The following is a 72,089-nucleotide window of genomic DNA, read 5'->3' as shown; positions in this document are numbered from 1 at the left end:
TTATAATTGAAGAGATTTGGGGTGGGGGGAATCAGCATTTCAAATTATTTAGCATATAACTGGCTGAGAAAATATTTTTGAAAATCGCCAACATTTTTTGGATTTATCTTAAGTATTATATTCTGTATTTTACCAAGATAATAGTATTACTGCAAAGTAGGTAGGAAAGGTATGGCAAACCTATTATAAGCATCTATAATAAAACTCTAATTTGTGATTTTATGGGGAAATGGGTGTCTAAGATAATATATGATGTCCTGTGTTTAAGTGTGTACTACTATGTATGTACCTTTAAGAGAGCAGTACCTTCAAGGAGCTCCTTTTCATCACGGTGTACAGAACAGCCTGACAGCAGATGTGGAAAATGACATACTGTCCAGTTGGTTTTTTTTAAGTCAGTTTATTGAGGCATAATTTACAGATAGTAAAATTCAGCATTTTTCATATATAGTTCAGAGTTTTGACAATGTGACCATTACCACAATTAGATGTAGAGAACTCCATCACCCAAAACCCCACCCCACGTTCCTTTGCGGCCCCTACATGCTGTGTGTCTATCAGCAGTGTGTTCCTTTTCACTGACGAGTACTTTTCATTTTATGGATGTATCCCCATTTGTTTACACAGTTTAAGGACACTTGGGTTATTTCCAAGTTTTGGCAGTTTTGAATATAAAACATTCATGAATGGGTTTTTGTATGAATATAAGTTTTCTTTTCTCTTGGGTGGTGGTCATGCTGATAAGTATGATCTGTCTATTTTTAACATTATAAGAAATTGACAACCTCTTTTCTGTAGAATCTGCACCATTTTTGCATCTTCTTTAACCTTCATCAGTCGATGGACATTTGGGCTCTTTCCATGGTTTGGCTGTTGTTGATAATGATGCTGCAAACATTGGGGCACATGTATCCCTTCACATCTGTGTTTTGTTTTGTTTTGTTTAAAGATTTTATTTATTTATTGGAGAGAGAATGAGTGAGAGAGAGCATGAGAGAGGAGAAGGTCAGAGGGAGAAGCAGACTCCCCAGGGAGCTGGGAGCCCGATGTGGGACTTGATTCTGGAGGTCCGGGATCATGACCTGAGCCAAAGGCAGTTGCTCGAGCAACTGAGCCACCCAGGCGCCCCACATCTGTGTTTTTATATCCTTTTATACCCAATAATGCAATTGCTGGGTCATAGGGTAGCTCTATTTTTAAATTTTGAGGAACCTCCATACTGTTCTCCAGAGTGGCTGTATCAGCTTGCGTTCCCACCAACACAAGAGGGTTCCCTTTTCTCCACATCCTCGCCAACATCTGTTGTTTCTTTGTATTGTTAATTCTAGCCATTCTGACCAGTGTGAGGTGGTGTCTCATTGTGGTTTTGATTTATATTTCCCTGATGATGCTGAGCACTTTTTCGTGTGTCCATTAGACATCTGGATGTCTTCTTTGGAAAAGTTTCTATTCATATCTTCTGCCCATTTCTTAACTGGATTTTTTGGTTTTTGGGTGTTGAGTTTGATAAGTTCTTCAAACCCTTTATGTCATTTGCAAATATCTTCTCCCATTCTATAGGAATGTTTTAGTTTGCTGTGCAGAAGCTTTTCATCTTGTCCCAAGAGTTCATTTTTCCTTTTGTTTCCTTGCCTCCAGTTTCTGGTAAGAAGTTGCTGTGGCCAGGGTCAAAGAGGTTGCTGTCTGTGTTCTCCTCTAGGATTGTGATGGTTTCCTATCACACATTAGGTCTTTCATTCATTTTGAGTTTATTTTTGTGTGTGGTGTAAGAAAGTGGTCCAGTTTCATTCTTCTGCATGCTGGGGTCCAGTCTTCCCAACACCATTTGTTGAAGAGACTGTCTTTTTTCCATTGAATATTCTTTCCTGCTTTGTCAAGGATTAGTTGACCATAGAGCTGAGGGTCCTCTTCTGGTTTTCTATACTGTTCCATTTATCTGTATGTCTGTGTTTGTGCTAGTACCATACTGTCTTGATGACTACAGCTTTGTAATAGAGCTTGAAATTAGGAATCGTGATGCTGCCAGTTTTGTTTTTCCCTTTCAGGATTGCTCAGGGTATTTGGTGTCTTTTGGGATTCTGTACAGATTTTAGGATCATTCAATTTCTGTGAAAAAAGTTGATGGTATTTTGATAGGGACTGCATTAAATGTGTAGATTACTTTGGGAAGTATAGACATTTTAACAATGTTTGTTCTTCCAATCCATGAGCTTGGAGTGGTTTTCCATTTCTTTATGTCCTCTCCAATTTCTTTCCTAAGTGTTCTGTAGTTTTCGGAGTACAGATCTTTTAACTCTTGGGTTAGGTTTATTCCATGGTATCCTATTGGTTTTGGAGCAGGTAAATGGGATCAATTTCTTGATTTCTTTTTCTGCTGCTTCATTATTGATATATAGAATACAATAGATTTCTATACACTGATTTTACATCCTGTGACTTTGTTGATTTCTGTAGTTTTTGTTTGTTTGTTTGTTTTAAAGACCCTGTCATGGACGTGTAGTAGTATCTCATCATAATTTTAATTTTTATTTCCTAAATGTCCAGGGATGTTAAGCATCTTTTTAGATGATCATTTGCCATTGTTGATGAAGTGAATAAGCTTTCGCTCACTCCTTAATTGGATTATTTTCTTATTGAATCTTGGGAGAGAGTGTGTGTGTGTGTGTGTGTGTGTGTGTACATGTGTGCATGTGTTTATTCTTTCTCGCCTGAGTCCAAAGGCTTGAGAGCTGGAAACATATCTGGGGGCAAGAAGAGATAGGTATCTCACTTTAAGTAGTGAGACCAAATTCACCATATCTTCACATTTGTAGTCTCTTCTGGCCTCAGTGGATAGGATGATTTCTGTTTATATTGGTGAGGGGTGAGGGCAAGAGTGACCTTTACTCAGTCTACTTGGAATCATTAATTCCTTCTAGAAACACCCTCCTAGATATTCCCCTAAATAAAACTTTACCAGCTACATGGGCATTTTTTAGCCCAGTCAAGTTGACACTTAAAATTAACCATCACAGCTCTCAGAGACATAGTTCACCCCCGTGACTGTCCCTGTCTGATCATTCCAAATCTGGGTCATCTCTAAGACCAAATTTGTTGTTTGCCTTGCTCTTTACCATGGATTATTTTTCTTTGTTCATTTTGTGTGTTTGATGTTTTTTTAATTTATTGCCAAACATAAAGTTGAGAACAGTATACACTGAAATAAATACTATATTTATGCACAGAAAAGTTATATCCGTTCTCCAAGGCCATTAGTGTGTGTGTTGGGGAAGGGGGATTCACTTAGTCTAGGCAGGAATTGAGGTGGATTTGGGTTTTTGTTGTTGTTATGATGACTTGGTTTCACCATTGGCTTCAAAATTCTCTGAACCTACTGGTATTTAGGGTGGGTATCATTTCAAGAAAGGGTTTTTCTCAGTGGTCCTATTTCATTCTTAGTGTTCTCCTTCCCTGTGTCTTACAACGAGTCTTTCTCCAAGCTCTTGTTCCTTCCCTCATGGTCGATGGTTGTTGCTTTTCACTTGGTGCTGTCTGCCCTACTGGAGAGAAGAAGTGGGACTCTCTGGTGTTCTGACTCAGCCTCAGTCTTAGGCATGCTTTCTGTCCCTAGGTTGGGTGGGGGTTGGAGTGGCTTTCTCAGGGATCCTGCCTCCCTCCCCTCAGCATTAGGAAATCTCTAATGGTCTGGGTCCAGGTCAGTTTCCTGCCCCACCTCCACCCCCAAGAGCACACAGTTTTATTTCTCCTCCATTTCCCCAGCTATAGTCTGTCTTCATAGGTGCTCTAGAAAGGCTATGGTTCATGATCCTTTCCCAGCAGCATAAGGCCTTAGTTCTTAGTGGGGGAAGATGCAGGGGAGACTTTGCATCTTTCTCATCAAGGAGCTTCTCTCTCCTCCAGGCCTGCCCCCACTGAGGAGGCTTTGTCTAGTCTTTGGCACAGACCCCAGTGCAGACATAGGGTACTTACTGACCACTCTTCTGATCAAGAAGAGAAGAGTGGTCAGTAAGTACCCTATGTCTTTACTCCTAAGACTTTTGTTCTCTCACACACTCAGCCTACACTCAGCCTTTAACAATTTTTTTTAATGTAACTAAATTCTTGTTACTTGTTACTCGCTGTTCCCTCAAAAGTCAGTTTTGTGTCCCTTTTGTCCTTGGAAGTACTCTTTCATTAGATTTTAAGTTAGATGGTTGGTCTGTGGTACAGTTTCTGGTTAAGTTAAGCAAGAGTTAGCATTTGGTAGATCATCTGGATTTTTCCTCTTGCTGTGGGAGTAATAGTGTTCCTGCTGGCTAAATATATCAAGGCTGAAGTTAGAAGTCCTCTGGGGTTTCTGTTAAAAGATATAAAACTGTTCTAGAGAGATAAGATCCTTGAACCAGAGAAGAAAACTCTGATTTTGTTGTTGTTGTTGTTGTTGTTGTTGCTGTTGAATTTGTTTATTTATTTTGAGGGTGAGAGAGAGAAAGAGAGTAGGAGAAGGGGCAGAGGGAGAGGGAGAGAGAGGATCCCAAGCAGACTCCCTGCTGAGCACAGAGATGAGGCAGGGCTTGAGGCCATGACCCAAGCTGAAACCAAGAGTTGGACGCTGAGCCACCCAGGAGCCACAGAAGACCCTAATTTAAAGAAAACCCATGCTCTGTCTGCTGATTGGACACTGTCTACAACTAACAGTAAGTAATTGCATGCTTTCTTCCTTTTGGAGAGAGGAAGATGATGGCATTAAATGAGATTGAGACGTTTTGCCTAGAATGTAAATTTGAGACTGTATAATAATTTCTAACTGAAAACAGTATATTCATCTAAATTAGTGGACAATATACTATAATAAGTGCTAGGACAGAGGTTCTTAATGTGTGTGTGTGTGTGTGTGTGTGTGTGTGTGTGTACCATAGAATCCTTTCATGATTTCTGGACCTTAAATGTATTATTAAATGTATAGGACTTCAAAGAAAACCAATTACATTGAATTACAGTTTTCAAAGTATTTCAAAATCTGCTGTAGACCTATATGCCCTTCTATTTACCACATTAAATAAAAATATATACTGTTTAGTCAAATAACTACAATTTCGAAGTAGTAATGGGAGTAAATGCTGTTTTATGATATCTGGAACTCTGATGTGATTCAAAATATTTGTGATTTCTAATCATGTGAATGTTAGGTATCGCTAATATTCTGGCACTATTATCGAGTGGAAAAATTTTTTAATGCTGAATTTTAGCAAGACTTTAGTGAAAATGAAATTTAATCTTTTTTTCCCAGCCAAGGTCACACCCTCCTTTGATTCCTATCTATGGATGCCCCAAGGGGATCCTGGATTAAATGGTCTCTGTGCTGAACCAGAAAACCATCAAAAACAATCCAGGGTAAATATAACACTGTATGTTAACTGTACTGGAGTTAAAATTTAAAATAAAAAAACAATCAGGTAGAGGAAAGTCAGAGAAGGGCTTCCTTCCAGGTGGAGGTCACAATATCTAGAAAAATATGCAGTTGAGTATGAGTGTAGCACATTCAGAGAACTGAAAGTAATTTTGTATTTTGGAGCACAACTGTCATTACACTAGTTACCTTCTACTGAGAACTTTTTAGAAGCAGAGTACTGTGTTAAGTATATTAAAAACACTCATGTAGTTAAGTCCTCACAACCTCTCTTTGAGATAAACATACCTGATTCCCATTTTACAGATGAGGAAACTGGGGTCCAAAGAATTTTAAATAACTTTCCTAAGGTCAAGTAGCTGGTACGTTGTAAAGCATGTACTTAAACCTAAATCTCTTTCACCCAAAGCTCAGGAAGGGCTTTGGGTGTGTCTTTGTCTCTGTGGGAGGGAGACCTTCCAGTCTGGAAATGCTCCAGAGTAAAGTCTTGGAGGCCGTGCTAAGCGTAGATTGTATTGTGTAAACCAATGTTCCAGCTTCATCTCCTGCCTCCTCAAATGTTCCGTAGTCACCCTGTACCACGATTATTCCCAAACGTAACTTGATTTTTGTTACCTTTATGCTTTGTATCTGCTTCTTTCTCTGCCTTGCATGCTCCAGGCATGTCTCTGTCTCCCGGTTAACTAGAACTCAGAGTGTGTGGTGAGCTCCTCCCTAGCCCACAAATATAGACGCCAACTGTGTTTAAGAAAGCTTTCTAGAGGCAGGTGGGTGAGAAAGCAGGGTAAAAGCAGTCCTAACGAGAAAAGAGAATACAATATGGAGTACAAGCAGCAAAGGGTAAAATGTTTTTAAAGCTGTCTTCTGGGTCAGAAAAAAAAAGTGGCATCAGAAGAGGAATCAAGAGGAAAATTAGATGATTCACTGCTTGTATAACAAGACTGTTGAGCTTACTGAAAAAAAATAAAGGAAGTGTATGCTGACTGAAAAGACTAACACTTCCTTAAACAATTCTGCCTGGGGTTTCAGCCTACATAATATGTTTGTAGAGTTTGTTTCCTTTACATCTCTAATCTTAAATTGTTAAATATCAAACAAGAAAGTTATGTTTTTTAAAATCCCTTTTCCCAAACACTTTTATAAATTCGAAACTTATAAAACCAGTAAGTATTGGTGTTCATGCTTTATGGAAAATCCTTTTATCAAAAATCCACTTATCCAACCCATATTTAATGAGAACCCTTAAAAATGTGCCAGGCACCGTGGGAAGTGTAATGATGAATTGCACAGCAGCAGAACCTCTAAGATGCCACACAGAGGCTGCAAATTTGCATCTCACAGTCATGTATTATTCGCTCCAGACTTTTAGAAATATAAAAAATTCAGGAGATTTCATACATAGTTATCTGGGTTTCTGGTTTCGGTTGAAAAAGCAGTGAGTTGGCTTGCAATCCCAAACAGAATGGGCTAGAGCCAAATGGGCCGCCTTTTACAGACCGAGTCATGCTTTCCAGTGTACTGATGTCACCGCCTTTCTGCCAACACTTGGGAGTCTCAAAAGGCAGATCCATTTTCCATCCTGTTCTCTTTCTCATCCTTCAACTTCAAGGAGTCTACAAGTTGATTCAGTTGCTACAATATCCTTCACTTCTATCTCCTTCTTTTCATTCTAACCTCAAGAGTGATTCAAGGACTTGATTCTCTCCTGATGAGAATTTTTATCCTAGCTAACATACACTGAGTAGCCCTCATGGGCCATCTCATTGAATCCTTGCACCAACCCTGTAGGACGAATTCCATCACAGCCCTTATTTTACGATCAAGAAAACTGACACACTAGAAACTTAATGCGCCTGTTCTACATCCCACAGCCTGCAAGTGCAGTAGTCTGACTCTTGAAACTATACTTTTAATCCCCCAAATAAATTGTAGAGATAGTTTCAAGCTCAGATACAGGCGGCCTGATGGTTTTAAGCCTTTCCAAATGGTGGGAAGGAATAAAAGGCTGTAGAAAATCATTTTCCATTCCATTTCCATTCCATTCCATTTCCATACAACCTCCATAAATATTCTTTTACAAAAGAGATCTGCCTACTAACTCAAGTGACGTCTCAGAGTCCCCTTTCAATATGACTCCTCTCACTGATTATCCCTCTCCCATCTTGAGTCTTACCAGGGTGCATTGCCCCACAGGGTAAAACACCATAGACGGTAAACAAAAGAACAATTTGAAATACTGGGTTTTTTTTGTGTTGGAAAAGTGAATAGCTGGGGCTCTATCCTAGCAACTGGTCCTTTTGAGGTTCCAACACAATTTCAAGTACTTCCACTCAGCATAAAGAAGATGACGTCATGTTGCTATTCTAACAATGCTCTAATAACTCCTTCTTGGTGTTATCACCTTCGGTGTACCACAGGCTTCAAATTCTTTGTTGCCCTATGCTTAGGGTGAGGTTGAGAGGTAGGCAGATCTTTCCTCAGTGTTCCTGCTACATCCTGTGTTCTTGACCATCTCTGAAGCCAATGGCACCATGATGTCCATCCCCAACCCCCTCACAGTAGCAGGCTGCTGTTGTGCCTTTGTCACTGGGCAGTAGTCCTGGAGTGGAGGCAGGAGAGAGTCTCTGTTTTCCTGGCTCAGCCCCAGTCTTAGGCAAGCTCTGTGCTAGAGTCTTTGAGAGAGCCTTTCAGAGCTCCTCCTTCTTCCACTCTCTAGCTTGGATTCATGGTTGGTCTTGGGTGGAAGTTTCCTGCCCTGCTTACCATGGTAGCAGACCTTCACTTGCTATCAGTGTTGATCCTGGGTCCAGTATGGCTCCTTGTCCCTTTCCTAGGAGTAGAGAATTTGTTCTTTTGCCTCCCTCTCTTTGCAGTAGTGGATTTTTGCTAGTGTCTTGGGGGACAAGAGAGCTACGTATCTGTCTCCCAAGGCAGATATATTTCTAATCTTCCTCTCTCAGCAGTGGGGTTTTGTCTGAGCCCTTGGAGCTACAGAGTTCGCAGCCTTTCCTCAAGCAGTTTAAAGCTATGGCGTAAGGGTTGGAAGAGAAGTCTGCAAGGCTGTATACTCATCCCTTAGCAGATACCAGTCACTTCCTTCATGCCTGCACCAAACAGTGGTACCTTCTCAGTCTGTTGCTCAAAGCCCAGTCTTCCTCTGGAGCACCAGTGCAAAGCCATGAGGAAGAGCTTATGGGTGACTGTGGCCTACTCATTTCTGGTATTCAAATGAATACACTAAGCCCACGCTTGACCTTGAACAAGTTTCTTCTTTCCTTTCTCTATCACTCTCTTCTCTTTCACCTGTGTTCCAGTGAAGATAAAATGGTTTGTATATCTCAACACTTCTTGAAGGGCTTGTCCCTCTTCTTGTTTTTAGTCTTTTTTTTTTTTAAACTTGAGTATGGTTGACACAGTGTTACATTAGTTTCAGGTGTAAATAGTGATTTAGCTTCTCTGTACCTTATGCTGTGCTCGTCAGAAATGGAGCTGCCATCTGTCACCATGCAATGCTACTACAACAGCGTCAACTATAATCCCTAGGCTGTGCCTTTTATTCATAACCATGACTTACTCACTTGGTAACTGGAAGCCTCTATCTCCCTCTCCCCTCTCTCTATTTTGCCCATTTCCTGAGGCCCCTTTTCTCCAGCAACCATCAGTTCTTTGTATTTATAGATCTGATTCCCCCTTTTGTTTATTCATTTGTTTTTTGTTTTTTGGGTTTTTTTAGATTCAACATGAGCAAAATCATATGTTATTTGTCTTTCTCAGTCTGACTTACTTCACTTAGCATAATACCCTCTAGGTCCATCTATGCTGTCATAGATAGCATGATCTTATTCTTTTTAAAAACTACTTAATATTCCATTATATGTAATAGAATATATATATTTATTTATTTCGCATCTTCCATATCCATTTGTCTATCTATGAACAGGTTGCTTCCACAATTTGGTGATTGTAAATAATACCACAATAATCATAGGAGTGCATATATCTTTTTGAATTAGTGATTTTGTTTTCTTTGGATAAATACCCAGTAGTGCAGTTAATAATCATATGGTATTTCTATTTTTAAGAGTTACTTATTTTGGAAAGAGAGAGAGAGAAAGCAGGGGGAAGGCCAGAGGAGAGGAAGAGAGAGAATCCTCAAGCAGACTCCCCACTGAGCACAGGGCCCAACCTGGGGCTCTATCCTAGGACACTGAGATTATGACCTGAGCTGAAATCAAGACTCGGCTGCTTAACCAACTGAGCCCCCTAGGCACCCTGGCATTTCTGTTTTTAATGTTTTTAAGAACTTTCATACTGTTCTCCGCAGTGGCTATACAAGTTTTTATTCCTACCAACGGTATGAGGTTTTCTTTTTTTCTACATCTTCTCCAACACTTGTTATTTTTTGTCTTTTTGATTCTACCCATTCTGACAGGTGTAAGGTGATTTCTCATTGTGGTTTTGATATGATTTTCCCTGATTATTAGTGATGTTGAACATCTTCTCAAGTGCCTGTTGGCCAACTGTATGTCTTCTGTTCAAGTCATCTGTCCCCTTTTTTAAAAGACTAATTTATTTATTTTAGAGTGTGTGTGCATGCAAGTCGGTGGGGGAGCAGAGGGGTGGATCCCACAACCCATGAAACCATGAACTGAGCCAAAACCAAAAGTGGGACGCTCAACTGACTGAGCCACCCAGGCACCACTCATCTGCCCTTTTTTAAACTGGATTATTTGCTTTTTGCATCATTTGAATGTCTTGCTACTTGAGCTCTCTACTCAAGAAGTTACACTTTTGTATATTATCTGGCTTTTCTCCTGAATGTTAGAATAAGAATGTGTTTTTTGCAGCTAGTTACGTCCTGTAGAAACAGAAGTCTTTATTGACTTAGTAAAATATTACTTTATTAAGGTATATTTCACATATTGTATAATCTACCCATTCCAAGCATACAATTGAACCCTCTTTCAAAAATATATGGATATATTTCAAAAAATATATCCACCCACCACCCCTAGAAACCCTGCCTTAGTGATTAGCTGTAACTGAGAGGAGTGTCATAGCCCTGAAGAGTATGTTTAAAACATGGAAAATGGTTGGTACACATTATCCCAAAGGCAAAAAGACTGTGCAGTGTGCAGTCAAAAAGGGCCTGTGGATCTTTCCTTCTTTTGCAATCTTATTATTTCCTCCTAGCTGCCTTCCTGCCCTCAGACCTCCTCCATTTCAACCTATTTTTGTTTCAATGTTATGTACAACCATTACAATGAATCAGTTTTAGAATATTGTCATCACCCCAAGATCACCTTTCTTTTTTTTTTTTAAGATTTTTATTTATTTATTTATTTAACAGAGAGAGAGAGAGAGAGAGATTACAAGTAGGCAGAGAGGTAGGCAGAGAGAGGAGGAAGCAGGCTCCCTGCTGAGCAGAGAACTTGATATGGGGATTGATCCCAGGACCCTGGGATCATGACCCAAGCTGAAGGCAGAAGCTTTAACCCACTGAGCCACCCAGGCAACCCCCTCCAAGATGACCTTTCATGCCCATTTACTGTTAATCCCCCTTCCCAGCTCATCCTCATCCCCAGCCCAGGTAGTTTTTGCCTTTATAGATTTGCCTTTTCTAGAGGCAATTTTTTTCATATTGCAAGTGGAATCATGCAGCACGTAGTCTCCCGTGCCTGCCTTCTTTCACTGAGCACAGTAGATTTGAGGTTCACCAGACCCTAGAATGTACAAATAGTTCCTTCCTTTTTATTGTTGAGTACTATTTCATGACATAGATATGCCACATTCTCCAGTGAGCAGACATTCAGGTTTCCTCCAATTTGGAGTTATAGTGAATAATGCTGCTGTGAACATTCATTCACAAATTCATGCATGGCTCATTGAATTTTTTTTTTAAGATTTTTATTTATTTATTTGACAGAGATCACAAGTAGGCAGAGAGGCAGGCAGAGAGAGAGGAGGAAGCAGGCTCCCCGCTGAGCAGAGAGCCCGACATGGGGCTCGATCCCAGGACCCTGGGATCATGACCTGAACCGAAGGCAGAGACCTAACCCACTGAGCCACCCAGGTGCCCTGGCTCATTGAATTTGTAATTATTCCTCTTTGTTTTTTTATCAGCAGTCACTCAACTATATCAGCTGTGGTCTGTAGGCCAAAAGTGGCCCACATCTTGTTTTTCCAAATAAAATTTTATTGGAACACATCCTAGCATACGTCTTCATATGGTCTGTGGTTGTTTCCACATTGCAGTACAACAGCAGAATTGAATATTTGTGACAGAGACACTCAGGCCTGCAAAGCCTTGAATATGTACCATCTAGCCCTTTATTGAAAAATAAATTGCTCACCCCTGCTCTAGAGTTTAATAAAGTGAATCTTTCATTTACCACAGTCTATTTTCTAGGAATATACTGCTTCGTGACTAATGTAGGAACTCTTCAGCAGCTTAGTTCTGTTTACTCCCTGCCACCTTTATGCCCCTGGGATCATACAGTTTTATTTCTATTTCTGCTAAGCTACTCCACAATATGTAATATATACATACATGTTTTAGGTTGCATTTCTTAGGAGAACCCTAATACACTTTGTATTTCATCTTTTTCTTTGGCTGTTAAAAGATTTCTCTCCTTCATTTCTCAACAGTTTTACTATGATATGGCTGGTCAAGGAAGTCTTTGTTTGGTTCTCCTGGGGGTTCATCGAGCTTCTTAGATCAGTGAGTTGAAGTCCTTTATGAGTTTTGGAAAATTCTGTCATTATTTCCCTGGATATATTTACCGCCCCATTATCTCTTTTCTATTTTAGGCCTCTAGTTACTTATGTATCAGACCAGTTGATATTGCCCCACAGATCTTAGATATTCTCTTGGTGTTTTTTGCTTTCTCATTTTTAAAAAAATTTTATGTAATTGCTATTGGCCTGTCTTCAAGTTTGCTGTTCTTCTTCTGGGTCTAGTCTGCTGTAATTCCAATAAAATTTTCTTGCCTGTGATTTTTTCATTTTGAACACTTTCTTCTAAGTTCCATCAAAATAATTAGTTCTCTTTAGTTATTTTTTATCTCTCTGCTGCAATTTCTATATCTAGTCATGCTGTCCAATTTTTCCACTAGATTTTTTTTTAAACTTATTTGTCATGGTTATGTTAAATATCTGTGTACTGATCCCCGCAGCCTTTGAGTCTTCCTTATGTGACTTGTAATTTTTGACTGTCAGATATTTTGTATAAACAAATAGTAGATATTGAAGGAAGGAATATTTATCTCCCCTCCTCAAAAAGGGTGTGCATCTTTGGTCAAGTTACCAGAAGGCAGGATTGGGTCAACTTAGTCTATAGTTGAGTTGTGTCTGGGCTTTATCTTGAGTCAGTGCATCACTGGCTTTAAAATTGTTGAGGGCAGGTTCAGGGCTCTCTCTCCAAGAGAGCTTGGACCTGATCATGCACAAGACTCCACAGATACCTTCATGCTTCAGAGACCAGATACCAAATCTCTAGTTCATGACACTAGCTTCTTTGGCTCTCTGGGGATTCCTGTTTGCTCTCTGGTCTTACTCTAGAATCTTCTACATCCAGAGGCCTTGTCTCTAAATTTTGGGGAGCATGGCCATGCATTAGATCAGTGCAGCCTGAAGTGTTCTGGAGGCATTTCTCTCAGTCTTCCCCATCTCTCCAGCCCCCTCACTTGGGCAGACCCTTGCAGTGGTGAAGGCCTCGACTGCCTCCCAGTAACGTGGCTCACAGCATTAGCAGGCCTTGTGAGTCTTGGAAGGAATCTCTCTCAGCCTCTCAGCTCCTACATCTCAAGTATAACAGGTGTCCTAGACTTCTCCTGGTCTTAGAATGCATTCTGTCTTGCTCTGTTAAGTCTTTTATTAATGTAGTTTAGTTTCAATGACACAAGGTTAATACAGTCACAATTTATAACAAACATCTAAACAAAACTTAGAAGGAAATTTATTTCGAATACATTTAAAAGGAGAAAGGTGTTGGGTTTTTTTTTTTTAAGATTTTATTTATTTATTTGACAGAGATCACAAGTAGGCAGAGAGGCAGGCAGAGAGAGAGGAGGAAGCAGGTTCCCTGCTGAGCAGAGAGCTCAATGCGGGGCTCAATCCCAGTACCCTGGGATCATGACGTGAGCCACAGGCAGAGGCTTTAACCCACTGAGCCACCCAGGCACCCCTAAAAGGAAAAAGCTTTAATAACTCTTGAACTTAAGAATCCAGAGGATACAGTCCCAATAAGCAATCAGAAAAAAGAAATCGAGAACCAAAAAGCAATAGTGAGTGTATGGTTTTATTCGGATACCACATGTGCCATTTACCAACATACCAGTCTATTCTCCACAACCAGCTAGGCGCATAACAATTCAGTTCTGTCACTAATTGTCCAGAGTTAGCACAGACCCCACAGGTTAAGAGTTTAGTCCCACAAGACTGCCCCCATATCACATACTAGCTGCAAGTCTCAGGGGCCACTTGTACTTTTGACCAACCATATACACTTGGGGGTTCCCACAACCCTCTCCTCAGGCTTGATTTTTCACTAGAATGACCCACAGAATGCAGAAAAGCACTTTACTATTACCTGTTTATCATAAAGGGTACAACTAAGTAACAGCCAAATGGTAGAAATGCACAGGACAGAGTATGAAAAGAAAGCTCAGAGCTTGTACACCCTCTCTGGGTGATCTTTCCTCTCAGGACACTGATGTGCTCACCATCCCAGAGGCTCTCTAAATGCTGTTCAAGAGTTTTTATAACTCAATCTCCAGCCCTTTCCCTCCCCAGGGGGACTGTAAGTTCCCACTCTATAATCACATGTTTGGGTTTTCTGATGACTAGTCCCTATCCTGAGGTCATCTAGGCCCCACCTGGGGTCACCTCATGAGCCCCGCTGTGGTCTAAAGGTGCTCATTATGAAAAAAAAAAAAAAAATTCCTACTCCTCAAGAAACCGAAAGTCTTAGGAGCTTTGTATCTGGATCCAGGGACAGAAGCCAAATATCCTTTTTACTATGCCATAGAGAGTAGTAACAAAACTAAAATAAGGTTGTTGTTTTTTTTAAAGACTAAGACAAAGATACGTCTCTTAAAAATTGACAGTCTTAATGAACAAAATATAGAACAAGAGTAAATGCTATAAACCTATTCAGCAACAAATTTGAAAACTAGAAGAAATGATACATTTCTGGAGAAATGTAAAATTCCAAAATTAACTTAAGGAGAAATGGAAAACTTAAAAAAAAAAGCACTAAGCATGAAGAAAATAAAAATAATTAAAAACTTTATTTTAAGCAAGCACTAAATTTAGATGGTTTTGCAAGTACAAGTTATTAGACTTTTATGTAAGAGATTATCCTATATGAAACAAGCTGTTTCATATGAAAACAAAGGAAAAGCCTGCAATTTATCCTATGAAACCTTATTCCAAAACTGATAAAGACAGTACAATAAAAGAAACTTACGAGCTTATTTAACTTAGGAACATTCATATGGAAATCCTAAGTGAAACATTAGTTAGCTAAATCTATCAGTATAAAGATAAATAAAATACCCATGCTAGTGATAAAGAACCATTCAGGGTATCCGAATCCAGCTTAACTAGGGATATTAAATAAAACCCCATATATGGCCTCATGCTGGTTTTACAAGGGTTAATTTCAGTGTAGGGCACTTCGCCAGCAGGTAGGCTCTATGGGGTTAGACCCGCTATGCAGTCACCTTTCCAGGGGTGCTATCGGTGCCTTTCCTCTCAGAGTTCATGTGCTGGTTTACAGAACTCCTAGTCTCATATCCAAAGTCCTTTATTCGTCAATGTTTGCAGCAAGTGTGGTATAATTTGCCTTGTTGTTTCCACCAAGTTCTTTTGCTCTAGCTTTTCTTCTTGTATTTTCTTCTTTCCCCTTAAAGGGTGAATTGCACAAACATTGAAAATCATGTATAACACCTCTTTGTAAGGATATTCCTAAGAGTAAGATGTGTACTAATTTAAAAAGAAAAATCCTTAAAAAGAGAAGATGAAAACTATTATACAGTTAACATAGAGAAAAAGCCTTGGCAGATTGTATTCCCAAAATGAATTCTAACTACTGAAGGAATTGTGTCATTTTAATGGTATTTGGTGTCATTATAGTAAAATAGATGTTATTTTGATGCTGAAAATATTTAGAGTATCTTTTTTTTTTTACTATTTTTTTTCTCCCAATTTATTTATTTTCAGAAAAACAGTATTCATTATTTTTTCACCACACCCAGTGCTCCATGCAAGCTGTGCCCTCTATAATACCCACCACCTGGTACCCCAACCTCCCACCCCCCCCCGCCACTTCAAACCCCTCAGACTGTTTTTCAGAGTCCATAGTCTCTCATGGTTCACCTCCCCTTCCAATTTACCCAAATTCCCTACTACTCTCTAACGCCCCTTGTCCTCCATGCTATTGGTTATGCTCCACAAATGAGTGAAGCCATATGATAATTGACTCTCTCTGCTTGACTGATTTCACTCAGCATAATCTCTTCCAGTCCCGTCCATGTTGCTACAAAAGTTGGATATTCGTCCTTTCTGATGGAGGCATAATACTCCATAGTGTATATGGACCACATCTTCCTTATCCATTCATCCATTGAAGGGCATCTTGGTTCTTTCCATAGTTTGGCGACTGTGGCCATTGTTGCTATAAACATTGGGGTACAGATGGCCCTTCTTTTCACGACATCTGTATCTTTGGGGTAAATACCCAGGAGTGCAATTGCAGGGTCGTAGGGAAGTTCTATTTTTAATTTCTTGAGGAATCTCCACACTGTTCTCCAAAGAGGCTGCACCAACTTGCATTCCCACCAACAGTGTAAGAGGGTTCCCCTTTCTCCACATCCTCTCCAACACGTGTTGTTTCCTGTTTTGTTAATTTTGGCCATTCTAACTGGTGTAAGGTGATATCTCAATGTGGTTTTAATTTGAATCTCCCTGAGGGCTAATGATGATGAGCATTTTTTCATGTGTCTGATAGCCATTTGTATTTCTTGATTGGAGAAGTGTCTGTTCATATCTTCTGCCCATTTTTTGATGTGTTTGTCTGTTTCGTGTGGGTTGAGTTTGAGGAGTTCATTATAGATCCTGGATATCAACCTTTTGTCTGTACTGTCATTTGCAAATATCTTCTCCCATTCCGTGGGTTGCCTCCTTGTTTTTTTGACTGTTTCCTTTGCTGTGCAGAAGCTTTTGATTTTGATGAAGTCCCAGAAGTTTATTTTCGCTTTTGTTTCCTTTGCCTTTGGAGACGTATCTTGAAAGAAGTTGCTGTGGCTGATATCGAAGAGATTACTGCCTATGTTCTCCTCTAAGATTCTGATAGATTCCTGTCTCACGTTGAGGTCTTTTATCCATTTTGAGTTGATCTTTGTGTACGGTGTAAGAGAATGGTCGAGTTTCATTCTTCTACATATAGCTGTCCAGTTTTCCCAGCACCATTTATTGAAGAGACTGTCTTTTTTCCACTGTATATTTTTTCCTGTTTTGTTGAAGATTAATTGACCATAGAGTTGAGGGTCCATATCAGGGCTCTCTACTCTGTTCCACTGGTCTATGTGTCTGTTTTTATGCCAGTACCATGCTGTCTTGGTGATCACAGCTTTGTAATAAAGCTTGAAATCAGGTAAGGTGATGCCGCCAGCTTTATTTTTGTTTTTCAACATTTCCTTAGCGATTCGGGGTCTCTTCTGATTCCATACAAATTTTAGGATTATTTGCTCCAGCTCTTTGAAGAATGCCGGTGGAATTTTGATCGGAATGGCATTAAAAGTATAGATTGCTCTAGGCAGTATAGACATTTTAACAATGTTTATTCTTCCGATCCAAGAGCATGGAATGGTCTTCCATCTTTTTGTGTCTTCTTCAATTTCTTTCATGAGTGTTCTATAGTTCCTCAAGTATAGATCCTTTACCTCTTTAGTTAGGTTTATTCCCAGGTATCTTATGGTTCTTGGTGCTATAGTAAATGGAATCGATTCTCTAATTTCCCTTTCTGTATTTTCATTGTTAGTGTATAAGAAAGCCACTGATTTCTGCACATTGACTTTGTATCCTGCCATGCTGCTGAATTGCTGTATGAGTTCTAGTAGTTTGGGGGTGGAGTCTTTTGGGTTTTCCATATAAAGAATCATGTCATCTGCGAAGAGAGAGAGTTTGACTTCTTCATTACCAATTTGGATACCTTTTATTTCTCTCTGTTGTCTGATTGCTGTTGCTAGGACTTCTAATACTATGTTGAACAAGAGTGGTGAAAGTGGGCATCCTTGTCTTGTTCCTGATCTCAACGGGAAGGCTGCAAGCTTTTTCCCATTGAGGATGATATTTGCTGTGGGTCTTTCATAGATAGATTTGATGAGGTTCAGGAATGTTCCCTCTATCCCTATACTTTGAAGCGTTTTAATCAGGAACGGATGCTGGATTTTGTCAAATGCTTTTTCTGCATCAATTGAGAGGACCATGTGGTTCTTCTCTCTTCTCATATTAATTTGTTGTATCACATTGATTGATTTACGAATGTTGAACCATCCTTGTAGCCCAGGGATGAATCCCACCTGATCATGGTGGATAATCTTTTTAATGTGTTGTTGGATCCTGTTGGCTAGGATCTTGTTGAGAATCTTAGCATCCATATTCATCAGTGATATTGGTCTGAAATTCTCCTTTTTGGTAGGGTCCTTGCCTGGTTTGGGGATCAGGGTAATGCTGGCTTCATAGAAAGAGTCTGGAAGTTTTCCTTCTGCTTCAATTTTTTGAAACAGCTTCAGGAGAATAGGTGTTATTTCTTCTTGGAAGGTTTGGTAGAATTCCCCAGGGAATCCGTCAGGTCCTGGGCTCTTGTTTTTTGGGAGGTTTTTGATCACTGCTTCAATCTCGTTATTAGATATCGGTCTATTCAGGTTGTCGATTTCTTCCTGGTTCAATTTTGGGAGTTTATATTTTTCCAGGAATGCATCCATTTCATCTAGGTTGCTAAGCTTATTGGCATATAACTGTTCGTAATAACTTCTGATGATTGTTTCTACTTCCTTGGTGTTCGTTGTGATCTCTCCCTTTTCATTCATAATTTTATGAATTTGGGATTTCTCTCTTTTCTTTTGGATTAGTGTAGCCAGTGGCTTATCGATCTTATTGATTCTTTCAAAAAACCAGCTTCTAGTTTCATTGATACATTCTACTGTATCTCTGGTTTCTCCCTCATTGATCTCAGCTCTAATCTTGATGATTTCCCTTCTTAATTGTGGAGTTGGTTTGATTTGTTGTTGATCCTCCAGTTCTTTAAGGTGTAGAGACAGCTGGTGTGTTCTGGATTTTTCAATTTTTTTGAGCAAGGCTTGGATGGCTATATATTTTCCCCTTAGGACCGCGTTTGCTGTATCCCATAGGTTTTGGACCGAAGTGTCTTCATTCTCATTGGTTTCCATGAATTGTTTCAGTTCTTCTTTGATCTCCTGGTTGATCCAAGCATTCTTAAGCAAGGTGGTCTTTAGCTTCCAGGTGTTTGAGTTCCTTCTGAACTTTTCCTTGTGATTGAGCTCCAGTTTCAAAGCATTGTGATCTGAGAATATGCAGGGAATAATCTCAGTCTTTTGGTATCGGCTGAGTCCTGATTTGTGACCCAGTATGTGGTCTATTCTGGAGAAGGTTCCGTGTGCACTTGAGAAGAATGAGTATTCTGCTGTTTTAGGGTGGAATGTTCTGTATATATCTATGAGGTCCATCTGGTCCAATGTGTCATTCAATGCTCTTGTTTCTTTATTGATTTTCTGCTTCGATGATCTGTCTAATTCTGAAAGAGGCGTGTTAAGATCTCCTACGATTAGTGTATTCATATCAATATGACTCTTTATCTTGATTAACAGTTTTCTTAAGTAATTGGCTGCTCCCATATTGGGAGCATAGATATTTACAATTGTTAGATCATCTTGGTGGATAGTCCCTTTAAGGATTATGTAGTGTCCTTCTGTATCTCTGACTACAGTCTTTAGTTTGAAGTCTAATTTATCTGATATGAGAATCGCTACCCCAACCTTCTTTTGAGTCCCATTGGCATGAAAGATGCTTCTCCACCCCTTCACTTTCAGTCTGCGTGTATCTTTAGGTTCAAAATGGGTCTCTTGTAGACAGCATATGGATGGGTCCTGTCGTTTTATCCAATCTGCAACCCTGTGCCGTTTTATGGGTGCATTTAGGCCATTCACATTGAGAGTGATTATTGATAGATACGTTTTTATTGACATCAAGTTACCTTTGAAGTCTTTCTTTCTGTAGACTGTCTCTATATTTCTGTTCAATGCTATTCTTTGGTTTTTCCTCTTTTATAGCACCCCCCTTAATATTTCCTGCAGTATCGGCTTGGTGGTTGCATAGTCTTTTAAGCCTTGCCGGTCTTGGAAACTCTTTATCTCTTCATCCATTTTGAATGTCAGTCTTGCTGGATAAAGTATTCTTGGCTGCATGTTCTTCTCATTTAGTGCCCTGAATATATCTTGCCAGCCTCTTCTGGCTTGCCAGGTCTCTGTGGACAGGTCTGACGTTATCCTGATGGGCTTCCCTCTGTAAGTAAGGAGCCTCTTTGCCCTGGCAGCTTTCAAGAGATTATACCTACAATTATAATTTCTCAATTTGACTATCAGGTGTCGTGATGTTTTTTTGGAGTGTATAATCTTGGGTGGAGACCGTTCAGCCTCTAGTACATGAACGCTGGTTTCATTTGCTAGATTCGGAAAGTTTTCATGAAGGACTTGTTCCACGACATCTTCTAGACTTCTTTCTTTCTCCTCCCCTTCAGGAATTCCAATAATTCTGACGTTGGAACGCTTCATGGCATCACTTATTTCCCTAATTCTGCTTTCGTGGGATCTAAGCTGTTTGTTCCAGGCTTCCTCCTGATCCTTTCTCTCTATCTGTTTGTCTTCCAGATCACTAATTCTATCTTCTGTCTCAGTTACCCTAGCTTTGAGAGAGTTTAGATTAGATTGGAACTCACTGAGAGCATTGTGGACCTCCTCCCTGGTAGCTTTAAGCTCCGCCCTAACATTGTGAACATCCTGTCTGGTCGCTTTCAGTTCGGCCCTAATCAATTCTGTTTGGTCATCCATGGCTTTCTCCAACCTAGCTATTGCCTGGATAATTGTTAGCCTGAATTCTCTTTCCGACATATTGTCTATGTTGATAGCCGTTAGCTCTATTGCAGAAGGTCCATCCTCTGTATTTTTCTTCTGTTGGGCATTCCTCCTCCTAGTCATTTTGGTGGGAGAAGACTGAACAGATGTAGCTGGATGTATCAACTCTGGTGCAGTCAAGGTGCACCCTGGAACACTTCCTGATCTCCGTCTCAGAGAGAAGCCTCAGTCTGGGTGCAGAAGCTGAATAAATTCCCCCTTGGACGCTGGCAGTGCAGGATCCAAGTTAAAGACCCTGGGGGCGCAGGATCTTTTGCTTGTCCCCAAAGCCAAGGCAGTGGCGGCTGTCTGGGAGCTCCTGACCGCCAGAGAGGTTCCAAGCAGCGATCGCACACTGAGATTTTGCCACCGGCCGGGGCTGGGAGTGCCCGGCTTGCGCGCACCTCTTTTCAGAGGCGGCTGTGGGTCGGGCGCGCGTCTGGGGCACTGAGAACGGGGCGCTGGTCCGTAAGCCGCAGGCTGGGCTTTTGCGTGCCTCTGTCTGGGGAAGAGTTTCGCGAGCACGCGGCTTAGACTTTGAAACAATGGCCCGGGTCAAGAAGCGCCCCCGGGCCTTAGAAACCCAGGAGAGCTGGAGCGACGTGCGCGCGCATCTCAAGCTTTGTGGTAGGGCTAGCGCGCGTTCTGCAGACCGGCGCGGCTCCCATCCCCTCACAGGAGCCGGAACCCACGCGCTCTGGGGCGCGCTGGCGGCTTAGGGACCAGGAGCCGGTTTCTCCGCCGCACTCTCTCTGCCTCCACGCCGGGGAGGCCGTCTGGACCGGGGACTTAAGCCCCTGTCCCTAGCCGCCCCGATTCCCACAATTTCCCCCCGAGATCCTTTGCTCTTTTGGAGTGCTTTCAACCAGTCTCCGAGTTACTGCTGGTCCCCAGACGCAGGGCACTCTCGCTCGTATCGGGGTATTACTTCTGCACCGGTCGCCTCTGGTGGCTCCCTCCCCCTTTTGTTTATCTTCCGATATCAGTCCGCTGTTCCCATTCCGCTTTACCTGCTCACTGGCGTCTTCTGCCCCTGTAGAGATCCAGACGTGTATAATACTGATCTCAGGCTGATTTCATGGGTGATCGGAGTTCTTTGGTAGGTAATCAGCTCACTTTGGGGTACCAGCTGAAAAGACGCCTCTTCCTAGTACCCCGCCATCTTGTCCCCCCCCCCCGGTAAATTTATCTATTTAGAGTATCTTATTGAAATTAATAGTAACTATTACTTAATGAGAATTCACTTTAATAATTCAGGTTTAAAAAAAAAAAGATAAATTCCCCACATAAGGTGAAGTAATCTTGATCATGGGACCATATGTGGTTTGTCTAAAGATCTTCCAAAAAAAACAAGAAAAAAAAACCTCTCAGTGGAAATTTACTAGACTCCCATTAAGGAATTCAAGAAAAAGTAATGCTTATTCTCATAGATGCATGAAAGTATTTGATAAGGTTATTTATGTTTATAATAGCTGTTTATGATAAAAACTCTCAAAAAACTAGAAATAGGAAAAAATCATTCATCTTAAAAAAAAAAAAAAACTATCAGCCAAAATTCTGCAGCGGTCATTTTACTTAAGAGTGAATATTTAGAAATAGTTCTTTTAAGATATGGAAATGATAAGGATGACCACTGTTATCCCAGGCCATTACTTTAGCTCATGAAAGTTGTTTTTTGTTTTTGTTTTTTTTTTGTTTATTTTTTTGTCATAATTTTCTTACTTCCAGATCTGGCCCTTTTTTTCCACTTAAAGAAGTCCTTTTATATTTTTAAGGCTAGTTTACTGATGATGAGCCTCTTTAACTTTTTTTTGTCTGGCTGATGCTTTATATCTCCCTTCCATTCTGAACAATAATCTTGCCAGTAAGAGTATTCTTGATTGTAGGGTTTTTTTTTTTTCTTTTTCAGCAGTTTGAAAGATCATGTTACTCTTCTGGCATACAAAAAAAATTTTTTTTAAGGTTTTATTTATTCATTTGAAACAGAGAGCGAGAGCGGGAGAGAGAACGCACAAGCAGGGGAAGCAGAAGAAGGAGAGGGAGAAGCAGATTTCCCGCTGAGCAGGGAGCCTGATGTGGGGCTCCATCCCAGGACCCTGAGATCATGAACCGAGCTGAAGACAGATGTTCACCAACTGAGCTATCCATGTGCCCTGGCATACAAAATTTCTGTTGCCAAATTAGCTCTTAGCCTTATGGAATTACCCTAGTAAATAATTATTTCTCTCCTGTTGCTAAGATTCTCTCTTTGTCATTAACCTTTGAAATTTTAAATGTTATGTGTGTTGGGGTGGACCTCCTGGGGTTCATCTTCTTTGGAGCTCCCTGCTTCCTGGATCTGGATGTCTGTTTCTTTGCCAGGTTAGGGAAGTTGTCCGCTATTATTTTTTCTTCTTAGTCTCTTCTTCTTGTGGCACCTTAAAATGCAAATGTTAGTACAGATGATGTTGCCTCAGAGATCCCTTAACCTGTCATCAATTTTTTTATCCCTTTTTCTTTTTGCTGGTCAGCTTGGGTGCTCTCTGCTACTTTGTCTGGACCACTGATCTCCTCTTCTGCATCCTCTAATCTGCTAATGATTTGCTCTAGCATATTTTTCATTTCAGTTATTTCTTCAACTTTGATTGGTTTTTATATTTTCCCTCTTTGTTGAAGTTCCTGCTGACTTCTTCCACTCTTGTCTTTATGCCCTTTACTTTGGATTGTTTTTCTGGTGGGTGGCTTATCTCCATTTTGTTTAGTTCTTCTTCTGAGATTTTGTCTTGTTCTTTCATTTGGAACATATTCCTCTGTTGCCTTTGTTTACATTCCTGTGAGTTTTCATCCCCCCCATGCATTGGACAAATGGCCTTGTGCAAGAATACCCCCTACATAGACTGCATATACCTGGTGGCTTGGCCAGCTGGCTGTGATTGCAGCCAGTGCAGGGTGGGAGACTTGGGACCCTCTACACTGGGGCCACCATGGTGGGATGGCTGGAGCCAACATGGGCATGGCCTGGAAGGTCCAGGGCACTCTGCACAGAAGCACTCTGTTGAGACAACTGAAGTGAAGCAGGCAGGGGCTGGGTAGGTCCTGGGACACTCTATGCAAGGGGCATCTGGGCAGGGCAGCTGGAGCCAAAGCAAGTATGGAATGGGGGCACCAGTGTACTCACTCAGGGGGAGCCTGACGAAATGGCTGGAGCTCAAGTCAGTATAGACCAGATGGTCTAGGGACACTCTGTGCAGGTAGCTCCCTGATGGGACAGCTGGGGCTGAGGTAGGTAGGGGCCACAAGGTCTTGTGGAACTCTGCACTTGGGGGGCTCTGGTGGGACATCTGTTGCTGAAGCATATACAGACCTGGGGTGTTCCAAAATGCTCTGTACCTCTGTCGTCTTGGTGAAATGGCTGGGGCTGTGGTAGCACTGTTCAGGGGTGTCCTGGGGGCATGTAATTGTGGGTCTGTCTTCTGGGGCCTCCTTGGAGGACAGCTGAAGCTGGTCAAATAAGGTCCCCGTCTGAGATTCCAAGTGGATATCAATTTTGAGGAGAAAAAATTCAACTCCTTATCTTATATCAAACAATTTGACCAAATTTTCTTATTACTTCTAATAATTTGTGAATTATCTGTGTGGATTTTTATATTATCATGAAACAGACAATTTTATTATTTTGTTTCCTCTTGCCTTCCCCCTACCCCCTCCTTTTAGGCCTTCCTACTTTTAGTACAACTCCAGGAAAACATTGAGTAAAAGTTGTGGTGGCAAACTATTTTAATTTCTTCCTAACTAGTATAAATTCTTCTAAAACTTTAGAGGTAAGTGTAATGTATTAGATGTAGGGTTTTAATAAATATCCTTTATTATACTATTCAGGTTTCTGTTTCTAGTTTGCTGAGATGTTGTTTTTACATTGTTTTATTTTTTAATTATAAATGAGTGCTGCATTTTATTGACTTTTTTTCAGCATCAAGTTAAAGGATCACATTTCCTTCATCTAAATGTTAATGTGGTTGTCAGGAAGGAAAAACTGTTCCTCTATTCCCCTCTGCTTAGTAAAGGGAGTCCTGTGAATTACACTGACAAAAGACAAAGTAGCATGACGAAAAAAATGTTCAGATATGTGCATGTGGGAGCCAACAAAATAGTAACTGTCTTATTAAATGTTTGAGGTTGGAGGCTTATCCATCTAATTTATTAGGAAAAAGGGAGGAGGGAGAAAAGGCTCTTGGGGAAGAACAAATAAGTTTCTTTAGAGAAGACAACCTGTTCTTTAGAAGAACAAATAGGCTATAAGAAAGTTTGTGATAATGTTGGTTTATGCAGGGGCCACTGGTCATTTTCACAGCAATGAAACTCCCCAGAGGGGCATTTATGATAGCTGCCTTTCCCAGAAGTTGCTGCTCTTCCTCAAATAAAGGATGCTCCATGAAATGTTCTTTCTGCATCTATTGAATCTCAAAAGTCTTGAGCTTAAATTAAGCTCTGTATGAACCCTGGTGTTCTGACTTGGATCCCTCATGGCAAAATAAAGTGGATGTCCATTGCTGCCTTTCTGGGACAAAATGAAGCCGTGGTGGTTTTCTTCCTCTGTATATTACAGAATTCAACTGGGTAGTCACCTACTTAGCATTATTCAGCTCTGCCCTATAGTAAAATTAATTTTTTCCCTTCTGTACTTTCCTCACAAAACAGTTTGAGGGATTTTCAGCTTTCTTTCTATTTCTAAATAGTTTATATAACATAGGTAAAAGGGTAGAAATCAGGTAAAACTTGTGCTTTGTGATACAAGTTGAAGAGGTTTTTATTATGAATTTATATTCTTTAAGAATTACACTTTGGGTTTTTTTTTCTCCAATTTATTTATTTTCAGAAAAACACTATTCATTATTTTTTCACCACACCCAGTGCTCCATGCAAGCTGTGCCCTCTATAAAACCCACCACCTGGTACCCCAATCTCCCACCCCCCCGCCACTTCAAACCCCTCAGATTGTTTTTCAGAGTCCATACTCTCATGGTTCACCTCCCCTTCCAATTTACCCAAATTCCCTTCTCCTCTCTAACGCCCCTTGTCCTCCATGCTATTTGTTATGCTCCACACATAAGTGAAACCATATGATAATTGACTCTCTCTGCTTGACTGATTTCACTCAGCATAATCTCTTCCAGTCCCGTCCATGTTGCTACAAAAGTTGGGTATTCGTCCTTTCTGATGGAGGCATAATACTCCATAGTGTTTATGGACCACATCTTCCTTATCCACATCCATTGAAGGGCATCTTGGTTCTTTCCATAGTTTGGCGACCGTGGCCATTGCTGCTATAAACATTGGGGTACAGATGGCCCTTCTTTTCACGACATCTGTGTCTTTGGGGTAAATACCCAGGAGTGCAATGGCAGGGTCATAGGGAAGTTCTATTTTTAATTTCTTGAGGAATCTCCACATTGTTCTCCAAAGGGGCTGCACCAACTTGCATTCCCACCAACAGTGTAAGAGGGTTCCCCTTTCTCCACATCCTCTCCAACACGTGTTGTTTCCTGTTTTGTTAATTTTGGCCATTCTAACTGGTGTAAGGTGATATCTCAATGTGGTTTTAATTTGAATCTCCCTGAGGGCTAATGATGATGAACATTTTTTCATGTGTCTGATAGCCATTTGTATGTCTTGATTGGAGAAGTGTCTGTTCATATCTTCTGCCCATTTTTTGATGTGTTTGTCTGTTTCGTGTGGGTTGAGTTTGAGGAGTTCATTATAGATCCTGGATATCAACCTTTTGTCTGTACTGTCATTTGCAAATATCTTCTCCCATTCCGTGGGTTGCCTCTTTGTTTTTTTGACTGTTTCCTTTGCTGTGCAGAAGCTTTTGATTTTGATGAAGTCCCAAAAGTTTATTTTCGCTTTTGTTTCCTTTGCCTTTGGAGACGTATCTTGAAAGAAGTTGCTGTGGCTGATATCGAAGAGATTACTGCCTATGCTCTCCTCTAGGAGTCTGATGGATTCCTGTCTCACGTTGAGGTCTTTTATCCATTTTGAGTTTATCTTTGTGTATGGTGTAAGAATCAATAAGATCGATAAGCCACTGGCCACACTAATCCAAAAGAAAAGAGAGAAATCCCAAATTCATAAAATTATGAATGAAAAGGGAGAGATCACAACTAACACCAAGGAAGTAGAAACAATCATCAGAAGTTATTACGAACAGTTATATGCCAATAAGCTTAGCAACCTAGATGAAATGGATGCATTCCTGGAAAAATATAAACTCCCAAAATTGAACCAGGAAGAAATCGACAACCTGAATAGACCGATATCTAATAACGAGATTGAAGCAGTGATCAAAAACCTCCCAAAAAACAAGAGCCCAGGACCTGACGGATTCCCTGGGGAATTCTACCAAACCTTCCAAGAAGAAATAACACCTATTCTCCTGAAGCTGTTTCAAAAAATTGAAGCAGAAGGAAAACTTCCAGACTCTTTCTATGAAGCCAGCATTACCCTGATCCCCAAACCAGGCAAGGACCCTACCAAAAAGGAGAATTTCAGACCAATATCACTGATGAATATGGATGCTAAGATTCTCAACAAGATCCTAGCCAACAGGATCCAACAGCACATTAAAAAGATTATCCACCATGATCAGGTGGGATTCATCCCTGGGCTACAAGGATGGTTCCACATTCTCAAATCAATCAATGTGATACAACAAATTAATATGAGAAGAGAAAAGAACCACATGGTCCTCTCAATTGATGCAGAAAAAGCATTTGACAAAATCCAGCATCCGTTCCTGATTAAAACGCTTCAAAGTATAGGGATAGAGGGAACATTCCTGAACCTCATCAAATCTATCTATGAAAGACCCACAGCAAATATCATCCTCAATGGGAAAAAGCTTGCAGCCTTCCCATTGAGATCAGGAACAAGGCAAGGATGCCCACTTTCACCACTCTTGTTCAACATAGTATTAGAAGTCCTAGCAACAGCAATCAGACAACAGAGAGAAATAAAAGGTATCCAGATTGGTAATGAAGAAGTCAAACTCTCTCTCTTCGCAGATGACATGATTCTTTATATGGAAAACCCAAAAGACTCCACCCCCAAACTACTAGAACTCATACAGCAATTCAGCAACGTGGCAGGATACAAAGTCAATGTACAGAAATCAGTGGCTTTCTTATACACTAACAATGAAAATACAGAAAGGGAAATTAGAGAATCGATTCCATTTACTATAGCATCAAGAACCATAAGATACCTGGGAATAAACCTAACCAAAGAGGTAAAGGATCTGTACTCGAGGAACTACAGAACACTCATGAAAGAAATTGAAGAAGACACAAATAGATGGAAGACCATTCCGTGCTCTTGGATCGGAAGAATAAACATTGTTAAAATGTCTATACTGCCTAGAGCAATCTATACTTTTAATGCCATTCCGATCAAAATTCCACCAGCATTCTTCAAAGAGCTGGAGCAAATAATCCTAAAATTTGTATGGAATCAGAAGAGACCCCGAATCGCTAAGGAAATGTTGAAAATCAAAAATAAAGCTGGCGGCATCACCTTACCTGATTTCAAGCTTTATTACAAAGCTGTGATCACCAAGACAGCATGGTACTGGCATAAAAACAGACACATAGACCAGTGGAACAGAGTAGAGAGCCCTGATATGGACCTTCAACTCTATGGTCAATTAATCTTCGACAAAACAGGAAAAAATATACAGTGGAAAAAAGACAGTCTCTTAATAAATGGTGCTGGGAAAACTGGACAGCTATATGTAGAAGAATGAAACTCGACCATTCTCTTACACTTTGGATTTTTTAATGAATTTAATTTCTTTTTAATTTTTTAATTTTTTGTTAACATATAATGGATTATTAGCCCCAGGGATACAGGTCTATGAATTGCCAGGTTTACACATACCTTCCCCGATGTCCATAACCCAACCACCTTCTCCCTACCCCTGTCCCCCCAGGAACCCTTAGTTTGTTTTGTGAGATCAAGAGTCTCTTATGGTTTGTCTCCCTCCCCATCCCATCTTGTTTCATTTATCCCTTTCCTACCCCTCAAACCCCCCATGTTGCCTCTCAACTTCCTCATATCAGGGAGGTCATAGATTTTTTTAATAAATTTAATTTTTTAAAGATTTTATTTTTTTGGGAGAGAGGAAGAGAAAGAGAGCATGAGCAGGGGAGGGGCAGAAGGAGAAGCAGGCTCTCCCTGGAGGTGGGAGCTTGATGCGGGGCTCCATCCCAGGACCCTGAGATCATGACCTAAGCTGAAGGCAGAGGCTTAATGGACTGAGCCACGCAGGTACCCCTAATAAATTTAATTTTTTAGAATAGTTTTAGATTTAAAGAATGGGGAAGATAGTAGAGTTCCTAAATATTTTTTCATTCTACACTGTGTTATTAAAATATTGTCATCAAACATTTATATTATGATATAAACATGCATATGTTGTATATGTTACTATGAGAACACATATTCTATGGTATATGGTTATAATTAATGAGCCAGTATTGATACATAGTCATTAACTAAAAACTGTATTCAGATTTCTTTAGTTTTTAATATCATGTCCTTTCTGTGTTCCAAGATCCTATGTGACATTTAGCTGGCATGTCTTTTTAAATTCCTTCTGGCTGTAATAGTTTTTCCAACTTCACTTGTTTTTGAGGACTTGATTTTCAGGAGTACTGATCAAGTATTTTACATAGAGTGTTCAGCAGTTGGGATGTATCTGGTATTTCTCATGGTTAGGTTGAAGTTATGGGTTTGGAGAAAACTGCAGAGGTGACGTGTCTTTTTTATCCCTGTGTATCAAGGGTACATCTTATCAATTTGATTTGTCACTATTGATGTTGACCTTGGTCATCTGGCTGAGGATATTCACCAGGTTTCTCAGCTGTCGGAGTTATTCTCCCCGCCCCACCCTATGTCATAATCTTTCCAAGGAAGGTACTATGCATAGAATAATCACCTTTCCTGAGTTTATTTCTTCTCCCATCAATTTTATTGCCATATATTTTTAAAATAGTTCCTGTGTCAAGCTTTGTAAATGTATGGCCCTAGTTATTTTAGTATTCTCTCGTGATTTCAAACGTCTTTGCATCGGCTGTAGTAAACCCGTTTTTCCCCAGATGGATTATTTGTATATTTTTCCTTTCTGTTGATCAAATTTATTGGAAAGGTGCACACGTTTTAGTTTTGTTCTAGGAATTAAACTTTTGTTCTGATGATTATTACTTCTTTGTTTTAGCTCCTATCAACATCTGCTCTTTTACTTGGCATTTCTTTACTACTTCAAGTTTCCCACGCTCTTCTTTGGTGTTCTGGTCATGGGCATCCAACTCATGTGGTCTTCATTCTTCCTGCTATCTAATAGCTGTATTTACAGTTGTAAATTTCCCTCTCAGTATAACATGGTGGCGTTCTACATTTGATGGAAGGAATTTCGTTATTATTCACTGTCCACATTTTGTTGTGATTTCATTGTGATTTACATTTAAATAATGAATTTAACAGCTGTTGAGGTTTTTCCTTGTGACCCCATACATGGTCTATTTTTTTTATTTTCACATGTACTTGAAAATAATTATGTCTGTTTGTTTACTTGGATTTTACCCTGTCTTTCTTGGATTCTTATGGATGTTGACCTATTTATTTCTTTGCTCCGGATCTTTTGTCTTTCATATTCTTTTAACTCTTTACTCTCTGATTTCTGGGAGCGATCCTCAACCCGATCTTTCACTTTCCTAACTGGCCTTCTGTATACATTCTCCTCTTGCACCAGACTATCATTTATTCTGGGTATTATTTATTTCAGACCGAGAAGCTTCAACTGGTTCTTTTTTTTATTTTTTTAAGATTTTATTTATTTATTTGACAAAGATCACAAGTAGGCAGAGCAGCAGGCAGAGAGAGAGGGGGAAGCAGGTTCCCTGCTGAGCAGAGAGCCTGATGTGGGGACTCAATCCCAGGGATCATGACCTGAGCTGAAGGCAGAGGCGTAACCCACTGAGCTACCCAGGCGCCCCTCGACTGGTTCTTTTTTAGTGACTGCTTGTTTTCTGCTTTCCAATCAGACAATCAGCATCTACACTTGCTCTCTAATACTATAATAACTCTAATTCTTGTTCAGTGTGTTCCATTACTTTTTCCCTTTCTTACGTAGTGCGTGTACCTTCGGCTGTCTCATTATTTTTCCTGTGATGCCACATTTCCCTGGGATTATCCGTGACTGTCAACAGTCCTGTCTCCCTAGGAGAACCTGCCAAACTGTAAGCCCTCACTCGTGCCCTCAGTGTAGTGAGTATACAGAGATTCTTGGAAGGGGTCTTTAGAGCTAAGAGCCCATTTTGATTTTTCCTCAACAATTTCCAGTTTGTCATGCACACACACTGTGACACTGACCTCAAGTGACTTTTCTGTGCCTTCCCCGAAGTACAGCTTGTCCCAAAGGCTGTCATCCTCTTGGGACTCGATCCTCTAAACCACAGCTTCTCAACCAAAAATGGTGTTGGGAAATATGTGCAGGGAATTTGGCGGCTGCTGTGATGACACTGTTGCTAAAGCATTTGGGGCAAGGGGTTGGGAATATTAAACATGCTATAGGCATGGAGAAATCCCACACAATAAAGTACCATCTGGAAAAAAAAGACAGTAGCCTTCCCATGGGTAGCAAGAAGGAAGGAGTTAAAGCTGAGGACTAATTCGCTCATTTGCACCTGTGGGTTTCTCCTCCCTGCTCTCAGGTTTCTGTAGCGGGGCTGGATGGGGTTACACCGCCTCCAGGTAGGTCCTGAAAGATGGTGCTGCCCCTTCTCTCCCCTATAGTCACCAGGTAGCAGTGTTCTAACCAGGGCACTGCAAGGAAATTAAAAGGACCCAGAATGCTTGCCTCCATCTTTACCCTGTTCCTGACTACCAGCTTTCTCCTGCCCTGGCTTGGCTTCCTCCTCCTAAAGGCTAACCTCCAACAGGGACATCAGAATCCAATTATCTTGGACTTCCTCAGGATTTCTTACAGCTTTTACTAAGATCTAAATATACCAGCTTCTCCCTTCTGTGGCACACCTGGTGTTGAATCAAACAAAGGAACCAGCATCCTGTTAGTATTCTATCTTGGAGCCTCAATCTAGGAGCATGGATTCTTAACAACATGGGAACAGAAAGGTACAGTGGATCGCTAATTTTAGCTAATTTTGAAAATTTGGAGCATTAAAAGTGGATTTACCCCCAGAAAATAAGATACACAAAGACATGTTTAAAAAAAAAAATGCTGGGGCAGCTGGGTGGCTCTGACTCTTGATTTTGGCTCAGGTCATGATCTTGGGTGGTGGGATCAAGCCCCACGTCAGTTTTCATGCTCAACATGAAGTCTGGGTGAGATTGTCTCTCCTTCCCTTCTCCCCATCCTTCCCATGTTCTTTTTCCCTCTTGCTCAAAAAATAAATAAATCTTAAAAAAAAAAAAAAGTGCAGCATTCATAGATGAAAAACATACCAAGCGAGATGAAAAGCCTAGAACTCTACCAGGCGTAGATGACAACATGAAACAGTAGAAGTCATAACACCTCTTCTGTATAGACATAAATCATTTGCTGAATTATTTGGTAGACAATATAGGGAAAATGAAACATTTCATGGAGAAATATATTATTTCTACCATTTGAGAAAGTTTTAAAAAATTTATAAAGATTTTATTTGAGAGACAAAGAGCACCCACAAGCCAGAGTAAGGGGCGGAGGATGAGGGGTAGGGAGCGGGACAGAGGCAGAAGCAGTCTCCCCACTGAGCAGAGAGCCCAGCACAGGCTCATTTCCAGGACCCTGGGTTCATGACCTGAGCCAAAGACAGATGCTTAACTGACTGAGCCACCCAGGCGCTCCTAAGTTTTTTAATCTGAAATAATTTTATAAGTATAGAAAGGTTTTCAAAAACAGTATAGAGGGCTCTTATATAGTCTTCAGCCAGCTTCACATAATAACATCTTGTATGATTATGGGACAGTGTACAGAACCAAGAAATTAACATTGGTGCATTAGTGACTGTTAGCTAAACTACAGACTTTATTTGAATGTCACAGTTTTTTCCACTAATGTCCTTTTTCTGTTCCAGAACCGAAGACATGATCCCACACTGAATTTAGTCATTACCTCTTTAATCTCTTCCAAGCTCAGTTTTACACTGTTTCTCATGATCATAAATCTTTTTTTTTTTTTTAAGATTTTATTTAAGGGCACCTGGGTGGCTCCATAGATTAAAGCCTCTGCCTTCGACTCAGGTCATGATCTCAGGGTACTGGGATTGAGGCCCACTTGCCTACCCCCCGACCCTACCTGCCTCTCTGCCTACTTGTGGTCTCTGTCTGTCAAATAAATAAATAAAATCTTTTTAAGATGCCCCTAAATTGGGTATTTTATTATTGAACTGCTTCCTTGGAATGGCTTCCACCTTCTGCAGAATTCTCATTGACCTGCATTTGGAGCCATGATTTTCTTCCTTGATCTAAGCTCCTCTGCCTTTTGTTTTTCAGATTTCTTTCTTTCTTTCTTTCTTTCTTTCTTTCTTTCTTTCTTTCGTTCGTTCTTTCTTTCTTTCGTTCTTTCTTTCTTTCTTTCTTTCCCTTCCTTCCTTCCTTCCTTCCTTTCTTTTTTTTTTTAAGTAATCATTCTGCCCAATGTGGGGCTCAAACTCATAACCCTGAGATCAAGAGTCTTGTGCTTAGGGCACCTGGGTGGCTCAGTGGGTTAAAGCCTCTGCCTTTGGCTCAGGTCATGATGTGGAAATTGATAGTGGAATATTGAGTGGGATATCCCCCATGATAGTGGGAAATTGAGGCTATAATATGTCTTTCGCCCTTCATCTTGAATCAGGTTTTCCTGCTTATTTTTTACCAAAACATATTTTGCACAGAGTAATACTCTATCATACTAAACATCACTTGAAATTTTCATGTGAAGTTATAGCAATTAAAAAATACCTTGTAGTGCATTGTGATGGTTAAGACATTAATTACTATGATAACATTCATATTCTCTAGGTCATTACTCATTTTTTAATCTAAATAGCAACTACTGAGATAGTAGTTTTAAGGTTTAAGTTCCTATAGCAACTACTGAGACAGATTTTAAGTTTTTAATGATTATTATGGATTTCTGTCCCTTTAATTCTGTCAAATTTTGTTTCGCATAAAATATATGTCCACGTAGGCACAATACACATCTATAATGCTATGTTTTCTGAGAAATTGATTCTTACCACTCTTTGAAATGTCCATGTCTATGTCTGGTGAAACACATTGTCTTGTCTATTTTAACATTAATATTAGCTTTTTCATGCTTACAGGGCATGTTGTTTTCATCTTTACTTTCAATGTATAGAAAACTTTATATTTAAACTACATTCTTGATAAATAGCAACTAGTTGGGTCTTGCTTTTTTATCTCTCTTAGAATGTCCAGTCAACTTACTGTTAGTGAAATTATTGAATGGATGTAGGTCTACCCACTTGCTGTTCGTTTTCTCTTTGGCCTCTCTGTTCCTCTTTTTGGATTAATTGAGATTTTTTTTTTTTTTTAGAATTTCCTATTAGTTTCTTTATTCTTTTTACAGCTGTAAGTTTTTTTTTTAAGTAGCTCCTCTAGAGATTATAATGCATATTCTTTTATAGTTAGTATCCTGCTACTTTGTGTGATCTGTAATAACCTTTCAAACATTTACTTCGATTTACCAAGCCATTCTTTATGCCATCATTGTCATATTATTACAAAATTACAGTTCTTATTTAGAATAATTACATGTATTTTAGAGAACTTAGGACACAAACATTCAGTTTTTTTTTTTATTAACATGTAGTGTATTATTTGCTTCAGGATACAGTTCTGTGAAACATCAGGCTTACATAAGTCACAGCACTCACCATAGCATGCGCCCTCCCCAATGTCCATAGTATTTTGTATTTATCCATATAGTTACCATTTCTGGTGTTGTTCGTTCTCTCCTGAAGATCTGTGTTTCTATTTGTATAATCCCCCTTTTGCCTGAAGAACGGTAGATAGCGCCCTTCATAATACAATCCGGTGCTGTTCTTCACTCCAAGTTTCAGCTTCTGTCCAGTGTCCATCTGCTTGTGGTGGCCACTTTGCAGCACTTGCAGAGATTTTCTTTCTTTATGGTTTAGAGTTTATCATTGTTATCAGCAGGAGAATTGTTCTGGAGAACAATTTCATAGTGTATATTAAGACCTTTAACAGTGTTGGGACACCTGGGTGACTTAGTTGGCTAAGCATCAGCCTTCGGCTCACGTCATGATCCTAGGGTCCTGGGAGGGAGCCCTGCATCCGGCTCCTTGCTGGGCACGGGAACCTGCTTCTCCCTCTCCCTGTCACTCCCTCTGCTTGTGTTCACGTGCGCATGCGTGCTCTCCGTCTCTCTTACAAATAAATTTAAAAAAAGAAAAAGACCTTTAACAGTGTCACCACATTGGACCAATAACCTGGATTGCAAAGATTTATAACAAAGGTTTATATTGAAGTATAAGTGAGAGAAAAGTTGAATGCAATAAATGTCCAAAAAGATGGAAATATGTAAAATATTAAGCTGTATCCATGGGCTGGAATACTATGTGAGCCAATGATATAGATGAGGTTTCTTTTTTTTTTTTTTTTTTTTTTTAAGATTTTATTTGTCAGAGAGAGAGAGAGTGCGCAAGCGGACAAGCAGGCAGAGAGGCAGGCAGAGGTGGACAAGCAGGCAGAGAGGCAGGCAGAGAGGCAGGCAGAGGCAGAGGGAGAAGCAGGCTCCCTGCCAAGCGAGGAGCCTGATGCAGGACTCGATCCCAGGATTCTGGGATCATGACCTGAGCCAAAGGCAGCAGCTTAACCAACTGAGGCACCCAGGTGTCCCATAAGGTGGGGTTTCTAACAACTGATTTTTAAAATATCAAAATTCATTGGTAATATTCAGTTTATTCACAATCGTGTGAAATGGCATGTAGAGAATGAAAGAAAAATCACCAAAATATTAACAGTGACATATCAATTATTGGCCTATATAGTTTGGCATTGTCTCATTTTTAATAATCAGTGCTATTTTTATTAGAAAATAAATATTTTTAAAAAGATTTTTATTTATTTATTTGACAGAGATTACAAGTAGGCAGAGAAGCAGTCAGAGAGAGGAGGAAGCAGGCTCCCCGCTGAGCAGAGAGCCTGATATTGGGCTCGATCCCAGGACCCTGGGACCATGATCTCAGCTGAAGGCAGAGGCTTTAACCCACTGAGCCACCCAGGCACCCCTAGAAAATAAATATTTTTATAAACCTATGTTTATTATTTCCTAAGTTAACTAAAGCAATCTGAAAAATACTGATACATATCATAGAATGTTTAAGCAACATATAAAATATCAAATGGAAAAAATCACATTTTACATAAAAGCCTCATGCATCTTTTTTTTTTTAAGAATTTATTTATTTGACAGAGAGCGAGAGAAGGAGAGAGCACAAGCGGGGGGAGCAGCAGAGGGAGAGGGGTAAGCAGGCTCCCTGCTGAGTAGGGAGCCCGATGCGGGACTCGATCCCAGGATCCTGAGATCATGACCCAAGCCGAAGGCAGAGGCTTAACCCACAGAGCCACCCAGGTGCCCCAAAGCCCCATGCATCTTAAACATTTTCTTAGGGATTTTTTTAATGACTGAATTCTAGTTTTAAGATTAAGACATAATAGGACAATAAACATTTGTTGTGCGCTATGCAGTTAAAAAACATTTTCCATGTATTCACAACTGCCCAGCAAATGTCTATTTTACCATCATTTTAGGGAAGAAGATCCTAGAACCCAAAATATATTAGCCAGTGAAAAATGGAGTTCCACCACCAAATTTAAAGAAAATTATTTTTCCCATGAAACATACACGATGATAAAATCTCAGTATCATTTTATTTTTTTATGTCCCATTATTCTATAAGAGATCAAAGTTGGCTAGCCTACCAAAAATCATATTACATAAAAACATTCTCTATATCTTTATTGTATTCATTATCATTTCAGATATGGACGGTATTTAAGTTGCCCCCTTCCCTTCATCACTAGAACTTTATCATGAAGTCCTGAATTACCACTGCATCCAGTAGTTTCATCAGCAGAGACTGAGCTAAGAATAAAGAGAATCATAGAGAAACTAGACCAGTTGATCCCAACCAGACCTTTCACCCACATGAGCACCACCACCAATGCCACACACGGCACAACCACCATCCTCCACCCTCAAGATGTCTACTGCAGGGGGGATCAGCTAGACATCCTGCTGGGGGTGAGGGACCACTTGAGTCACAGGAAGGAATATGGCGGGCACTTCCGGAGGGCCAGGATGTCCTCCCCAGCCCTGAAGGCAGGTGCTTCTGGAAAGGTGACAGACTTCAACAATGGCACTTACCTTATCAGTTTCACCCTCTTCCGGGAGGGCTGGGTCTCTCTGTCTGTCCTACTCATCCACCCCGGTGAAGGGGTGTTGGCTCTCTGGAGGGCAAGGAACCAAGGCTATGACAGGGTGATGTTCACAGGCCAATTTGCCAGTGGCATCTCCCATGTTGACACTGACTGGGCCCTGGTTTTAAACTCTAGCACTGAGCTCTGTGAGTACGTGGGTGCTCAAGACCAAGAATCCTTCTATGGCGTGAGACCTCAGTACATGCCCTGTGCTGCACTCACTCACATGCATTCCAAAAACACGGAGGTTTCTTTTCTTAGCAGACAAGAAGGGAGCCTCTTCAAATGGTAAATAATTATTTCGGGAGACTACCTGGGAAAATGTGGCAATGATTTAGCCTCCATGTTGATCCAAAGGAAAGTGCTCTGAATATATCAATTTTGGGACTCTATGAAGAGCCATTTTAGAAAAAAAAAATCTGTGAATTCATTTTCATTTGGGGACAGTGTTGATGTTCCAGTAGTCCCCAGTCTTTCTGGATATTTAACCCTTATCAGTGAAATAAAAAGATATGTAAACAAAATAAAAATTGAAAGGGAATGAGGAACATACATGTAAGTGCATGCTCAAATATATTCTTAATGTGCCTCAATAGATTACCTTGCACCCCTTCTGGGTATCTGTACCCCTGGACTAATAAACAAAGGAAGGAAAATGTAATCAATGGCCTGAAATTATGGGTACAGTAGCCAATTATTAGCACTAAGAAATCACTGAAGCAATAAGTAATGTGGATGTTAATGTTTTCTGATCTTTGGGGTCACCTGCAGATTAATTTTTGTATCTGTCTCTTTAAGGGCAAATGTGGGTGTAGAGATTATGGAAAACAATGCAACAATGCCATGAATGTCTCCAAATGCAACAGTAAGTTCTCCCTGGGATGATGGGTACTAAACTCATTCAAAGGGTTTCTTTGTTCTGGTGGACTTGTTCATTGTTATCTGCCCTATTGGTATCTCTGCACATCAGTCTTCTCCGTGGTGAGCCAGGATATCAGTTACCCAAGTGAATAAATGATTGGAATCACTAGGGTATCATAAACCTGTTTAAGTAACTGTAATTCATCATTAATCTATTTATCGGGCAACAGATTACCTGCTCATTCAACACGATAACCTTCAACTGTCAAAACTCTATTTACACCTAGGTGTTTCCCTCCCCACATCAGCACCACCGTCTCCTTCCCACATTACTATAAGCCCAAAAATCACCATCTAGAGGTTTCTAACCTCCATCTAAGAGTCTCTTATGTAGAGATATGTTTTTTTTAAATACTCAATTTGTTAAGAGTTCTTATAAACGTGTATTGAATGTTGTCATATTCATTCTCTGCATCTATTAAGGTGATCATGTGATTTGTATCCTAATTTGCTCATAAATGTATCACATTGATTTGCAGGTATTGCACATCCTTGCAATGCATCCTTGCATTCCCGAAATAAATCCCATTCAAGTGTGGTATATGATCTTTTTAATGTATTGTTGAATTTGGTTTGTCAGTATTTTGTTAAGGTTTTTTTCATCTAAGTTCATCATGGATATTGACCTATAATTTTGTGTGTGTGATGTATTTGCCTATTTTTGGTATCACAGTAGTGCTGGCCATACAAAATGAGTTTGGAAGCATTCTTTCTTTATAATTTTTTTAGAATAATTTGAGAAAACTAGGTATCAAATTTTCTTTGGGTATTTATTAGAATTCACCTGTGAAGCTGTCTGGTTCTGGACTTCGGCTTTTTGAAAAGTTTTGAGTTACTGATTCATTTTCAGCCCTTGTAATTGGTCTCTTCAGATTTTCTATTTCTTTTTATTTCAGAGTTGGGAAGCTGTTCATTTCTTCTAGGTTTTCCAAATTTTTGGCCTGTAATTTTTCATATAATCTCTTATTGTATTTTACATATGTAGTATCATTTGTGAGCTCTCTGTTTTCACTTTTTTTTTTAAAGATTTTATTTATTTGAGAGATAGAGGGACAGAGCTAATGAATGAGGGGGAAGGGCAGGTGAGAGGGAGAAGCAAGGCTTCCTGTTGAGCAGGGAACCAGATGTGGGGTTCTATCTCAGGACCCTGGGATCATGACCTGAGCCAAAAGTAGACGCTTAACTGACTGTCAGCAGGCACCCCTCCTTTTTCATTTCCAATTTTATTTGTGTTCTCTTATTTTCATTAATGAATCTGGATAGTGGTTAATTGATTCTGTTTACCTTTTCAAACAACCAGCTTTTAGTTCATTGATCTTTTCTTTTCTTTTTTTTTTTCATGTTCTCTTCCATTTTTTTTCCACTCTGATCTTTAGTAAGTCTTTTCTTTTTCTAACTTCAGGCTTTGTTCTTTTTCTCTAGTTTCTTTAGGTATAAAATTGGACTGTTTATTTGGACATTTTTGGTTTATTTTTTGCTATAGTGCTACAAACTTTCTCTTAGAACTGTTTTTGCTATGTCCCATAGATTTGGGGGAGCTGTGGTTCTGTTTTCATTTGCCTCAAAATGTTTTTTTTTTTTTTACTTCCTGTGATTTTTTTAACCCATTAGTTGTTTAGTAACTTGCTGTCCATGTGTTCATGGTTTTTCCAGTTCTTCTTGTAATTGATTCCTAGTTTCATACCATTGTGATTGGAAAAGATGCTTGGTAAGATTTCAGTCTTTTTGAATTTAATGAAACTTATTTTGTGGCCTAACACGTGATCTATCCTGGAGAATGTTCCCTATGCACTTTAAAAATGTGTGTTCTGAAGGTTTTGAATGAAATTTTCTATAGATCTCTGTTAAGTCTTTTTGATCTAATGTGTCATTTAAGGCCAGGGTTTCCTTATTAAAAGGATCTGGATGATGTAACCATTGATGGAAGCATGGAGTATTTAAGTCTTCTACTATTATTGTGCTACTGTCAATTTCTCTTGTGTCTGTTAATATTTGTTTTATGTATTTAGGTGCTCCTATGTTGGGTTGCATAAATACTACAAACATTATATCCCCAGCTTGGATTTAGCCCTTTATCATTATGTGATGCCTTTCTCTGTTTTAAAGTCTATTTTGTCCTACACAAATATTGTGTACCAGCTTTCTTTTTAATTTTCATTTGCATGGAATATCTTGCTTTCCTTCACTGTCAGCCTGTGTGTCTTTAGATCTGAAATGAATCTCTTGTAGGCAGCATACAGGTGGTCTTAGTTTTTTAATCTGTTTTCCCACCTTATGTCTGTTTTTTCCTTTCTGAGAAGTTTTAATTATAAATTTAATTTATTTCACATGAATATGCCTATTCAGATGTTCTGTTTCATCTTGTATCAATTTTGTAAGTTGTATTTTTCAAAGAATTTATCCATTTCCCCTAAATTTTGAAATTTGTTGGCATTCACTTGTATTGTAATATTGCCTTGTTACCCTTTTAATGTCTACAGAATCTTTAGTGATCCTTTTTCATTTCTAATATTGGTAACTTGTGCATTCTGTTCTCTTTCTTTCCTTTTGATTAGAGCATTTAGTCCACTTAAGTTAATTATAGATAGGTATGTACTTAATGCTATTCTATTCATTGTTTTCCGGTTCTTTTTATGGTTCTTCTGTTCTTGTCTTCCCTTTTAGTTTATTTTCTTGACAGTTATATTTGGGTTCCTTCCTCTTTTGTTTACCTATTATAGATTTTTGTTCATGGATACCATAAGGTTCATATATTCACATATATGTATTAAGCTGATAGTCAATTAAGGTTAAATGCATCATAAAACAGTACAATTTTATTCACCCCACTGCCCATTTTTTTTTTTGATGTCTTATTTTATGTCTTTTTATTTTGTGTAACCTTTAACTGTTTTTATGGTCATAGTTTAACCTATTTTTGTTTTTAACGTTCATACTAGTTCTTTAAGTGGCTGATTTACTACCTTCACTGTATAGTTGCCTTTATCAATTAACTTTTTCTTCTATATATATATATATATATATATATATGTATTCTATGTATTTATATATAAATATGTGTATTTCTCCTGATAGCCCATTTTCTGTTTAAAGAAAACCCTCTATCATTTCCAGAAGATTCCATTCCTCTGTTTCATCTAATCCACTGTTGGTTTACTCTAGTTTACCTTCATTTCAGTTTGTGTTCTTTAGCGCTGACTCATTTTTACATTTTTTAACTCTTTACTGAAGTTCTCCATTTGCCCATCTTGGTCAGTCTCTTTATAACCGTTACTTTGAACACTTTATCGCGTCAATTACTTTTCTTTATTTCATTTGGGTTTCTCTGGGGTTTTAATGTTTTGGTTTTTTTTTTTTTTCCATTTGGAACGTAATTCTTTGTTCCTTGTTTTGCTTGACTTTTTGTGGGTTTTATTTTGTTTTGTTTTGTTATTTTTTTTTAATGAATTAAGCAGAATAGTTACCTCTCTCTGTCTTAAAAGAGTGACCTTGTATAGGAGCATTCTTTATGTAAACTGTGTGCCTGGTGGTTTTGGCACCAGGTTGCCAAAACCTGGATGACTGGGGCTGGAGCGGGCATGGGCCTGGGGTCTCCAGGGTGTTACTGGGGTGGGGCCACCCTCATGAGATAGCTGGGCCTGGAGTGGGCATGGGTCAGGGGATCCTGCTATGTCCATCCTTGTGAGATGGCTGAGTCTGGAGTGGGTACATGCCAGTGGGTTCCTGGTGTCCACCATGCCAGGGCTGCCTGAGCCACCTTGGCAGGGTAGCTGGGTCAGGCATGGCCTGGGGAAATCCCGTGGCCTGCCATTCTGGGGCCCGTTGGCAGGACAGATGGAGCTGGGGAGGGCCCAAACTGTTGGCATGGGGTGGTGCCTTTGGGGGCAGTGGGAGCTGATGTGAACTAGAGGCCTGGGACTTCCTAGGGCAGCCCTAATAAACTGGCTAGAGCACCTGGACTCTGCCCCCATCCAGGCTATTACAGTGGAGGGGGAGCACACACACACACACACACACACACGCACGCACGCGCGCGCGCACACACGCACGCACACGCACACACACGCACACACACACACACACACACACCCCCACCCCTTGTCCATCTCCAGCCCCAAAAAGAGTTTCAGTAGTTCCACTACTTTTTTGGCAGATGATTCAGTGTGAGTGAGTGGATTTCCTTTACTTAAACACTAGCTGCCTTTTAAATAGCTGTTTTTTACTATGTCCCAGGACAAGCAAGTCTGATATCCCTCCCTAATCAAGTTGCTGCACTGGAGGTAGGGCTCCTACGGTTACCATCATCTTTTTATCCTCCTCTTTGTGGTCCCTCTGTTGTTCATTGTGAAGTAGCTGTTCAACCAGCCCTCAGTTCTTCAGGAGGAATTGCTGTGAATGTGGTGGTAGACTTGGTGTATCCATGGAAGGGGGTGAGTTCAGGATGTGCCTGTGCTGCCATCCTGGACCCTCTATTCAAAGAATTTCCAGTTTGATGATGTCACTTATGACACTATGATAAAGTGTGAGAAACTTGAGGGTAAAATGGGCTAAAATGATAAAATAATTGAATTTTTATTACTATGCAAGAACTGATTAGTTTCAGAGGAAGCCAAACAAATATTTAAATTTTATCCAGAGGATTCTTTTTGGGGGGAGACATGGATTCCAGTCTCCTGTAGTTTGACTCCAATCAAAATAAAAGAATGCCTAAGAGGAAAATTCATATATCTAATGGCCAATTCCACAATCCTCCAGTGGATGGAATATTTCAAAAACAGTATCGACAGTATGCCTCAGTGTAGACTATTATATATATCCCTTTCAGAAATTTCACTTTTTGTTCCAAGGAAGCAGTAGGATATGCCTTCTTCATATTTCTTAACCACAACACACTGAAACTTTTCAAGACATAATTGTCTTTCCTTTTTTTTTAAATTTATTTTCAGCATAACAGTATTCATTATTTTTTCACCACACCCAGTACTCCATGCAACCCCTGCCCTCTATAATACCCACCACCTGGTACCCCAACCTCCAACCCCCCCGCCACTTCAAACCCCTCAGGTTGTTTTTCAGAGTCCATAGTCTCTCATGATTCACCTCCCCATCCAATTTCCCCCAACTCCCTTCTCCTCTCTAACTCCCCATGTCCTCCATACTATTTGTTATGCTCCACAAATAAGTGAAACCATATGATAATTGACTCTCTCTGCTTGACTGATTTCACTCAGCATAATCTCTTCCAGTCCCGTCCATGTTGCTACAAAAGTTGGGTATTCGTCCTTTCTGATGGAGGCATAATACTCCATAGTGTTTATGGACCACATCTTCCTTATCCACATCCATTGAAGGGCATCTTGGTTCTTTCCATAGTTTGGCGACTGTGGCCATTGTTGCTATAAACATTGGGGTACAGATGGCCCTTCTTTTCACGACATCTGTGTCTTTGGGGTAAATACCCAGGAGTGCAATGGCAGGGTCATAGGGAAGTTCTATTTTTAATTTCTTGAGGAATCTCCACACTGTTCTCCAAAGAGGCTGCACCAACTTGCATTCCCACCAACAGTGGAAGAGGATTCCCCTTTCTCCACATCCCCTCCAACACATGTTGTTTCCTGTTTTGTTAATTTTGGCCATTCTAACTGGTGTAAGGTGATATCTCAATGTGCTTTTAATTTTAATCTCCCTGAGGGCTAGTGATGATGAACATTTTTTCATATGTCTGATAGCCATTTGTGTGTCTTCATTGGAGAAGTGTCTGTTCATATCTTCTGCCCATTTTTTGATATGATTGTCTGTTTTATGTGTGTTGGAGTTTGAGGAGTTCATTATAGATCCTGGATATCAACCTTTTGTCTGTACTGTCATTTGCAAATATCTTCTCCCATTCCGTGGGTTGCCTCTTTGTTTTTTTGACTGTTTCCTTTGCTGTGCAGAAGCTTTTGATTTTGATGAAGTCCCAAAAGTTTATTTTTGCTTTTGTTTCCTTTGCCTTTGAAGACATATCTTGAAAGAAGTTGCTGTGGCTGATATCGAAGTGATTACTCCCTGTGTTCTCCTCTAGGATTCTGATGGATTCCTGTCTCACGTTGAGGTCTTTTATCCATTTTGAGTTTATCTTTGTGTACGGTGTAAGAAAATGGTCGAGTTTTATTCTTCTACATATAGCTGTCCAGTTTTCCCAGCACCATTTATTGAAGAGACTGTCTTTTTTCCACTGTATATTTTTTCCTGTTTTGTCAAAGGTTAATTGACCATAGAGTTGAGGGTCCATATCTGGGCTCTCTACTCTGTTCCACTGGTCTATGTGTCTGTTTTTATGCCAGTACCATGCTGTCTTGGTGATCACAGCTTTGTAATAAAGCTTGAAATCAGGTAACGTGATTTTATTATTTGTTTTTTGTTTTTTGGGGTTTTTTTCCGTTTTTTTAATAATTTTTTTATTAAATTTATTTATTTTCAGCCTAATAGTATTCATTACTTTTTCACCACACCCAGTGATTTTATTTTTGTTTTATTTTTGTTTTTCAACATTTCCTTAGTGATTCGGGGTCTCTTCTGATTCCGTAAAAATTTTTGGATTATTTGTTCCAGCTCTTTGAAGAATACCGGTGGAATTTTGATCCGAATGACATTAAAAATATAGATTGCTCTAGGCAGTAGAGATATTTTAACAATGTTTATTCTTCCGATCCAAGAGCATGGGATGGTCTTCCATCTATTTGTGTCTTCTTCAATTTCTTTCATGAGTGTTCTGTAGTTCCTCGAGTACAAATCCTTTACCTCTTTGGTTAGGTTTATTCCCAGGTATCTTTTGGTTCTTGGTGCTATAGTAAATGGAATCGATTCTCTAATTTCCCTTTCTGTATTTTCATTGTTAGTGTATAAGAAAGCCACTGATTTCTGTACATTGACTTTGTATCCTGCCACGTTACTGAATTGCTGTATGAGTTCTAGTAGTTTTGGGGTGGAGTCTTTTAGGTTTTCCATATAAAGAATCATGTCATCTGCGAAGAGAGAGAGTTTGACTTCTTCATTGCCAATTTGGATACCTTTCATTTTTCTTTGTTGTCTGATTGCTGTTGCTAGGACTTCTAATACTATGTTGAACAAGAGTGGTGAAAGTGGGCATCCTTGTCTTATTCCTGATCTCAACGGGAAGGCTGCAAGCTTTTTCCCATTGAGGATGATATTTGCTGTGGGTCTTTCATAGATAGATTTGATGAAGTTCAGGAATGTTCCCTCTATCCCCATACTTTGAAGCGTTTTAATCAGGAACGGATGCTGGATTTTGTCAAATGCTTTTTCTGCATCAATTGAGAGGACCATGTGGTTCTTCTCTCTTCTCATTTCTTAATTTGTTCTATCACATTGATTGATTTGGGAATGTTGAATCATCCTTGTAGCCCATGAATGAATCCCACCTTTAAAAGAATACATTCATCTAACTGGAATGGAGGATGTGCAGAGAAGGTTATTCCATCCCTATCCCAATGCATACCTCAGAATGTAGCCAGCATGTCCAGAAAGTCATTGACAGAGCTGAAAACAATGTAAGATCTTGTATTGTCCATTTTCTACAGTTGGCATAATGCTTAAGGGTGTGGATTGTCCCTCTAAGTTTCTTTATCTGTAAAATGGAGGTGAAAATAGTACCCACCTGGTAAATGTACCCACCTGGTAAAATGAAGTAATATATACAATGCTTTTAGAATTGTTTGTTACAGACGTAAGCCCTCTTTGGTAAGCTATCATCCCTATTGTTGTTACATGAAAAGAGAGACTCCAGGAGCAAGGCAATGACTTGGTATCAGTTAGAAATAATACATACAAGCATGGGCTGTGTTATCTAACATACATAGATTGTGCTACTTAGAAGCGATAACCTTTGACTTGTTACTTATTTTCTGTGCCTCATTTTCCTCATCCAGCTACACAATAATATTATCTGGTGGTTGTTATGAAGACTAAATGAGATAATGGTTATAAATACTTAACAAGCAAGGCCCATAGACACATAGGGTCCAGTAAACAAGAGCTACTATAGCTGTATCCCATGTCCAAGTTGGGGTTGGAATCCAGTGGCTAGAATCCTAGACCAGTTGCTCCACCTACTAAACAAAGGACGCACCAATAATAATTCAGAATTCACTGGTAGATCTGAGCACTCTTACCTGGCAAGCTTCCTGCCTACTGGGTCCTGGGTCTTGTCTGTCTTCCCTGGGGACAGTGCACCTTCTGTGGTTCTGTTATGGCCTGACATGCTGCTTCTCTTGGGATCTCAAACTTAGAAGGTCCTCCCAATAAAAAGGGAAAAACAGTAGGAACTTGGCTCCAAGCAATAGGTAGAATTCGCAACAAAAGGGGGAGAGTTGTAGACTGTGACCTCTGAACTCCTGCAGACCTCAGTTTCCTCATCTGTAAAACTCAGGATCTGGGGGTAATCTTCAGCATCACATTCCGTGTAACAGTGGATCTCTTAGGTTATGAAAAGCCCAGAATTTAATGAATTACCCCCTCTTTGTCTAACCTTTTAAATTGTAGCAAAATATCTGTTGCACGTTTTGTTAAAAGTTATATTTTATAGCAGGCTTTGGAAAAGGAAATTGAAGTAAATTAGAAGCAGAACGAAGACAATGATACTGCCATTTTCCTTCAACTAATGCTCCGGTGTCTTTATTTTCAAACGCCGTGGGTGAAAACTTTAAATATAGCCCTTTACTTCAAAGATGGCACTTGTTACAAAGCATTAATAATCCTTTTCTACATATTTTCCTCAGAAGTTCTGACTACAAAGCAGCTGGCCCCAGTAGTCTGATAAAGGCCTAATTTATAGGATGGAAAATGGAAGGACTTCATTTTATTCTATTCATATTAGGCTCCTATTTTCATGGGTTCCAAGATTGGGTAGACAGTTTTCACAAGAATTGGGAGGAATTTCAAATCGAGGTGCAGCATCTGTCCCTAGCTGTGTAACCCTGAGTAGGTCATTTAATCTCTTGATCTTCTACAACATGACAATTGTGTGTGTTCTATGGATAAGAAGTTACATATGTTCTCTTGTAGAACCACATAAAGCAAACTGACTGGGGATGGTAAGCACTGGCGTAACTTCATTGGAGCATGATGTAGTTAATTTTTTAGGTATTGTTTTGTACATCTTGTGAGCTGTAGATTAAGCTTGAGGATAGAGAAAGTACTAATTGATGTCTTTGCATTAAACACACACACACACACACACACACACACACACACACACAAGTAAACCTATTTCTCCAAATACTCTGTTTCCCTAAGACTGGAATTTTATATACTTATATATATTCTATATATATAACTTAAGTTACATCAGTGCTTACCATCCCCAGGCAATTTGCTTCTACATCATTCTACAAGGGAACTTCTTATATAACTTCTTATCCGTGGAATACTTCGGATTGTTCAAGTAAGTTTCAAAACTATTCCTTCATTTAAGCCTGTAATCAGTCATGATTGACGTGTTATAAACACCAAACCTTTTCTTCTGTCTTTATCATCTTTGTAACTTCTCACTTGTTTCATTTTGGGATTGCCTATTGGTCATCAGCACTGAAGTCCATGGATCTGCATGAATCTGGAAGACTTCAACACCAACTTGCTGTGGACTTGGACAAGAATATCAACATCCAGTGGCAAAAACATGGCTACCCTCTGATTGGACCATTGACCTATTCAGTGAAAGAAATTGAATATATAGCTCGAGTCATTGACAGAACTGGAGGAGGAAAGAGCACGGTCATTGCTATTTCTCTGGGCCAGCATTTCAGACCCTTCCCCATTGATGTTTTTATCCAAAGGACCCTCAGTATCCACAAGGCTGTTCAATGTCTTCTTCTATGAAGCCCAGACACTGTGGTTATTATCAAGGCAGAAAACATCAGAGAGATGCACGGTGATGTGGAAAGATTCAGTGACTTTCATGGTTATGTCCAGTATCTTGCCATTAAGGATATCTTTCAAGATCTCAATGTGGGTATCATTGATGCTTGGAATACAACAATTGCACGTGGCACCAATAATGTGAAAAAATAATGAATACTGTTTTTCTGAAAATAAATAAATTGGGAGAAAAAAAATGTATTTGTTACCACAAAAAAAAATAAATAAATCCTTTTCACACAAAAAAAAAAAAAAAAATAATGTCCACCTGCCGCAATCTGTAGTGATAAATCAAGTTAGTATATTGTTAAACTCTATTTGCCAGATGACCCCTCTGAAATCCATTCACTTAATTAAAAACATTTATAAAGTGTTTGCTATTGTGCCCGTTCCTGTGTTTGGCTCTGAACTACCAATTAGCATGAGATAGTCTGCACTATGGCTAATCCATAAACCGCCGATTCAACCAAATTATTTACAATTGGGCATCCACTTAAGAATAAAAATTAGAAATGCCCACTTCTTGACCAGAGTCCTGCTACTCTTCACAAATGGGAAGTCAAGACACCTAATGGTTATAAGCAGTCTCTGATTCATGGAAATCCCGTGCAATGAAGTTATCTGAAAATATTTGGAGAAAGCAGTCCCATTTTCTTGTCTCTGCTGCTAAAGACAAGCTCAAGATGATTTCCAAGTGGCAAGAGAAATTCTGTAAGGCAATTCTCCATGGCTGCTGTCCTAAAGGGGCAACAGAATTCTAGGCAAGGCCTCCTGGATACTGAAACCCTCTGACTTTTCTCTCCCTATAAGAACTCCCACTGGTAGGAGCTAATCAGATTTGATAGAATTTATCCTCCAGGAATAAAAGACAATACGTGTAAAGGCACAGTTCCCTAGGATTCAAGAAGTTGGTCACAACTTTGAATAAAGCACATCAGCTCTCTCGGCCTAGTTCCCAAATTAAGGAGTCAGTCGAAGGCTTGTGATTTCTTCAGACCTTGCTCTGTGCAGATCTGTGTGCTGTAGGTCATACTTCGGGTACCGCCTGGAGGGGTAAGACTTAGAACAGGTGCCTGGCAGGCAGGGTGCAAGTTCTGGCACACCATGTCAGCCAGGCCAGCAGCCAGGCTAACTTACAGGTGTGTTGGACTTGTCGGAGGGCTTTTGATTTGAAGAAAGCTCCACTGCTTGAAATGTATTGGAAAACTACAATGTAGATGATCAAAAACATTGGTTCCTATAATCTACACATGTAGGTTAACATTTTAATCTCTTTCTCTTAAGTTCTAACAGACCTTCCAAAACTTGACCAAACAAGAATGGCTGATAGAATTTCAGTTGAAAGATGCAGTGGGTAGGAGAAGAATCCATGAAACAAGATGGGATAGGGAGGGAGACAAACCATAAGTGACTCTTAATCTCACGAAACAAACTGTGGGTTGCTGGGGGGAGGGGGGTTGGAGAAGGGGGGTAGGGTTATGGACATTGGGGAGGGTATGTGCTTTTGGGTAAATTGGAAGGGGTGGTGAACCATGAGAGACTATGGACTCTGAAAAACAATCTGAGGGGTTTGAAGTGGCGGAGGGGTGGGAGGTTGGGGTACCAGGTGGTGGGTATTGTAGAGGGCACGGCTTGCATGGAGCACTGGGTGTGGTGAAAAAATAATGAATACTGTTTTTCTGAAAATAAATAAATTGGAAAAAAAAAAAGAAAGATGCAGTATAATTACTATAAAACAATTTGGCATCCTATTCTTAATTTTTCACTCAAAGCCATGCTCCAGATACCACAGGGCCTCTGACCTACTCTTGCCACTTCTAGGAAAGAACAATTATAATAGAAACATAATCCATTTATCCAGTTTCCTTTGGGTGAGGGATAATAAATTTTCTACTTATTTGCCCATGAACCATGGTTCACGGTTTAGTATCCAATAAACATTCGGATGGTCAAAAAATATTATCTAGCATGTGCCAGGAACTGATCTAGTCCCTAAGAGATAAAGTGACCAAAAGGCACATGAATTCTCTGCCATCAAGGAATTTACACTCTAATAAAAAAAGATAAGATATAAACTAATTCCAACCTGCTAAAGTCGTATCAATAAAGCATGTGACGTAATTAATGGACAGGGATGTCTCATGCGATGCAGGAGGCAAGGAGAGAAGGCATCTCAGAGAGGAAGGCATTTCAAGGGAGATAGAACTCCCGGAAAGGAGGTATCCATGAGAGGAAGTAGAGGCCAAAAAAATGACAATTGCAAAACCCCTGAGATATGACGGAGCCGGGTTTATTTAAGGAACAGGAGATCATGATGCCTGGAGTATTGTCAAACCAAGAAACATGGAGGGAGAAGATAGAGGGGAAGGCAGGGGCTAGGTTCTGTCTGGCCTGTGTAGCCTATGGCAAGGAGTTTGAATTTTATCCTAATTACCATGAGAAGGCAGTTGAGGAAGGAGAAAATAGAAGAAGCGGGAGAATAAGAAGAAAATGCAAGGGGGAGAGGGACTAGTTACCTGAACCTGTGCGTCACTGTAGACTCCTGTAGTTGCTAAGATCCGAATGAACGAAAGTTGTGAAACCACGGAAACGGGCAGAGCATGTGTTGTTCTCTTATGAAGTGACTTTCCCTGACCACACTCTTCACCCGCGGTGAGAACGGATCAGGGGCGCTGGAGGTCTTGCGAAAGGGGCAGATTTTTGAAAAAGACACACAGAGGGCTATAATTTCAGAACAGAGAGACCAAAAATTAGAATACGACCTAGAGTTTTTAAGGAAAGAAAAAGAAATAGGTTTGTAATGTATAAAAAAAGAAAGGGTAGGCTCAGATAAAACATTCAGAATAGCTCTTCAGAAGTTAGCACTTCTGGTTCTTCCAAAAACTGAATCATCAGAAACGCAGAGGTAACTGTCTCTATGTCTCCTTGACATTTAAGGTGGTCCTTTCCCGTCTGAGATGATTGCCAAGTGTGCACACAGCAGATGCAAGCTGGTCTTCTAACAGGAGTAAAAGGGGGAAATGCCCGGCACCCAACCTTTTGGGAAGGATGGATTCTTACAGTTGGATAAATATTCCTAAAAGAAAGAAGTAAATATTTCCAAAGAAAACTATTACCAAGAAGCAAGGATGTTAAGAAATATTACTGAGAAGAAACTGAGAAGGTGAGTGGTTTTGTTTTTGTTTTGTTTTGTTTTAATTAACATATAATGTATTATTTGTTCAGGGGGTACAGGTCTGTGATTCATCGGTCTTACACAATTCACGGCAGAAGGTAAGTGTTTTTTAATTACAGCTATGAGGATCTTGCCAAGGAGAATGTTCAAAAACTGGTATATTCTAAGTACTATTTACTGCTGAATTATTACAGTTATAATCTCTTGCCATTGTATTACTCTGGACCCCGTTGGAAGGTAGGCACCACACTGTGAACTAAACCAAGGATGTCTCATAGAATTATGAAACCCTTGATGAAGGAGTGATGGTAATGTATAAGGAAACCATATGGTATCCTTAGGGTAGAGGGAGGGAATCCGGGGAAGGGGCAATAGGGAAGGGGCCCTCCATGTTTGTGGGTCAGAGGGTCAGACCTTGTTGGTGAAAGTAGCGGAGGGTGAAGGTTGGCCCAGGCCACAGCTGGTGTGCAGTTGCTGGGCAAGCAAAAATCACCCCCTGTGGTGCGTGCAGGGTGCAGGTGATTGGCAAGTAGGGGCACGGGCAGGCAGAGCAGGCAGGGACCTGGACTTGGGCAAACTTTGCAGGAGACCTGCCAAGGAATGGATTGCCCATGCAAACAGGAGGCCATCGTAGGCAGGAAGCTTTGTTTTCCTTGTTGCAAAGGCCCGGGAAGATCATCGCTAGTCCGAGAGGAGGCTGCGAGGTCACCAAATGATGGACAGGTTCTGAGAACAAGACTGGGGAGCTCCACCAGATAGCCCCATACCCACAACACCAACCCACCGCAGAGCCGCTGGAAATAGCAGCCTAAGTCCTTCCTCCTGTAATGTCCCTCCAGCGCCCTCTACTGAGAAAGTCTGACAATGTGCAGGAGAGACAAGAGAAAATCGGGTCCGTTATTGCAGAGAAGATACTGAGGGGTGAGTTTGTAGCTGAGAAAAAGGAAGCTGGTAACTGTTAGAGTCATCAGTCTACTCCTTTTTACTGGGTCATTTCCTCGGGAAACAGGACCGTGCTCTAATAATACTTTACATCTTCAAAAAAGTGAACACAAATTTTAAAACATATATATTAAAAACTGTAGATCCCTGATATTACATTTCTTTTCAGTTACTGTCACGCGTCTTCTCCCCTTGGAACAAAACCTTGACAGTGGGATTCTGTATTCGCTGTGCTCACTGCCTCCTACTCTGTTGACTTATGTTCTCCACTGCTCCTGTTAAGGTCACCTTTGTGCTGTCAGAGATAATGGCCACTTGTCTGTGTTCATCCAAATCAGCCTCTTGGTGGCATTTAAGTGGAATACGCCTTCTTTTTCCAGACCCTCACTTCGCGTTGTGTGACATGACTCTTTCCGTGTTCTCCTCTTGCCTGCCTAGAGACTTCTGCCCCCTCTCCTTTGGCCATTCTACCTCTGCTACTTGGCCTCTACATTCGGAATACCCTGGAGTTCAAGCCTATTCACCTGTTTTGCGTTATAATCTCATTCCAGGCGATACCAACCCTTTGCTTTAAGTCCTGCCTATAGTTTCAGTGACGTCTAAATATTTGCCTCCAACTCTGGTCTATATCCAATGGCCTACTTAACTCTCTATTTCCTGCCTAGGTAGTATCTCAAACTCACCATGCTGAAAGTAGAATTCTTGATTTACATTCCAAACACATTTGTCCCTAGTCTTCTCCAATTCAAAAAACGTTAGCAAGACCCAGACAGTAGCCAGAAGCTATCCTTTATTCATCCGTTGCTCTCCTCACCAAGTCCTGCCGTATTTTGTTGTATATGGACAACCTGTCTCTTCTCTCCTTCCTGGTTCAGGCTGTAGAGCCTCTCTCCTGCAGATAGGAAACAAATGGGTCTTTCTGCTTAAAATCTTGAAACGTCTGCAAAGCATTCTCTACCCAGCAGCCAGACTGATCTTTGGAAACTGCAAACTGGATTATGTCACACCCTTAGATAGTGATCCCAGAGGGCTGGGATCAAGTCCCACTTTAGGCTCCCTGCTCGGTGGGGAGTCTCCTTCTCCTTCTGCCCCTTACCCTACTCTCATGCTTTCTCTCCTGCCCTCTCCCTCAAATAAATAAATAAAATCTTAAAAAAAGAAGTGATATTCCCTGCCATTGTGAAATGTGTAATTTAGTTTCCATGTTACCTACCTAAATACTACCTTAGTATCTTTCCATGGATTCTACAGCCTCAGGGCAAGTGTCTCCTAAGACGTGACCACACAATCTAGATGCAGGTCCCTCCATCTCTCTGTTAGTTAATTACTGTATTGTGCTCCCTTTTCACGTGTCTAAGTGTCGGTATCCAAGATAATCTCATTAAGTTGGTTTTACCTGTGATCTTACCTGTTCTACTGAATGCTGGAGTCTAAGCTCCCTGACTGGGAGGGTCTCGAGTTGCCCACCAGGTGTTTCATCCCCAACAGCTACAGAATTCCCAGAATGCATTGGTTCAATCTGTATGTGTTGAACAAAAGACTCCGCTTAGATTGGCCAGGGAGAAAGCTAGATGTAAGAGTGGCTAATGCCACCCATTTGTAATTATAGAGCTATGTGTGTGTAGAATGGCATGGCCTGTAGTAAGGATGTATTCTCTCTCAGGAGAACATATCCATGATTATTACGGAAAGACTCCAACATGCACCAAGTCTGCAAAAGCCCAATAAGATGTGTATCACAAAATATTTCCATGTTGTGACTCGGAAATAAAATTAGGGACAAAGACTGTAGTTTTCATTATTACCTAATGATGACTGAAGCTTTAGAAGAGAACAGAGGGACATATGTTAATAGTTGTATCTTTGTGTTGCCAGGAAAGATTTGCTCTTTTGGAACACGAACAATGATACTGATCCAAGCGGCTCCTGGAAAGGGCTTGGCACACGTGGAAAACTAAGGTAGGATAAGATTTGGTCTCTGACCAGAAAGTATCTATAATACAACTAAAGAGATAAACTTGTATAGAAATAACTTGGAAGTGAAACCAGGGGGTCTGCCTGCATAGCCTAAACTTCTATGTGTCATACTAAATTAGGCTCTGAAAGTGTCCCTTTGATGGGTTTCCCACTTCCAGAACCAGGTAAGGATCTACTGACTTTATATTCCTGCTTTAAGTCTATTGTCCAAGCTGTTCCTTTTTAATGGGAAGAAACCCCTTCCTAGCCTTCTCTAATTAAAGAGAACAGTCCTCCAAGTCCCAGATCTGTAAAGCCATACTCAACCACTGCCTCTCCGGTGCACTGATGGCACAATTTTCATATGGCTGTAATTAACACTGTATTAGAAATTCTAGGGGCACCAGGTTGGCTCAGTCAGTTAAGCATCTGCCTTCAGCTCAGTCATGATCCCAATGTCCTGGGACTGAGTCCTACTTTGGGCTCCCTGCTCAGCAAGGAGTCTGCTTCTCCCTCTCCCTCTGCCTCCTCCACCCTGCACATGCTCCCTCACTCTCTCTGTAAGATAAATAAATAAAATCTTTAAAGAAAAAATAATTCTGTATGTGTCTGACAACATAGGTAACATGGAAACTAAAATCACATATTTCACAAGGGCAGGGAATATCACTTTTTTTTTTTAAAGATTTTATTTATTTATTTGACAGAGAGCTCACAAGTAGGCAGAGAGGCAGGCAGAGAGAGAGGAGGAAGCAGGCTCCCCGCTGAGCAGAGAGCCCGATGTGGGACTCGATCCCAGGACCCTGGGATCATGACCCGAGCCGAAGGCAGAGGCTTTAACCCACTGAGCCACTTTATTTATTTATTTGAGGGAGAGGGCAGGAGAGAAAGCATGAGAGTAGGGTAAGGGGCAGAGGGAGAAGGAGACTCCCCACCGAGCAGGGAGCCTAATCTGGGACTCCATTAGTCCCATAATGTGGGACTCTGGGATCACGACCTGAGCTAAAAGCAGTTGCTTAGCGGATATGAGCCACCCAGGCACCCCTACCTTTATCACTTAGAAACAATCCCAGACCGTCAGAGCTGAGAGACCATCCATGGATTTCCAGCTGTTTCCAAGTCGGCAGCTGCAGGCCCTGGGACTAAGTACAGGAATGAGTGATTAAATAAGTAACTTCTATGACTCATGGGGATAAAGCAGACTTTCAGATAGAGCTTCCCTAGAGGTAGAGGATTCATGACAGGATATATGACTCCTTCTCTTACCTGCCTTCAACTGTATTCCCTTCTTTTTTTTTTTTTAATGATTTTATTATTTATTTGAGGGGACAGGGATCACAAGCAGTCAGAAAGGCAGGCAGAGAGGTAGGGGGAAGCAGGCTCCCTGCCAAGCAGATGCTGGGCTGGATCCCAGGACCCTGGGATCATGACCCGAGCCGAAGGGAGAGGCTTTAACCCACTGAGCCACCCAGGCACACCTGTATTCCCTTCTGTATTAAAGCATCTGTTGTTTCTGCCCTGACCAATCTTCCCCCTTCTAGTAAGAGAGGCCCACTTTTCCTAGAGACCTGCACTTACCATGCCTATCATGCTAGTGGACCTGTCAACCATGTGGTTCTCTGTCTCCGGGTCTTCCTCATCCGTGAACGCACTCTCCCCCGCGCACAAGGGGTTGCTCCTAGCGGAGTCTTTTGGGATTGTTCTGTGTGGTGGTTTTTTTCTGTGACCTATAAATTCTGGATCTCTCATTGAGACATCTTGAACACTGAAGACCATGTATGTCTTAAACTTCTTGGGACTACAGTGTGCAAAGGATCATCTGAGAGTAGATCCACGGAAAGAGGATAGTAGACCCTAGAGGCTTAGCGAGTTGGCTTACCTTATTTGACCCCCAGATGAGTCATTCAGTTTCCTTTCTCCCGTTCCTTCAGCTGTCATGGAAACTACTAGCATAAGTTGGAAACTAGAACTGGAAGAGTCCTGGATAATGTGTTTTTGTAAGGTCAACTTGCCTCTGGAGAATAATGAATAGAGATTGCAGATACAGTTGTAAAAGTCATTATGTACCATAGAAAATTAGCAAATTCAACAGTCCTAAGTCCTAGAATCTGTGATTGATACCCCAAAAAATTTTTTCTGGATACTCTGATAGGCAATGGTTTACATGATAGTACTTCTGTCTTTTGCTGTGAATCTTCTTGAAATAAGTAAAGGTAGACATAAAGAGTGAGTTTGTATGGAGACTGAATGGTTTTATTTCACATATTTCTCCTGAAACAAATAGTAAAAGAAACAGATTAAAGGCACTACCAAGTGCCTGCGTATGTTTTTACACAATCCTCACAAACCCTAAGAAACTCATACTGTTAATATCCCACTTTCTAGATGACTAAATTCTGCCTATTGAGTAGAAAGGGAAAAACTTGTCCAATTCTAAAGCCAGTCTTTCGGAAACTTGTGTTTATCAGTATCTAGTGATAAAAGATAAACCAGTGACTCACAGTATAAAGGAATAACAAGATGGTAACAGTAGAAAGTAGGAAATGACGGTAAATAAGAAAAGTTTGGGGAATTTATTCAAAATGGTGGACTTGGCACACACGCTATGGATTATTTTGTAAGTCCACAGAAATGTCTGAAAGGAGATTTATAAAACTTCATTACCATAACAGAGAGGAAGAAGAATTTCCTTTTACAAAACAGAGAATGTGAGAAAATCCAAAGACTAATATTAGAAAGGAGGAGATTAAACTTGAAAACTCCAATCCAAGATGCATTCGGGTCTGGACGGCCACAAAAGTTTCATGTGCCAGAATCAGGAGAGAGCCCTGAGCAGATTGTACTCTCCTAAGTGTGCAATAGAATTATGTCTAAAACCTAATGTGTATAGGGGCACCTGGGTGACTCAGTGGGTTAAGCCGCTGCCTTCGGCTCAGGTCATGATCTCAGGGTCCTGGGATGGAGTCCCGCATCGGGCTCTCTGCTCAGCAGGGAGCCTGCTTCCCTCTCTCTCTCTCTGCCTGCCTCTCCATCTACTTGTGATTTCTCTCTGTCAAATAAACAAATAAAATCTTAAAAAAAAAAAACTAATGTGTATACTTTAATTTAAAAATAATTTATTGCTAATTTTCCCATGAATCATAATCACTGATCATGGATTACTGTAACAAATATGATAATGAGAAAGTTTGAAATATAGCAAGAATTATCAAAATGTGACAGGGACACAAGATGGGTACAAATGCTATTGAAAAAAAAAATAGCATCAATAGACTGCTTGATGCAGGGTTGCTACAAGCCATCAATTTGTAAAACAAAACAAAAATGCCGTATCTGCAAAGTGCAATAAAGTAAGGTAAGTCTCTATAAGTAGGCCAGTAGTGAATTTCAAATCCAAAGATGAGCCCATAACAAAACTTACCATTTGAAAAAAGTGAATACTCGAAAGAGAAAGCTTCAAGCACAACAATGAGAAGAAATTTGCATGTTAAGGAAACATTAAGTTACATAGGACCTAAAATCTAATTCATTTCTGGAATGACATGAGAAGATACTGCAGCCATATGTAGAGTGAGTTAGACGTTCGGTAAACGAAATGTGTGATAGATGAAATAAAGGAAAAACCTGAAGGACACACTAAAAATCAAAATGAGAACAATACACTGGGTGAGACGAAATATTAACTCAAGAATTCATCCAGAATATAGAATAAAAGAAAAAATGAGATCAAAATGGTAGAAGTTAGTAGATATGAGTTCTCAGATTTAAAGGGTCATGAGCCATTAAAAGTGCCAAGCAAGATAAAAAGATTTGCATAAATTTCATAAGACCAAGGATGAAGAGAATATTTTAAAAACTTCCAGAAGGATATTAACTTTGATATCTGATATTTCGTCAGCCACATTAGATGCAAGAAGAAAATAGAACAGTGTCTTCAAAGCTGTAAGACAAATATTTTTCATCTCATAATGCTATATCGCATAAACTTAACTGTTTGTGGAGGCAAAACAAAACCTTTTCAGTTTTCTGTTGGCCCTTTCTGAAAACACTAAAGATTTCACAACAAGATGAGAAATCAATTTAGTAAGATAGGAGTAGATTTTAGAAATGTTGTTGAAGAAACCAGGAACACAACAATATTGCTCTAATTGTGAGCTAATACGTAATATGTAAAACCTAACTCTTAAGCATAAAGATTAGTCCTACCGGTAGTAATGGTTGTAGTTGATAATTGCTGACCTTAGAATTAGACTGAATGCAAAACACAGTTCTAGGACGCCTGGGTGGCTCAGCTGGCTGAGCATCTGCCTTTGGCTCAAGTCATGGTCCTGGGGTATGGGATTGAGTCCTGCATCAGGCACCCTGCTCAGCAGGGAGTCTGCTTCTCCCTCTCCCTCTGCTTTTCTTTCTTTCTTTTTCAAATAAAATCTTTTTTTTTTAAGATTTTATTTATTTATTTGACAGACAGAGATCACAAGTAGGCAGAGAGGCAGGCAGAGAGAGAGGAAGGGAAGCAGGCTCCCTGCTGAGCAGAGAGCCTTATGTGGGGCTCCATCCCAGGACCCTGAGATCATGAACTGAACCCAAGCCAGAGGCTTTAACCCACTGAGCCACCCAGGCGCCCCTTTCAAATAAAATCATAACACACACACACACACACACACACACACACACAGAAGCACAGTTCTAAATATGATACATATATTCATTTAATTTTCCTCACAACCCTGTGAGCTATATACCTGGAAACTGATAATACTGAAGCACAGAGAAGTTAAATAACTTGCTATTTGTCACAGAGCCAGGAAGTGGTAGAGCTGGGATGTGAACCTGTAAATGACCGAGATTCCAGACAATACTAACATGGGTAATAGGCAGAATTGTGTTCCACCCAAATCCTTATGTTGAAGTCCCAACCCCCAGTAGTTCAGTATACAACCATATTTAGAAATGAGGTCTCTAAAGAGGTTATTAAGTTAAGAGGAGGCCTTTTGTGTAGGGTCCTAACCCAATAGAACTGCTGCCCTCATAGGAAAAGGAAGAGACGCCAGAGAGGCGCATGAACAGAGGAGAACATGTGGGGACACAGCAAAGAGGGGACCATTTGCAAGCCAAGGAGAGGGCCCAGAGAAGAAGCCGCACTTGCTGACGTTTTGACCTTGAATTTACAGCCTCCGGAACTGTGAGAAAATATATTTCTGATGTTTATACCACTCAGTCTGTAGTATTTTGCTATGGTAGCTCTAGCAAACTAATACTGATCTGAGTGATAACTGGGTAGCAATAGGAAAACCTTACATGCTAGGAAATTCTAGATGCACCTTTTAAAGTAGAAATGTAAGCTTACTTATTTTTTTTAATTAAGAACAGCTTATAAAGAAATATCTCATTTTAAACCAGAAAAGGAAAAAATGTAACAAAGGAAACACGTTTTTTTAAAAAAAGGAAATGAGTGGCGCACCTGAGTGGCTCAGTTGGTTAAGCGTCTGGCTTTGGCTCAGGTCACAATCCCAGGGTCCTGAGCTCAAGTCTCCTTAATGTTAAATATTAGTGATTTGTAGATTAGAATTTTAAAAAATTTAAATCCTGGGCACCTGGGTGGCTCAGTGGGTTAAAGCCTCTGCCTTGGGCTCAGGTCATGATCTCGGGGTCTTGGAATAGAGTCCCACATCTGGCGCTCTGCTCACCAGGGAGCCTCCTTCCTCCTCTCTCTCTCTCTCTGCCTACTTGTGATCTCTCTCTCTGTCAATATTTTTTTTAATATTTTTTTAAAAATTTAAATCCCTTCTTAAGCTATTCAAAAGATACATCTGAAACATAACAACACAAAAAGGGTGAAGGCGGAAGAATGGGAAAATAGTAAATACAAACAAAAGAGATAGTGTAATAGCAATTTTTGCATAAAGCAACTCTTAGGGGAGCATAATGACCAATTAATCTTTCTATTCTGTAACTGCTTCTTCTACTTAGACCATATTCCTGGATCAAGAACCAAGAGTGGCACATCTCCATTCTGGATCTGACACCTGAAAGGTGAGTCACCAGAAGGATATGTTGTCCTCGGGGAATGTTTAGATGTAGGAATACGGTGCCCAGGAAGGCAAATAAACCCCTGGGTAGGATGAGATGGTCTAGGAAAAAGTCTGTTAGTGCCATAAAGATTATAACCTTGGGAAAACAAGATTATGAACTTCTTTATTTTTTTAATTTTTAATTTTTTATAAACATATATTTTTATCCCCAGGGGTAAGATTATGATCTTCTAAAGATCAACGATAATGTTTTATTATTCATGTTTGAATCACTAGCACCTAAAATATAGTTATAAAACAAATGTTGGGTAAATAAATGAGTGCATTAATGTATCATGTACATTGTATATTTTAATGATTTAATTCTCCATTATCATTCACATACCTGGATTATAAATATAGTAAGTGTTGCTTTTGCCTTTATGCCAAAGACCTGTAACATGCAAAGGCAATATCAGAATATCAGAATGCTCAGATAAACTCTGTCCTGGCTTCTCATGCTCCCTTATGAAGACTTTTCTACTGTAACCACCGGACCTATGGTGTATTTCTACCACCTCATTTTTTGCACAGCCTTTCCTTTACAGCAGCGATTCTCAAAGTACGGTCCGCAGAAATACACATTCAGTCCACACGCCAGCCCACTGACCTCTTTTACTGGTCCTCCTCCAGATACATACAGAAATTGAGAGGAAGCATTTGAAACATTCTAGACAGTTTCAATTACCATGACAATTATGCAGATTTTTATTGTTTGTTTTCCAAAGTCATGGTAGAGGACAGTTTGGAAATAAGTAAATAACTTGTCTTTCAGTTCGGGCAGCTGGAGAGGCTGTGCGGCTGAAAGTTGGCTGAGTATAAGTCAGTTGGGATCTTCAAAACCAAATCTTAGGAATTGGCGCAGAGTTGAGGCATAAAGAGACAGATGAAGTTGGAGTTCTGTTTCAGAGCTAGAGTAATAGTCACATAACCAAACCAAAACCGAAGGGGTTAGGTGGGAAGGGCCTGAAACCCCCTCAGCAGAGTTGGGATTCATCCCCCCTTCCCCTATCCTACAGAGCAGATAGTCCTTCCTGTTTTATATCTTTTTCAAACCAGTAGAAATCTCTCAACCACCCACCATTTCCCTGCCTGGTGTTCAGCCACTATGTGTCCTAAGTGGGGTTCTTTTCAGACCCCAGGTTTTCAGAGCAACAGCTATCCATACCGTAGAGCCACTGGGGTATTTTTACACTATGACCACAAGGACTGACATGTCTTAAAACTAAGAAATTTCTACCCCAGTGATTTCTGGTAAAATATAGGGAGAGATGCAGGAGTCTCAAAGATTTTCTGGGTGATTCTCTGGGACCCACCCAGTGAGCAGAGCCAGTAGCCTTCTGTCACTGTCCAACTACTCTTTATTGGCTTTTCAAATTTATGCCCTAGGATAGTCATAAACCAGGTGGCAGTGAATACAGATAGATGAAAATAAACGTCTTCAGGGACAAGAAAAAATAAGTTTTGTACAGCCACAAGAGACTGTTAAGAACACAGGTGCTTTTCCACTTACCCAGATGAAGAAGTCATTGAAACAGGTGGTTAAGCAAAACTATAAAGACTTCACTGTCTCTAATCTTGCCTGTGGTGAGTAGGGGAGAGGAAGAAGCAAAGCAAAAGGAATTAGAAAGACTGTGTCCATGCCAAAATCTTTTTTCAAGGAAGAGAAAGGAAGAGAAAAGGGGAAAGTTCAGAAGAAAAATGTAGTAAACAAAAATGTTTGAAAGAGCCTGTCTTCGTGACAAGAGGCTAGTTGTCCTGACATGGCATGAAAATAAGATTTTTTTTTAAGATTATTTATTTATTTATTTGACAGAGATCACAAGTAGGCAGAGAGGCAGGCAGAGAGAGAGGGGGAAGCAGGCTCCCTGCTGAGCAGAGAGCCCAATGTGGGGCTTGATCCCAGGACCCCAGGATCATGACCTGAGCCGAAGGAAGAGACTCTAACCCACTGAGCCACCCAGGCACCCTGAAAATAAGATATTTTTCTAATAACCAGTGATCCAAAGTACCCAGAGCTCCATGGGGAACAAGCATATAGACAGTCACTCCACCTAACATCCAGTTGGAGAAAGATGTGAAAATACCTGCTCACAACTGATCATATTTTTTTGCCTTGTTTCATGTAGGACATTGACAGGGTAGAAAATGTATAAATATGTCACAGGAATTTGGAATGTGGGAGAGATCAGTATGGTCTAGAACTATGCTAGAAAGATTTCTGTAGAGCTGGGTCCTAAACTAGGGACTGACTGCCTATCAAGTTTGGATTGGTACAGGGCAAGGCATCCCAGGTAGGAAGTAGGCTGTGTCATATAACATCAAAAAGCAGGAAGGTATTTTTGATTTTTGTCCTTGGATATGTGAGTATCCCTGTACTGTATTTTTTTTATTTATTATTTTTTAAAGATTTTATTTATTTATTTATTTGACAGAGATCACAAGTAGGCAGAGAGGCAGGCAGAGAGAGAGGAAGGGAAGCAGGCTCTGTGCTGAGCAAGAGAGCCCAATGCAAGGCTCAATCCCAGGACCCTGGGATCATGACCTGAGCCGAAGGCAGAGGCTTTAACCCTCTGAGCCACCCAGGTGCCCCCTTGTACTATATTTTATGTGTATGCTTTTAATTTACATAAAAAATTCTTGTGGTAAATACTATTTCTTTCTTCACTTACTGGTGTGTTAAGCAACCGTCCATGTTGTATGCGAATGTCCTAAGTTGCTTCTGACCTCTGCCTAATGACCCACATTACAATCCACTGCATATGTCTTAACCATTCCATAACAATACATAGTATAGTCCATCTAATTCCCTGCAGTGACAGAAACAGATATACAGGAAACTGAAATAAAATTTTACAACTGATTTTTTTTTTATGGACCTGACTGAAGAGTCTTCTGATGTACTCAGACTGGATTGCTTGGACTTAGTACACAGGTATACACAACTTCGGAAGGAAAAAAAAACCTATCATAACACTTTCAAACTTTATTATACTCACCAGTATACTCGTCAAGAGTATCACAGACTTATGTATAAAAATGCAGTATATATTATGACCCAGTTGGGTTTAAGTGAGCAAGGTAAGGTGCTCTAGCTTTAGAAAGCATATAAAGATAAAGGAGAGACATATAGCCACGTCAATAGCAAAAAAGCCTGTGACAATTCGATTTCCACTAATTCAATCTCCATTGAACACTTAGCAAACTGTTTTTTACAAGATAGCTTCCTTTTTTAACTGAAGTATACAGGACATAAAATTTTATATTAGTTTCACATGTACAACATAGCTCTTCAATAATCATGTATATTACACAGTGCCCCCCACTAAAAGAATAGGTAACCTTCTGTCACCGTACAAAGTTATTACATTATTGATAATCCCTATCCTCTACTCAACATCCTTGGGACCTGTTCATTTTATAACTGGAAGTTTGGACTACATAAACCCATTCTTCTATTACACACACACACACACACACACATCCCACATATTACTCCCCTCTGGTGATTCCCAGTTTCTCCTCTGTATTTATAATTTTGTTTCTTTTGTTTGTTCATTTCCTTTGTTTTTTAGATTCCATATATAAGTGCAAATACATGGTATTTGTCTTTCTCTGTGTGACTTATTTCACTTAGGACAGTGCCTTCTAGGTCTATCCATATTGTCATGAATGGTAAGATCTCATTTTTTTTATAGTCAAATAATATTCGTGTCTCTTCTTTATCCATTCATCTTTCAATGGATGCCTTGGTTTCTTCCATGTTTTGGCTATTGTAAATGATCTTACAATAAATGTAGTGGTGCTTATATTTTTTCAATTAGTGTCTATATTTGATTCATGTAAATACCCAGTGGCAGAATTATTAGATCAAATGGTAATTTTTATTTTTAATTTTTGAGTAATCATCATAGTGCTTTGTAGAGTTACTGCATCAATTTATGTCCCCTACAACAGTGTAAGAGATTTCCCTTTTCTCTATGTCCTTACCAACACTTGGTATTTCTTGTTGATACTAACAATTCTGACAGGTGTAAGGTGATATCTCATTGTGGCTTTGATTTGCATTTTGTTAATAATTAGTGATGTCAAGCATCTCTTTATATATCTATTGGCCATCTGTATGTCTTCTTTGGAGAAAGTGTCTATTCAGATCCTCTGCCCATTTTTAATCAGATTATTAAGGGTGTTTTGGTATTGTATGATTTCTTTATATGTTTTGTACATTAACTCCTTATTGGATACTATCCTTTGCAAATATTTTCTCATATCCAGTAGGCTGCCATTTTTGTTTTCTTGATGGTTTCTTTCAATATTCAAAAACTTTGTATTTTGGTGCAATCCCAATAGTTTATTTTTGCTTTTGTTTCCCTTGCCTGAGAGACATATCTAGAAAAATGTTGCTAAGGCCAATGTCCAAGAGATTACTGCCTATGTTTTCTATTATGAGTTCAGACATGTCTTTAAACCATTTTGAGTTTATTTTTGTAAATAAAGAAAGTGGTCCAGTGTCATTCTGTCCAGCTATCTAAGAACTGTCCTTTTCTCATTGTAAATTCTTGCCTCCTTTTTCATGAATTGACCACATAAGAATAGGTTCATTTCTGGGCTCTTTGTTCCATTGATCTGTGCACATGTTTTTGTGTCAATAGCATATGGTTTTGATTACGATACCCTTGTAAAAGTGCTTGAAACTGGGGTTATGACACCTTAAGCTTTGTTCTTCTTTCTCAAGATTGCTTTGACTGTTCAGGGTTTCTGCCATTCCATATAAATTTAGGATTATTCTAGTTCTGTGAAGAGTACTATTGGTATTGGTAGGAATTGCATTGAATCTATAAAATGCTTCATGTAGTATGGGCATTTTAATGATATTAACCTTTCCAATCTATGAACATGGTATATCCTTCCATTTGGTTGTGTCATCTTCAGTTTCTTTCATCAGTGCCTTATGGTCTTCAGAGTACAGGCCTTTCACTCCTTGTCTAAATTTATCCATAGGTGCTTTATTCTTTTTTTAAATTTATTTTTAATTTATTTTCAGCATAACAGTATTCATTATTTTTGCACCAAACCCAGTGCTCCATGCAATCTGTGCCCTCTATAATACCCACCACCTGGTACCCCAAACTCCCACCCCCCACCCCTTCAAAACCCTCAGATTGCTTTATTCTTTCGATGCATTTGTAAATAGGATTGTTTCAGTTTCTTTTTTGGTTACTTTATTATTAGTGTAGGAAAATATAACAGATTTCTGTATTTAGTTTTGTATCCTGAAACTTTACTTAGTTCTTATAGTTTTTTGGTGGAGTCTTTAGTGTTTTCTGTATATAAATTCTTGTTATCTGCAAATTGTGACAGTTTTCCTTCTTCAGAGAAGAGATTATCCTTAATCTAATAGAAAGCATTAAAAACAGTAACTATAATACATCAAACATTATATGTTGAACCAAATATAGAGAATTTTAAAATTAACAATGGGAACAAGCCAGAGCTGCTCAGTATGGCCACTTCTAATTATCTTTGTTCTGGATGTGTACTGGGAAAAAAAAAAGAAAGCACTACAAAAAATAGCAAAGTATAATAGGTGGGAGCAATGAGGAAATGGAACTGACTGGGAAATAGCACAACGGCATTTGGGGGGTAATAGTAAAATTTTGCATATTGATTCATTTTTTTATTAGTTTCAGAGGTAGAATTTAGTGATTCATCAGTTGCATATAACATCCAGTGCTCATTCCATCCATCAAGTGCCCTCCTTAATGCCCATCACCCAGTTACCCCATCCCCCCAGCAACCTCCCCTTCTGCAACCCTCAGTTTGATTTCTAGAGTCCAGCAGCTCTTATGGTTTACCTACTTTCATCTTATTTTATTCTTTCCTTCCCTTCCCCTATGTTCATCATAAAAACTATTATAAAATATTAGATTTGGTTACTAAATATTCAGTGTGTTAGTAAAGACATATATATTGCTATATAATAAATTAGATTATTTAAAATATCTATAATTGTACTTCAACAGAATTAATTTTTGTTATAATTCTATACATTTTATGTATTTAAAAACATTATCTTCAGAAGATAAAAACATTATCTTCAGAAGAAGTCTAAGGGCTTCATCTGTTTTGTTACTTAAATTCCACATATGAGTGAAATCATGGTATTTTTCTTTCTCTGACTTATATACAAGTGTATACATTTGCTAATGCTCATAAAACTGTTCACTTAGAATGAATGAACATATTGCATACAAGCTATACCTCAAAGTTACAAAAGAAGAGCTATTACGATTCCTAAGGAATACCTCAGCAATAACTTTACCAGATAGCAATTGTAATGATGGAAAAAAGACTGTAAATGGAAAAGATACTTAATAGTAGATGTAGGCAGGCTGAACTGCTGGGGAAAAAATAACTCCCAAAATATGATAACTCAAACAGGATACAGTTCGTTTCTCTCTCATGTAATTGTTCAAGCAGATTCTGCTCCTTGAGATCATCTGGGAAGCCAGGCAGTTATCACGAAAGCTCTGTCTTTCATTGCCAGTGGTCTTAACCTAAGGCAAATGGATACCCAAATGGTCCTATAGAGAGAATTTAAGAAGTCTGTAAACTCTAATAGGAAAACAAATTATATCTTTATGTTCACTAGCTTCTGAATGAAATTTAGTAATCTCTTTAATTTTAAATAATGACAACAAATCATAGTAGCACTAACAGTACCTATGGCCCAGTCACCAATTGAAATCACAGATATTTTCATATCACAACTCTGTTATTACAGAATCTGGAAATATCACTCACACTTAACGTCATTTTAGAACTATTATAAAATATCAGATTTGGTTACTAAATATTTGGTGTGTTAGTAAAGACTTGCTATACAACTATATAATAAATAAGATTATTTAAAAAGTCTATAACTGGGGCGCCTGGGTGGCTCAGTGGGTTAAGCCGCTGCCTTCAGCTCAGGTCATGATCTCAGGGTCCTGGGATCGAGTCCCACATCGGGCTCTCTGCTCAGCAGGGAGCCTGCTTCCCTTCCTCTCTCTGCCTGCCTCTCTGCCTACTTGTGATCTCTCTCTGTCAAATAAATAAATAAAATCTTTAAAAATAAAATAAAATGTCTATAACTGTACTTCAACAGAATTAATTTTTGTTATAATTCTATACATTTTACATATTTTAAAACATTATCTTCAGAAGAAGTCTAAGGGCTTCATTAGACTATCAAAGGGGCCCATGTTACATAGAAGTTTTAAGCATACCCCTGTTAGGATATTGTCCTCATCCTCATGGTCAAAGCCAGGCTGCTTCCCTCTTTAGTTTGCATCAAGTAGGAAGAGAGAAGAGAGCATGGAGGAGCCATATCATGGCCTTAGGGGAGAGGCCAGGGTATGGACACACCCCCTCTGACTTCATTCCATTCCAGACAACTCAGTCCCATGGCCACACCCAAACACAATGGAGGCTGGGAAAACACAAATATTGTGCTTTTTCGGTGTCAGGAAGGAAAAAAGTTTTCCTCCGCCCTCTTTGGGTCACTGGTTTGGTGTGAAAATTAAACGGACAGAGTAACAGGTCAGCATATAAATTTCACTGAATTTTTACTATAAGACGGGTGGCTTCACAAGATAATCAACACCCAAAGAAGTGACCAGCACAGGAAGCTTTGACATCTTTTAGACAAACAATAAATTTATGAAGACATAGGGGTTTGGGCTAGTGCTAGTCAAACTATGGCCAGGTCTTCCTTTACTAGTTAACTTCCTAACTGAGGTAAGTAAGGGATAGCTGAACAAGTTTGTTTGTAGATTCCTCTGGTGCCATCTCTGCGCTGATAAGTCTATCTCCAATAAAATAAGGATTGGCTTCGGTTTGGGGGGAGTTTTTCTTGTTTTGTTTTTAGTTTGCTTTTGTTTTGTTTTATTTTGCAATACTATTAATTGCCTGTGGCTCAAAATAAATTTTATGTCCAAGAGGCAAATTTGGGGGTGACATATTCTAGTTTCCTTCACAGGCCTATGATAGGACACTAGACGTATAACCCCAGGAGAAACATTCCATTCCTTAACTACCTTTCTGTTATTCGGATGAAAGGGACAGCTGTGGTCTCTGCATATTGACCCAATCATACCTGAGGACGACTGAGTATAAACACAAGGGAATTCAATGAGTCAAAGACAGTGGCTAGTTTTCTGATTCATGAAACCATTCACAGAGAGAGAGGAAGAAACGAAAGAATAGAAAACATTCCATTGGACAAGCTGACTTGAGATTTCTGTGACCAGTAGTGTACTGATAAGCCTCCTCTGAGGAGTAAGGGGAAGGAGAAGAACTCATCCTGTAAATCTCCCCATCAAGGCCACTTTCAAGATGATGTCATGGCACAAGGGGTTGGGAGAAGATGGGCACAAGAAGCTCCCACAGGCTAGTATGAGCTAATGTGCCTCTGCTGGGGGTGGGGTGTGTGTGAGGATTTCCAAGTGGAGACATTCTGAAGAAATGTTCATAAGCAGAGCTCAGGTTTAGGAGTAGAATCTGGGTGAGACATTGATTTGGGAATCGATAAAATTATGTAGCAATAAGGTTCTTTTTAAATAACAACAACAACAAAAAAAGGCACGTGGGTGGATAGTGTCTGACTTTTGATTTCAGCTCAGGTGCTGATTTCCTCTCAGGGTTGTGGGATCAAGCCCCATGTGAGGCTCAGTGCAGGGCTGGGTGTGGAGCCTGCTTGGGATTCTCTCCCTCTCTCTCTTCCCTCCTCCACTCTCTCCTCTCCCTCCCTCATGTTCTCGCTTCCTTGCTCTCTCTCTCTCTCTCTAAAAAACAAAACCAACCCTAACAACAACAAAAGACAGCAGACAACAGACCCAAAATGGAGTCGTTATGCTAAGCCCTATGTCACAAAACCAAGGCTTAAAGTTTCAGCTCTCCCCGAAATGGAATCTTAAATGATTCAGTTAGTACTCTCAGCACTTGGGTAATCTGCCTAATCGACCCTTGCCATCCCTGAAATTTGCCTAGTATGGTAACTTCCTGTTCCCACTCTGTTCTGTTTATAAAAGTTTTTTCATTTTCTATAGCTCTTCCTGCCAGATTCAAATTAATTTTTGTTCAAATAAACTCAACCATTTAGTATGCCTCAGTTTACCTTTAACTGAGTTCAAGTTTTAGTATCCAAAGAGGGAACTGAATGAGACCCTTGACAGCCCTCAGGAGAAATAAGCAACAGGGCAAACTCCTTGAACTTATGGCTTCTAGCCTCCGAAGGTTGTAGGGAAGTCCTTTTCTCATCCTGGCTCTTCAGTTTTTTGTTGTAAGCTTTCAGACTTTATTTGAGCATTTCTGTCTCCAGACTGGCTCCTGAATCTGGCCAGAGTTGGGCTGGCTCTGACTTAGAAACTGAACTGGGTCCGGGCTGGACAGCTCACAACTTAACCTGGACTAGGTCTAGTGTGAGGTCTTAGGTAAATAAAATTTTGTTTTAAGGATGAACAAACAGGTCAACCTTCTTTAAAAAAATTCAAATTGCAATGGCCACAGCAGAGAACTTTTAACTTATATAAACGGGATTTAAAGGTGCCCTAGGAAAAGAGAAGTCTCAGGGAAGCACTCACCATAAAGGGTAAGAGAGAAAATTATTTTTCCTCTTCTAAGTTTCTGATGACCAGATCGCGACCTGCTGGGACACTCTACTCCCTCCAGATCCTGCAGATGGGATCCTGAAAAAACTGGCAGAAGCTGGCACAGGATAATTTTTTTTAAGATTTTATTTATTTATTTGAGAGAGCAAGAGAGAGAAAGAGGGGGAGAAGAAACGGGGGAGAGGCAGAGGGAGAAGGAGAAGCAGATTCCCCACTGAGCAGGGAGCCAACATGGGGCTCAATCCCAGAAGCTTGAGATCATGATCTGAGCCATAGGTAGACGCCTAACCAACCAAGCCACCAAGGTTCCCCCAAAGGGTAATTCTTATCAAAAGCACCAATCCCAGATCTCTACCTGTGGTGTCTGATTGAGAGAAAAAGGTAACATTTCACATAATATCTTCTTTTCCAAATGCAGATTTACCGGTAGAAAACATTTGTAAAAATATCAAGAATCTTGAGTTGTGACTTAGGAATTTGCTTGTCGGTACCCATTGATTATATATATATATTCTCTTTCAGAGAAAGCTTTTGACTTCTTGTTTATCTCATTTTGTGTCCTGAGAACTTGGCTGCCAACAATCAGGTTGAGGGTCCCATAAATATGGCTGGACGGAAATGTGAGTCACACCCCACTTCCAGCCAGATGTGGCTGGACAGAGATGGGGGCTGTATTCCTCTTGCTGCTAGGGTCCTGCCAACTGTTGCAGCTCTCCGAGGAATTATCTGTCTGTCTTCTGGTTATCTTTTGGTCTTAGGAGAGTAGTATATTTTGCACCCTCTTTGGGGACATGTCTTGTGTCTATGAAGTTGTTTAATACTGCCAGGAATATCTTACTGTTTGTCCCTGCAGAAACCTGGCAAGATATCAAAAAGATTTCTCTTAAGTAGCTTTGTGGTCAAAACTTGGTCAAATTGGCAGCTGATAGAACCTGAGAGGAACTCTTTAAAAGACCTTCTCCCCCAAGCTAAGATGAAACTATGCCCCCAGAAGGAAAGAAAAATATTCTGAAACCTTTGTGGGAAGACTTGCTAAAACATTTCCAAGACAAACAGCTCTAAATCTAGAACCTAGGAATCTTTTGATTTCCATCTTATCATTCAGTTTGCAACCCAATTCTTTGAGGAATTAAAAATAACTGTCCTAAAAATGAGGACAACTTGTACAACTTGTCTTAAAAGTTTAGTCTTTACAGAACAGAAAAAGCCTACCTATCCTTTTTACCAGTCTGCAAACCTCCCCTATTTATCTCAAAAAGCTTGTAGATGTTGTAAAAATTCTGGTCTTAGGAAACAAAAGTCCTCCTTGGAGGAACTTTCATTCTTTTTTAATATGCTTTTGAGATATAAATATTCTACCCCGTTTTTCTCTCGGAAATGAGGGCCAACTCTTTGAAATGAAGACTTCAGAGAAGTAATTTTTATCAGAAGGAAAAAAAGAAAATGAAAGAAAGGCTTTTTGGAAACTAAGCAAATAAAAAAAATCTTAAAAATCTTCAACCCAAATAGTGAAAAGTTTAAGCTGTCTGGGCAATTAACCTGAACTTATTCCACCTGTCAGAAACATAATTTGGATCCAACTTTTTAAAAATGAACTAGTGAGTTTTATATTACCACACCTGTCTCATGGCTAAAATTTTAAAACAAAAGCTGTAAGATCTATGTTTGTATCTTTCTGTATATTTATGTATGTCTGTTACACAAATATAGGTGTATATATATGTATACCTATATTTTGTATACCTACATACATAGATATGTATTTATGTTATATATATGTGTGTGACTTTTTTTAACCTCTGGATGATACTGCCAAAATTAATTTGTGGATAACTCTTTGATTGGTTTAAATTAAATATACTCTCAGGAATATAGAAACTACCCAAATGTTTTTCAAGTTCATGTGATCTAGAATAACCTTCAATAAATAAAAGCTATTTTAAGTTTGTCAGTTTAATTAAAACAGTCATATCTTTAGAGTTATCAGCATTAAATATAAGGCAGACATACAAATTCTACCTAGGTTTACTCAAAGTTAAATTAACTCATGTTACCTCTGTTAACAATTTATCAGCAAGAAAAATAACATCATGATTAGCTGTTGAATGTCTCATGAAACTTATGGTAGTATAAACATAATTGCTAAGAACAAGTAAATCAATAGAAATAAGATAAAAGTTTATAGATGAACTGTTCAACAATTGTGTTTTATGTTATGTCTACTTAAAAATAGTTTCCAAATCTTTTAACTTGAAAGCTTACACTTATATGGAGATAATTTAAGTGACAAGTATTCATTACAATCTAGATTATTTCTAAACATAATAAAATACTGAAACCTAGATTTTTCCACTTTGACTTCCTTTTACTGAACTAAAGATATTTGGTTCC

The 72,089-nt window shown here is 39.7% G+C and overlaps 1 protein-coding gene and 1 long non-coding RNA gene across 2 annotated transcripts; both read left to right on the top strand.

Moving 5' to 3' along the window:
• The first annotated feature begins 36,931 nt into the window (after positions 1–36,931).
• On the top strand, positions 36,932–48,354 carry LOC122913975 (NXPE family member 4-like). The gene is given in 6 exon segments (XM_044260621.1): positions 36,932–37,353; positions 37,864–37,897; positions 37,900–37,930; positions 42,590–42,772; positions 47,573–48,038; positions 48,160–48,354. Coding segments are annotated over 6 exon segments (1,296 nt in total). The 5' UTR covers positions 36,932–36,946; the 3' UTR covers positions 48,335–48,354.
• A 2,450-nt stretch (positions 48,355–50,804) lies between these two features.
• On the top strand, positions 50,805–60,010 carry LOC122913976. Its single transcript, XR_006385758.1, has 3 exons — positions 50,805–51,067; positions 53,897–53,980; positions 59,948–60,010. It is a non-coding gene; the product is annotated as an uncharacterized LOC122913976 (long non-coding RNA).
• The last annotated feature ends 12,079 nt before the right edge of the window (positions 60,011–72,089 follow it).

The sequence above is a fragment of the Neovison vison genome, chromosome 7, assembly GCF_020171115.1.
Source record: "Neovison vison isolate M4711 chromosome 7, ASM_NN_V1, whole genome shotgun sequence".
Lineage (NCBI taxonomy): Eukaryota > Metazoa > Chordata > Mammalia > Carnivora > Mustelidae > Neogale > Neogale vison.
This window is presented reverse-complemented; position numbering and strand designations above follow the sequence as displayed.